Below are 72,089 nucleotides of genomic sequence, written 5' to 3'. Positions count from 1 at the left end.
GCTACCCTTTGTAGTGAAGTGGCCTATGCTTTGATCTCACATCTACCAACTTTTTCCTTCCTTTACTGTTCTTCAGCTACACTGGACTTCTTTGATTCTTTTTAGCCTTTGCACTCATTATTGCATTTGCCCAAAGGGCTATTTCTCCAAGTCTTCCTATGGTGGATTCGTTTCTATTATTCAGATCTCAGCTCTACTGTCATCTCAAAGAGAGATCTTTCCTGACATAATAAAATAAAATACAGCTTCCTGCCACCACTGCTAAGGCCCCCCTCCCAGGAATCCTCTTCTCATAATATTCTATTTTTCTTTTTACACTCTTTATCAGTATTTAAAAGTATCTTATTTATTTATTCATTAATTTGTGAATTACATCTCCCCACACTAGTTCACATTAGAGCAAAGACTGTGTCAATACTTTGATCTCTGGTGCCTAAAAAATGTGGGACAAATTATATGCATTCAGTAAATACTTCTAAACAAAGTGAGTAAAAGGATGGATGGATGGATGGATGGATGGCTGAGTGGATGGATATCTGGTTGGCTTGTTGGATGAAGTCATTATATACTAGACATGTAGATATCTCATATTTGGTACTATTCCTCTGACTTTTTTCAGAAACTCCTCAAAATACCTAGCCTGCCAATGGTACCTTTACCTCTTTACCCCCACTGATATAATCTATGTGGGTTTTTTTTTTTCTCTTTTTCTCTTTTTTATTGATTGTAGAAGGAATTTAGGAAAGGTGAAAAATGTGGGAACTTAGCCAATTATCAGAAACTGGAAAATTCTTGTACAGCTTTAAAGTTTTCCATTTTTAATTAAAACAAATAAGATGGGAGGGATGATGGAAACAATCAACAACAACTTTTAACATCAAATTTATTAGGAGTATAGGATGGCAAATTATATGTATAGGACAAATTATATGCACTCGGTAAATATTTGTAAACAGAGTAAGTAAAACAATGGATGGATGGATGGATGGATTGACGGACGGATGGATGAATGCTAATTTTGTTGAAGTATACTTCAACAAAAGCATTCATCCTGATACAGTACATGGTCTAATCATCTAACTTATGACTAGTTCTACATTTCCCTCAAAGAATATAATTTGGTCAAATAATAAGCATTTTTAAATACATTCCTATAACAATGATGACAGACTAAATAACTTGTTTCACCTGAGTCCACATCTCTAAATAGCTTTTAAAGACAGAGTTACCAAAATTCTAGGACAGCAGAAGATCAAAATTGTATTTGTGCAAAAAAAAAATAAAACCCATCAACCTATCACCCTGCTTTTTATTGATATTTCCAGATTGTTCTTGGGTTATTTCATGGATCAATCATCTTCTTCATTCGATACCTACAAGAATGTGGTTTGTCATTAACAAACTTGGAGTTGAAAACTTCTTTGTCCTTCTATAAACGTGATTTCTGCACTATGGATACACCTCTCCCTCCTGACAAGCAGTCGATGTTCTGACATTGATAGGGTCTTGTTCTGGTTTACAGGGGACAGCGCTAACCATTTCATCCCATTTTTAACTCTCACAAGGTCCAAACTGATCCATTTGTATGGTGTACATATCTGAAATATTGATCACTTTGTGAGTACATTTACAGTTAGTTTCTATTTATGCTAAGTTCTAAGTTGTTCCCTCAAAAACTAACTTAGTCAAGGGCATCCTCTGGAAGTCACTCAGTAAATTAGGGATAGTGCCAAAAGCTCTTTATAATTCTGGGTGACTTCTTCAGCCAATGCTGTGCTGGTTTCCAGAAGGCTCCCTGGGGTAAGCAGAGACCAAGAGTGAAGTTTTATCGGCCTTTTCTCATTATTTCCCAAAGGGTAGATAGTATCCCAAATGTCATATACTCCTCTGTAAAGTCTCAGACCCATAAAGGTATCATCATAAACCACACACATCTTGACATATGATGAGGTTTCGGAGGTGCCGTTAGTTATTCTCTAACCTCTTTGTATTCCTGGTTTTCTGTATTTTAGAATCATCCTTTGGGTTTTCTTTGTTTGCTTTGGTAATAGGAATCTCTCAGGCCTGACTCTCGGCCTAAGTAATCAGAATCTCCAGGTGGGGGTGCAGTCATTCATATACAGGTATCCCCCACTTTGGCATTACACCAATTCACTTTTATGAAAGATCTACATTCATACCTGTTCTCGCCAACTGAAGAAATCTGAAGAGGATTTTCACTTTTACAAAAAGAAGAAGAAGAAGAAGAAGAAGAGTGGAAGGAAATCACATTCAGCATTTGTTTTGAGGCGAGCCCTTACAGAGGCAGCGTGCACCTGAACAGTGACAGTGGCGCCACCAAGCTCCTTCCTGGGAAAACTACATTCAGAATCTGAGCATCCAGCTGCCATAGCTTTGAACTGTGTCCGTGAGCAGCTGTGCTTCGTCTCGATTTATTTTGTACATCTGTTAGCAAGCGTGTCTGTCTTAAGTGCTGAGAGAAGCCTGAGCGGTTATTATTGGGGGGTCTGAGAATGCTTGGAAATGTTTCTATATAAATTAATGGTAATTGCTTCTTCACTTTATGCCTTTCAGTTTAGGAAAGTCATCACAGGAACTCTCCACTTTCAGATAGCAGGGGAAACCTGTATTTAAAAGCTTCCCTGGTCATTCAAATTAGCCAGGATTAAGAACAACCATTAGAATGTAAATACTCAAGGGGCACTTGGGTGGCTCAGTTGGTTAAGCATCTGACTGTGGTTCAGGTCATGAACTCAAGGGTCATAAGTTGAAGGCCCATATCTGGCTCTTTCGGCAGAGCCCGCTTCTGATCCTCTGACCCCCTCTTTCTGCCCCTCCCCTGCTTGTGCTCTGTCTCGCTCAAAAATAAATAAAATAAACATTAAAGAAAAAGAATGTAAGTGCTCAAAACAACCCCTCCATCTTCAACACACTACTTCAGTGGATGACTTTGGGAGTTTTGATCACAACTCACTTCCTAGCCGTTCTGTTAAATAAATAGCACTGGAATTGCCATTATGGAATCATTTCACCCCCTGATTTTCCTCATCCCCATACCTTTCTCTCAGCATTCTGCCCACCTCTCGCTAAGCTGGCATTTTTTCTCCTTTATATTTGGACATGGACAGCTCTCATCACTGATAGCCCTTCCTGTCTGCTGCTAGGCAACCTTCATCTCCCCATGGGTACTCTAGGATTTACCCCAATCTACAGCCAAACTAACAAATGTTTAAGTGCAGAAAACTGTATGAAGACTCCACGTCTCTCTGGTGTATCCACGGGGCTGTATACCCAGCAGAAATATCATCAGTATATATATTAAGAACAAATCCTTACTCCCATCTGTATACCCTAAATTTCAGGAAACTTTTGATTGAGAAACGAGTGAGTTGATCATGTAGGATGGATGGCTTTGTAACTTTGCTCTATGCATCCAATTTCAAAAATGTGTACAAGTTGTTGGAACGCATTCAAATAAAATGTATTCTAAATGGTTAATATTTATATGCAGATCCTTTAGATGACAGCTCTACTTCATTTAAAATTCGTTACCCCACGTGTTAAAACAGAAGATACTATTTCATACCAATAGCAGTTTCCAAGCAAAAATTGAAAGGTAGTAGTTCCCGACCAGAATAACACAAGAGGAGCAAATCTGTGACGGAAAGGACGGTGGATTTCTCCTCCAGGTTAAATATTCTGAAAGCCACAGACCCCATTATCCAAGGTTAACATCACAGTTATTAGGCAGTAATGCTTCTTCCATTTCTCATTTGAATCTCTACCCTGACTGATGGCATTCTGTGATAAAAGCACTTATTATTCAATAGCTAAAAGAGGAGCCAGCTCTGCAGAGGGAGAACACGGAACGGCTGTACTGCTCAGGAAAAGGCTCAGCTGTCTCGGTTTCAGCAAGGCTGAATTTACAGGATGACTTTGAGATTCACTTCCCTTACAACTATGACTAATGCTAAATATAAACTTAGAGATAGTACAAATGAATTCTATGTCAATAAAAGTACATTTAATTAAAATGATGATCTGAGATGATGCAGTGTTTAATAATAACATGAATGGTGACCTTATTCCTCTTGGATTTTTCATATTACTGAGGAGACAGGAGAAGGGGAGTAAGACAGAACAGGCCTTTTTGTACGAGAGCACTGAGAGCCTGGCTTCCTCCTGGAAACATAAAAATCTGCCTCTTAATTCCACCCTTACCATTAGATTGGTAGATATATTTCTGTCTCGGAGGCTTTAGGGCTCTGTGGACAGGGAACCGAATCACTAACCAGTCATGTAAACTTAAGATGATCACTTAAATTCCCTGTGTCTGTTTTGCAACTATAAAAAGATGTATTTATTTGAATGCTCTTCCATTTCTACATCCCAGGGATGGAACAAGAATTATATGACATGCTGAGTGTAAAAGCTGTTACAAAATTAACAAGCATTACAAAAACAAGGTGGAGTTTATGGCATTTTTAATCTGGGGCTCTTCCGGAAAGCATGTGCCATGTCTTTGCTGGCCATAAAAGTTTCTCAAAATTTTTTTTCTCCAAAACATAAAAAGGTGATCATATCCCCATTCATTTAGATCAAGGGTTCCCAATCTGGGCACTAGTGATATCTGAAGCCATCTTTAGTTGTGGGGCCATCCTGTGCACTGTGGCATGTTTAGAAATATCTCTGGTCTCTACCTACTCGCTTCCAGTGGTACCCCTTCAGAAGAAATAATGAAGAATGTTTCCAGACACTGCCAAACGTGGAGGGGGTAGGCAAATAACTCCCAGTTGAGGACCACAGACTTATATCCTATTTTAAACACGTGGGCATAAAAATTATTTTGTTAAAAGTACATCATTCTTTATAAGATATTCTTAAGTGTTGCAAATAATAAATTGTATGTGTACATATAAAAATGTCCTTGAAAAAAATCAGCGATGATGCTATCAAACCCATTATTACTACACTAAATGTTATTAAAATAAGGTTAAAAAGGTGAGAGTCATATAAAAACAAGCATCATCAAAAGTTACACAACAAAAAACTATCAAGGTAAGAGCACAATATTAGAAATACATGCCAATTAATTATTTGAATATGATCAGATACCATATCATCAGAGCTTAAAAGCAAAATAAGAAACAGATAATTAGGTCAATTTAATCTCCTTTGTAAATTGCTAAAGGAAAAATTGCAATGTCAGCAGATGATACCAATCAAATGTGTGTCTGAGATGATCCAGGCTTAATTATTTAACAATGAAGAATGAGAACAATAGCCCATACTCAACATTTTCTGAATTTCACAGTTGGTTCTTAAAGTCCCTATTATTTGATGACACTCTGTCAGGGCTGAAACGTAACAAATGAAAAAAAAAAATCATTTCCTCACATTTTATGGTTTTTATTACTGTTGCTTTGGCAGCTAAAGTATACCAGCCATCTGGTTCCTCTGGAGAGGCTTAAGAGTGGTAACAGTGTGGTCCACTGTGAAAAGCATCATGAACTGAAAGTAATGATAATCTCCCCCACCCTGCTAGAGCCAAAGATTAGGATGCAAGGGAGACAGAGGGCGAGACAGACAACTTCAAGGTCAGGCAAAGGCAAAGCAAAGACAGAAAGAGAAGAAGGTTGGTGGCACATTTTCTAGTATTTTACTAGTTACCAAGCTCATTCTTAAGTCTTATTAAATATATTATTTCTTTAAAATAAAAGCTCTATTTTATGGGCAATAAGAGTTGATAAGTGTCCTCTTATTTCCCCCTCAGACATTGAAAAAGTTGTTAAAAGCAACTGAATAAGTCTAACTGCTACCTGTCTTCTGTTTCATGCAATGAAAACGTAAGGGTATTAAATCTAATATTAGATACAATTTTTCTCCCTGTTCTACAACTTGAAAACCAATGAATGACAAGCTCTGCCTTGAGTTAAAATTCAATAACATTTGTTAATTAGGTATTCTATAACAGACCTTTTGCTAAATATCTCCAGATATCACCTTGTTTAATCTTAGCACATGGTTAGGAGACATTGATTATGTTGTGAGAAGTATACTTGAATACGGGGATATCTTTTGCCATAGAACGTTGATTTAATAGTGGTAGTCAAGACTGAATAAAAGGGGGAGAAGCAGATGAGAAGACGGAATGTAAGACAATTTAGGAAGCTAGGGGAGGACCCAAGATTGTGGAAGAGCATGGAAGTTTTTTTGCATCTTGTGTCCATGAACTACAGCCAGATCAACACTAAACCATCCTGCATACCTAGAAAACTGATTTGAGTATTAACACAATGATCTGCACAACCCGAACCACAGAACTCAGCAGGTACGTGGTTAGGAGAGGTGAACTAGGGGAGCGAGAAGTCATGGAGGGCATGGAGATGTTTTTGCTTGCCGAGAGAGGACAGAGTTGGGGGAGAGTATGGGAAAATCACCCCCTCCCCCAAAGGAGCTGGAAAGGAAATGGAACTGAAAGGAGTGGAAACAGCCACAGGGACTGAACTAAAAAGGTAGAAAGGAGAAAGGAGAGGGCTTAAATTCCATTAAGACTCAATAAACAGGGGAAGCACAGAGTCTGAAACTCTGTAGCTTGATACCTGGTGGTGCTCTGGTGTGAAGGGCAAATCCCCAGGAGCAGACTGGAGTCCTGGGGTCTTCGGGCCAGATGGGGAGAGGTGGTTCCCCTGCTGGAAGGCCATCTGGTAGAGGCCGTGTGGCCACCCCATAGGCAAAGATCTCAGTGGACCAGGGAGAACAACCACATTATCTGGTGGTGGAACAAGGTCATTGGGGGTGAAGCCTGGTGACAGATGTGTGATGTGATTTTCCATAATCCCTGAAATGCTGCCGCTACATGATCGCATGAACTTTTTCTGGAGTGGGCTGGCACCCAGCTGCAGTCTCTGGACATCAGCAGCAGCACAGTCCCAAGAATGCTCCTGGGCGTGGCCAGCACCCATCCATTGCTCCGTGAGACACTGCCACAGAGGGGAAGAATGGGTCAAAGCCACAGTCCGTCAGAAGTAAGGGATCGGGAAAAACGGCCGCATCTGAGATAAAACTCAGGAGGGAGGTGCTGCCTGGGGCTTGGTCACAGACAGTGTAAAAGCAGGGAGTGGATGGATGCTGAAGACAAAGGAATGGTGCGCGATTGCTGATTGGGGAGAACAGAGTTCCAATACTAGAGACTGGGTAGCAGGATGATGCCATTTTCACCACTCTTGTGCATGCGCATACACACCTACAAGTGCCACAACAATCCACCCCAGTAAGCTAAGCAGTGCCATCTAGTGGAGAACGGAGCCATTACACTAAGCTCCACACAACTGGACTAACCTCGCTCTTCAGGAATGCAAATCCCTCTACCTGCTTAGTTTATGGAATATGTAGCGCTTCATGGTTTGACTTCTAGGGAAAAACGAGGTAAATTCAATCGTATTTCAGTCTGTTCACTGGTCCATCTATTCAATTTTCTTTTTTTTTTTCAAATTTTCATTTCCTTTCTTTTTCTTAAATACAGAAAGAGAAAAAAATTTTTATTTTCAATTTATATTAAAATATTTTTCTTTAATTTTTTCTACTCTTTTACTTTTCTGTAAATTTTTTCAAATTCTATTTTACTTCAATCATTTCATCTTAGTCTACTCCACTGTATTCATTTTTTCAAATTTTCAAATGATTTCCTTTTTTTTCTCCTTTTTTCTCTAATCTACCAAGCCACTTCCAACACCCAGACCAAAATACACCTAGGATTTGTCATCATCTATTTGATTTTGTGTGTGTGTGTGTGTGTGTGTGTGTTGTTTTTAATTTTTTAATTTTAATATTTTTACCTCACTAATTCCTTCTCCCTTCAAAATGATGAAATGAAGGAATTCACCCCAAAAGAAAGAGCAGGAAGTAACAACAGCCAGGGACTTAACCAACACAGATACAAGCAAGATGGCTGAACCAGAATTTAGAATCATGATAATCAGAGTACTAGCTGGAATCTAAAATAGACTACAATTCCTTTCTGAGGAGATAAAAGAAGTAAAAGCTAGTCAAGATGAAATAAAAAATGCTATAACTGAGCTGCAATCTACATGGATGCCATGGTGGCAAGGATGGATGAGGCAGATCAGAGATTCAGTGATATAGAGGACAAACTTATGGACAATAATGAAGTAGAAAAAAAAAGAGGGAGACTAAGGCAAAAGAGTACAATTTAAGAATTAGAGAAATCAGTGACTCATGAAAAAGGAACAACATCAGAATCATAGGGGTCCAGAAGAGGAAGAGAGAGGAAAAGGGGTAGAAGGGCTATGTCAGCAAATCATAGCAGAAAACTTTCCTAACCTGGGGAAAGACAATCATCAAAATCCAGAAGCACAGAGGACGCCCATTAGATTCAACAAAAACCGACCATCAACAAGACCTATCATAGTCAAATTTACAAAATACTCACTCAAGGAAAGAATCATGAAAGCAGCAAGGGGAAAAAAAAGTCCTTAACCTACAAGAGAAGACAGATCAGTACTGCAACAGACCTATCTACAGAAATTTGGCAAGCTAGAAAGGAGTGGCAGAATATATTCAATGTGCTGAAACAGAAAAATATGCAGCCAGAATTCTTATCTAGCAAGGCTGTCATTCAAAAAAAGGAGAGATTAAAAGTTTGCCAGACAAAGAAAATAAAAGGCGTTTGTGACCGCTAAAAAAGCCCAGCAAGAAAGTTTAAGGGGGACTCTCTGAGGGGAGAATAAATAAATAAATAAATAAATACCAAAAGCAACAAAGATTAGAAAGGATCAGAGAACACCACCAGAAATTCCAACTCTACAAGCAACATAATGGCAATAAATCCATATCTTTCAGTATTTATTCTAAATGTCAATGGACTCAATGTTCCAATCAAAAGACATAGAGTAAGAGAAAGGATTAGACAACAAGATCCATCTATATGCTGTTTGCAAGAGACCCACTTTAGACCTAAAGGTGCCTTCAGATTGAAAATAAGGGGATGGAGAAGCATCTCTCATGTTAATGGTCAGCAAAAGAAAGCCAGAGTAGTCATACTTATATCAGACAATCTAGACATTAAAATAAAACTGTATCAAGAGATGCAGAAGGGCATTATATCATAATTAAGGGGTCTATCCACCAAAAATACCTAATAATTGTAAACATTTATGCTCCAAATGTGGGAAAACCCCAAATGTATAAATCAATTAATCACAAATATAAAGAAACTCCTTGATAATAATACCATAATAGTAGGGGACTTCAACACCCCACTTACAGTAATGGACAGATCATCTAATCAGAACACCAACAAGGAAACAATGGCTTTGAATGACATACTGGACCAGATGGACTTAACAGATAGACTCAGAACATTTCATCCCAAAGCAATGGAATACACATTCTTCTCCAGTGCACATGGAACGTTCTCCAGAATAGACCACATACTGGGACACAAATCAGCCCTCAACAAGTATAAAAAGACTGAGATCATACCATGCATATTTTCAGATCACAACGCTATGAAACTTGAAATCAACCACAAGAAAAATATTGGAAAGGTAACAAATACTTGGAGACTAAAGAACATCCTACTAAAGAATGAATGGGCTAACCAAGAAGTTAGAGAGGAAATTAAAAAGTATATGGAAGTCAATGAAAATGATAATACCACAGCCCAAAACCTCTGGGACACAGCAAAGGTGGTCATAAGAGGAAAATATATAGCAATCCAGGCCTTCCTAAAGAAGGAAGAAAGGTCTCAGATACACAACCTAACCTTATGCCTTAAAGAGCTGGAGGGGCGCCTGGGTGGTGCAGTCGGTTAAGCGTCCAACTTCAGCCAGGTCACGATCTCGCGGTCCGTGAGTTCGAGCCCCGCGTCAGGCTCTGGGCTGATGACTCGGAGCCTGGAGCCTGTTTCCGATTCAGTGTCTCACTCTCTCTCTGCCCCTCCCCCGTTCATGCTCTGTCTCTCTCTGTCCCAAAAATCAATAAAAAATGTTGAAAAAAAAATTTTTTAAAAAAAGAGCTGGAAAAAGAACAGCAAATAAAACCCAACACCAGCAGAAGACAGGAAATAATAAAGATTAGAGCAGAAATTAATGCTATTGAAACCAAAAAAACAGTAGAACAGATCAATGAAACCAGAAGCTGGTTCTCTGAAAGAATTAACAAAATTGATAAACCACTAGCCAGGGTGATCAAAAAGAAAAAGAAAAGGATCCAAATAAATAAAATCAAGAATGAAAAGGGGAGATCACAACCAACACAGAAGAAATAAAAACAATAAGAGAATATTATGAACAATAATATGCCAATAAAATGGGCAATCTGGAAGAAATGGACAAATTCCTAGAAACATACACATTATCAAAACTGCAACAGCAAGAAATAGAAAATTTGAACAGACCCATAACCAGTAAGGAAATCGAATTAGTAATCAAAAATCTGCCAAAAAACAAGAGTCCAGGGCCAGATGGCTTTCCAGGGGAAGTCTACCAAACATTTAAGGAAGAGTTAACACCTATTCTCTTGAAGCTGTTCCAAAAAATAGAAATGGAAGGAAAACTTCCAAACTCTTCCTATGAAGCCAGCATTACCTTGATTCCAAAACCAGACAAAGACCCCCACCTAAAAGGAGAATTATAGACCAATTTCCCTGATGAACATGGATGCAAAAATCCTCAACAAGATTTTAGCCAACTGGATCCAAAAATTCATTAAAAAAATTATTCACCATGACCAAGTGGGATTTATACCTGGGATGCAGGGCTGTTCAATATCCACAAAACAATAAATGTGATTCATCACATTAATAAAAGGAAGGACAAGAATCATAGATGCAGAGAAAGATTTGACAAAATACAGCATACTTTCTTGATAAAACCCTCAAGAAAGTAGGGATCGAAAGATCATACCTCAAGATCATAAAAGCCATATATGAACGACCCAATGCTAATATCATCCTCACTGGGGAAAAACTGAGAGCTTTCCCCCTCAGGTCAGGAACAAGACAGGGATGTTCACTCTCACTACTGTTATTCACCATAGTACTGGAAGTCTTAGCCTCAGCAATCAGACAGCACAAAGAAATAAAAAGCATCCAAATCACCCAGGAGGAGGTCAAACTTTCACTCTTCGCAGATGACATGATACTCTATATGGAAAACCCAAAAAATTGCACATAAAAACTGGGAGAACTGATTCGTGAATTCAGCAAAGTGGCCGGAGATAAAATCAATGCACAGAAATAGGTTGCATTCTTATACACTAACAATGAAGCAACAGAAAAAGAAATCAAGGAATCGATTTACACTGCATTTACAATGCATTTACAATTGCACCAATACCCATAAAAACATAGGAATAAATCTAACCAAAGAGGTGAAAAATCTATACACTGAAAACTATAGAAAGCTTATGAAAGAAATGGAAGAAGACCCAAAAAAATGGAAAACTATTCCATGCTCCTGGATAGGAAGAACAAATATTGTTAAAATGTTGATACCACCCAAAGCAATCTACATACTAAATGCAATACCTAGCAAAATAACACAAGCATTCTTCACATATATAGAACAAATAATTCTGAAATTTGTATGGTTCCAGAAAAGACCCCAAATAGCCAAAGCAGTCTTGAAAAAGAAAACCAGAGCAGGAGGCATCACATTCCTGGACTTCAAGCTGTATTACAAATTTGTAATCATCAAGACAGTATGGTTCCGGCACAAAAACGGACACTCAGATCAATGGAACATATTAGAGAACCCAAAAATGGACCCACAAACATATAGCCAACTAATCTTTGACAAAGCAGGAAAGAATATCCAGTGGAATAAAGACAGTCTCTTCATCAAACGGTGCCGGGAAAACTGGACAGCGACATGCAGAAGAATGAACCTGGACCACTTTCTTACATCATACACAAAAATAAACTCAAAATGGATGAAAGACCTCAATGTAAGACAGGAAGCCATCAAAATCCTCGAGGAGAAAGCAGGCAAAAACCTCTTGGATCTTGGCTACAGCAACTTCTTACTCAACACATCTCCGGAGGCAAGGGAAACAAAAGCAAAAATGAACTACTGGGACCTCACCAAAATAAAAAGCTTCTGCACAGCAAAGGAAAAAATCAGCAAAACTAAAAGGCAACCGACAAAATGGGAGAAGATATTTGCAAACGACATATCAGATAAAGGGTTAGTATCCAAAATCTATAAAGAACTTATCAAACTCAACACCCAAAAAACAAATAATCCAGTGAAGAAATGGGCAAAAGACATGAATAGACACTTCTCCAAAGAAAACATCCAGATGGCCAACTGACACATGAAAAAATGCTCAACATCACTCATCATCAGGGAAATACAAATCAAAACCACCATGAGATACCACCTGACACCTGTCAGAATGGCTAACATTAACAACTCAGGCAACAACAGATGTTGGCGAGGATGCGGAGGAAGAGGATCTCTTTTGCACTGCTGATGGGAATGCAAACTGATGCAGCCACTCTGGAAAATAGTCTGGAGGTTCCTCAAAAAACTAAAAATAGAAGTACCCTACAACCCAGCAGTTGCACTACTAGGTATTTTTCCAAGGGATACGGGTGTGCTGTTTCAAGGGGACACATGCACCCTAATGCCAAAGTATGGAAAGAGCCCAAATGTCCATCGATGGATGGATGGATACAGAAGATAAAGAAGATGTCATGTGTGCGCGCGTGCACGCGCACACACACACACACACACACACACACACACACACAATGGAGTATTACTCGGCAATCAAAAAGAATGAAATCTTGCTATTTGCAACTACATGAATGGAACTGGAGGGTATTATACTAAGTGAAATCAGTCAGTCAGAGAATGACAAAGATCATATGAATTCACTTATATGAGGACTTTAAGAGACAATACAGATGGACATAAGTGAAGAGAAACAAAAATAATATAAAAACAAGAAGGGTGACAAATAAGAGACTCATAAATATGGAGAACAAACTGAGGGTTACTGGAGGGGTTTTGGGAGGGGAGATGGGCTAAACGGGTAAGGGGCATTAAGGAATCTACTCCTGAAATCGTTGTTGCACTCTACGCTAACTTGGATGTAAATTTAAAAAATTAAAAAATTAAAAAAAGACAATTTAGGAAGCTATGACCATCATGCAATCATGAACTAAAACCTAAAACTAGAATGTGAGAAATTTTAAAAAATAGGAAAGGCATATATGAGAGACACAAAAGTAGAGCCACTGGACTTGGCAGTTAGGGATGTTGGTGAAGAATCATGTGATAAGCTAGGAAATGTCCATTCCCATAGATCTAGTTAGTACAAAACCAGAGTGTATAATATCAGTAGATAACTGGGTAACTTGGAGTAGCTTGACAGTTTAAGAATCACTCTGTTATAAAAACACTAGTGCAATGTTAGTTGTGTTAAGTGTTGCAGACTTCATTTACCCCGCTGAGATCATTGCCCCCATTCCTACCACTTGTTACCCTATTACTTTCATAAAAAAGTCATCAGGCACAAATTCTCTCCTGTTTGTCAAAGTTTCGATAATTAAAAGTGCTATGTGTTCTTAGAGGCAATGGGGAAGTGGAGGAAGTCAGAGCAACTGCCAGCCCTAGACTTCCCATTCTCTCAATTTCAAATCACACTTGAGGTGGTGAAGGAGCAAGCCAGGCCAGGAGGGCCAGAAAGAGAAGTTGTATATATGCCAGTTTAAAGGTCAGCTCAGACTCTGAGTCTATTTCCCACAGGCACTATTGCAACCTCAAACTCCATGCAATTCCATCTGGCCTTCCATCTGGCTTCCAGATAGCAGATTCTCCAGTACAGATGTGCTTTCATTGTGACTGTTCACCTGGAGCATCCGTCTAGACATATAACTTTTGAATGAAACCGTGGACAAGTTAACCCTCATAACATATCTTCCTTTCACCCCAAAGCTGGCTTCACCCAGCCTCCCTTCATGTCTTATCTCACAAAATATCTCCACCTCAAAGCTCAACCCTTCAACCTCTTGCCTTCTTCAAGACTTTGCTCCTTCAGTGATTCCTTCTTTCACCAGAATATTCAGTTTTTCCTGCCTTCAGCCTTTCGCCTCTGTTGCTTCCATTTTCCCCAGTCACCAGAGATATGCTTTGGTCTCATTTTCTCTGAAAGAAAAAGAAATGTTTATGTCACCCAAACTTCCCTTTAGCTGCTTTCTTCCTCTTTTTAAGACTAAAATTGAATTCTGGAAATTTATAAAAGAGATGTTTCTTCTCTTGCCAAGTAGCACCTTCTGTTCTAAATTTCCTTATTCCTAGTCTATTGCAATCATCTCCAGTCTCCAATGGTGGGTTCCTCTCAAACAGCATTTTAAACACCCAGTCCATCTTGCAGGCTTCTTGACTTCTTCCTTGCAGCCCTTTGTTATTAATCACTCCCATTTCCATCCTTCCTCCATCATACTAGTTTAGGCTATTCTACTGCAATAGTCATTTAAGTTTGCTACAGAATTCTTAAGTAATCTCGTGTGGTAATACAGGAAAGCTTCTTGGCCATTTGTCATCTTATGGTCATCAACTTACATGTATAAACACATGAGCTTGGAAAACTGTCACTGAAAAAGTGTGGTGCAGATAATTTCATTTCCCTTGAGATGCTTTATATATGCTATAACCATGGTCATACACCAGTCATAAGGCGTTCTATAGTGCTTTCGTTTGTTTTTTTTTTTTTTTTTGTATAATGCCATAACAATTAGTGCTATCTATATTACAGAACATATAGAAAGCCCCTCTTTCTGTTGTCCAAGTGATAAAAGGAAAGTTGTCATTGCATCTTGTGATTGCTAGTCAACTTAGGCAATGTTCTGTTCCTCTTGGCCTGGCTTGCTCCTCCACCACTCTTGGCATGATCCAAAATTGAAGGAATGGGGAATAAAATTTTCAAGTCAGAGACTTCCTTAGGGAGATACATAGTACAAATTTTGCGAGCCTAACGGGGAAAGCATAACGAAAGAAAAGGATTCCTCAAATAAAGGAAAAGGCATATTTCTGCTCATATGACAGTCAAAGGCTGTTTGGTGGGGAAGACTCTGGTCTACATAGAGAATTAGAGATCCAGGCTCCTTACATTCGTGACCCCAATCCTCCTTTCTGTCTCGGGAGTCGTTTCCATTCACCTACCAAGTGCAAAACAAAGCTCATTCTGGAGGTGTTTACAGTCCAACCCTCAAAGTGGTGATATCACTCTACACGTATTATATTAGCCTGATACCAGCCTCATGGTCACACCCTACAAGAAGAAACATTGGAAAATCTAGTCTGTTTGTCTACTCAGGAAGAAAAGTTCTTGCATACTGACGACCACAAACATGCTCTGGTATATTAGTAAACCATAATAAGATGCTGTTGTAACCAATTAGAAAGCACAAACAGTAACGTTAATGTCATCAATGACTATTAGGATTGTTTCTAGAATTGTGGTGACCCAGTCTGATTCTTTACATGAACTGAAATGCATTTGGGTGTTTCTAATGTGTCCATGCATGGTCAATCCCTCCTAAACCTTGAAATGCCTGTGCATGTTCATAAATAGGTAATGATTACACATTTGCAATGTGATATATGCACAGTATGTCTAATCATCATTAACAATGATGTATTATGCTAATATCAACATTGTACAAAGCTATAACAAAAATAGGAAACTATAGACCAATATTTTGTATGAATACAGATATAAAATCAAAAAAAAAAAAATACTAGCAAACCCAATCCAGTAGCATATAAAAAGAAATATACACTATGACTAAATGAGATTTATCCCAAGAATGTAAGGTTGGTTTCACATCTGAAAACAAATTAATGTAATACACCGTATCAATAGAATAAAGCAAAAAATAAATAAATAAATAAATAAATAAATAAAACAGAAGCACATGGTCATCTTAGTTGATCTAGAAGAAGCATTTGATAAAATCCAACAGCCTTTTATGATTAAAAAAACAATTGTTAAAGTAGGAAAATAAGGAAATTTCCTCAGCCTGATAAAGTACAGCTATGGAAAATCTGTACTGAACAACATAAATAATGGTGAAAGTCTGAATGCTCTCCCAACATGACCAGGAAGAAGGTGAAAGGATATCCGGTCTCATCATTTCCATGCAATCTTGTACTAGAGGTTCCAGCCAGGGAATTGGGCAAGAAAATGAAATAAGGTGTACATACTGAGGAATAAAAGAAGTAAAACTATTTCTGTTTACAGATGACACTATGTTGCATACTGAAAAATCCTAAGAAATTCACTAATGGTATATTAGAACAAACAAGTTAGCAAGACTGCAGAACAAAAGATCAATATACAAAAATCTAGAGTTGTATACGATGAACAATTTGAAAATGATATAAAGAACGCAATAAGCTTCCAGTTATGGAACAAATCAGTCACATGAGATGAAGGGTACAGCATAGAGAATATAGTTAATGGTATTGTAATAGTGTTGTATGGTGACAGACGGTCCCTACGCTAGTGGTGAGCACAGCATAACCTATAGAGTTGCTGAATCACTATGTTGTACACCTGAAACTAATGTAACATTGTGTATCAACTATACTTCAATTAAAATTTTTTTAAGGTTTTTAAAAAGAAAGCAATATTTTAATTACAATAGCACCAGAAAAGAATATGATCTGGGAATAAATTCAACAAAATGAACATAGACTTGCATTCTGAAAACGTCAAAACATTGTTAAAGTAACTTAAAGCAGATGTAGGGGCACCTGGGTGGCTCAGTCTGTTGGGCATCGAACTTCGGCTCAGGTCATGATCTCACCGTTCGTGAATTCGAGCCCCACATTGGGTTAGCTGCTGTTAGTGCAGGGCCTGCTTCTTCAGATCCTCTGTTCCCCTCTTTCTCTGGCACTCCTCTGCTCATGCTCGCTCTTTCTCAAAAAATAAACATTAAAAAAAGGTACCTTGAAGCATATTTAAATAAGTGGAAAGACATTCCATGTTCATAAATCCAAAGATGTAATGTTGTTAATGTTATGATACTCCTCATATTGATCTACAACAGATTCAATGCAATCTCTATTAAAATCTCAGCTACCTTTTTTTTTCCTGAAATTGACAAGAAGATCTTAGAATTCATATGGAAATGTAAGGGACACAATAACTGAAACAGTCTTGCAAATAAAAGAATGAAGTCGAAGAACTCATATATTCTGATTTCAAAAGTTACTACAAATCTATAGTAATCAAGAATATATGATACTGGCATAAGGACAGGCATATAGATCAGCGTAATAGAATTCACAGTCCAGAAATAACCCCTTACATTCATGTTCAACTGATCTTCATCAAGAGTGCTAAAATTAATTCCATGAGGAAAAATAGTCATTTCTTCAACAAATGTTACAAGAAGTACAAAAATCTGAAGTTGCGTAACTTGTTTGCAGCACACACAAAAATTAACTGAAAATGGATCAGCTACCTAAATGTAAAAGCTAAATACAACCCTTAAAAAACACATATAGGAGTAAACCTTCATGTCCTTCTCAGATACAACACAAAAAGCATAAGCAGCAAAAGAAAAAATAGATAAATTGGACTTCACCAAAATTAAAAACATCTTTGTTGCGTACGGTAACCTCAAGAAAGTGAAAAGACAATAGAAGGGAAGAAAATAATAGGCAAATCATCTTCTGATAAGAGTACAGTATCCACTGGGGCACCTGGGTGGCTCAGTCTGTTAAGCGTCCGACTTCGGCTCAGGTCATGATCTCACGGTCCGTGAGTTGGAGCCCCGCGTCAGGCTCTGTGCTGACAGCTCAGAGCCTGGAGCCTGTTTCGGATTCTGTGTCTCCCTCTCTCTCTGACCCTCCCCCGTTCATGCTGTCTCTCCCTGTCTCAAAAATAAATAAACTTTAAAAAAAATTAAAAAAAAAAAGAGTACAGTATCCAGAATATAGAAAAAAACTTTAGCAACTCAACAAAAAGACCACCAGAGTTTAAAAATGAGAAAAGAATTTGAATAGCTATGTCTCTAGATAAAATATACACATGGCCAATAGGCACACGAAAAGGTGCTCGATATCATTGGTTATTGGACAAATGCAAATAAAACCCTCAGTGAGATACCACTTCAAACAAACTAGGATGGCTGTCATCAAAACGATGTATAATAACAAGTACTGGCCAGGAGAACTCAGAAGGGACCATTTTACTTAGTGGGTGGGAATGAAGAAAGGTGCAGCCACCTTGGAGTACATTTATTAAGTTCCTTAAAATTTGTAACATATGGTTAGCACATGACTCAGCAATTCTACTCCTAGTTTTATACCCAAGATTATGAAAACATGCCCACACAGAAATTTGTATGCAAATGTTCATAACAGCATTATCCATAGTAGTCAAAAAGTGGAAACAACCCAAATGTTTATTAATGGATGAATAAATACAGTGTAGGAGATCTATAAAATTAAATATTATTTGAAAATACAAAGAAATAAAGTCCTGATACCTAGTACAACATGGATAACCTTTAACTCATTACACCAAGTAAAATAAACCCTTTACAAAAGACCACATATTACATGAAATGCTCTTAATGGGCAAAGTCATAGAGACAGAAAGTAGATTAGTGATTGCCTGCCTAGCGCTCAGGGTTTAGTGGGAAATAAGGAGCAATTGTTAATGAATATAGCACTATTATTATTATTTTGAGGGATAATAAAAATTCTCTAAAATGGATTACAATGATGGCTGCCCAACTCTGTGAATATACTAAAAACTTTCAAAGTGTATACTCTAATGAGTTAATGTAAAGAATGTGAAACAGGTCTCTATAGACCTGTTTCCAAAATAAAACTATATAACACAGCAAGATGTCAGTAGTGGCACAGCAAGAAGTTAAATTCGGGTGACGTGGCCGGCCAAAGACATACACTATGCAGAATGTATGCTAAACTTTGCGGATTATAGAACTATATGAGACACGGTGAGGCCCCGTTCAGGGCTTCCCATGACCTAGCCCCTAACAGGCTAAATACTAACACTTTCAACATAAATGAATCTGCTGTCAGCAACTGAGAAAATTCTAGAATTTGAGCACACAAATCCCGAAATCTTCAATTTCCTGGTATTCCCTGTTGGAAATAGGCCCTTTAGAGTTTTCATAGTAAATCGTATAAGATTTAAGATTTATTTGTTCAAGGGCTTAGTTTCAACAAGCCTGAACCTCATGCCTCTGATAACTCTTTCAAGGTGCCCATTGAAATGTTACCTTATCAGTAAGCCCTTCCTTGAACATCCTGTAAAAAATAGCAACACTCTTCCCCTACATCTCACCACTTGCTATATATCATACTCTAGTTAATTTTTTCCCATAATACTAATCACCATCCGATGTATAACATATATATATGTTTTAGTGTTGATTTTCTCTTTCCTTCTTTGGAATGTAAACTCTTTAAGGCATGAGACTGTATCAGTTAGCCTTTTCCGCCTGACAAATTCCCTTCAAAATTCAGTGCCTTAAAATAACAACCATCTATTTTGTTCACAAGTCTGTGCTTTGACAATTTGGTGATAAATGAAGGTGGGAGGTTTCTCTGGTGTGAGCTGTGCTCACTCTTGCATCTTCAGTCAGCCTCTGAGTCAACTGAGATCTGGCTCATCTGTGATAACCTTAGCTAGGATGAGTCTTCTCTGCTCCAGGTGATCTCTTGGTCTCCAGCAAACGAGCACAGGCTTGTACCCATGGTGGTTGGGCAGGATTCTGAGGTACCATGTAGAAGCGTGCAAAGCCTCGTGAATTGCATGGTTACATCAATTCTGCCATGTTTATTGGTCAAAGTAAATCACAGGGCCAACCCATATTCAAGCAGTGAGAAAGCCTCCATGTCTTTCTGGGTGAAGCTAAAACTCACATTGCAAAAAGGTGGACACACGGAGGGCACTAACTGTGGCATTCTTACAAAAACTCTACCACAGAGACTTCCTCTGATTTGTTCACTGCTATATCCAAAGCACCTAGAACAGTGCCTGGGTCACAGATATTCCAGAAATATTAGTTGAAGGAATGAATGAATCACGTGCCCACTCTGTCTAAACCAGAAGTTGTCCCATAGACTGCCTCTTCTCCGTTACAAATCCTTGCAATGCTGTATATGCTTGCAAGAAACTACATTGATTGTGAATAGTTGCAATTGGAGTTCTGCTCTACTGTTCTTTTAAAGTTAAAATGAGCTTTCACCATTTGTTTTCTCTATTAGTTAGTTCCTGCAAGTTAGACTACTTTGCTTCCATAGATGGTGAAGCATACCATATTTCATACAATGCTTCTCATCCAAGGACCTTAGAAAAGTTTCAAAACTCTCCTCCATCTCCACAGATATATAACCTGTAAGATAGGTGAGTCCTGTTGTCTACTCCTTTCTTTCTCCATCCCTTATTCCAACCAGCCTGTTTCTTTTTCTTTCTTCAAACCTAAATCCAGTTGAGACACAAGAGAACAACCACTTGCTAATACAAGACATCTCCTTGAAACTTGGCTCGGGGAACTTTCTGGAAGCTGGACCATTGTGCAGTATTATAGATAAGTGTTGCAGAAATAACTGATCAGTTATGAAGTGTCTTGGGACCCAACTCATTTCCTCATCCCTGCCATTGCCACATAGCAAAGTGAGCTGGGAAATAGAAACAACCCATTGCATACTTTAGCCTCCTGGATCCAGATTTTCCAGGAATATCTGTTTAGGGATCAAATGGGTCTGCTATAGTTCTTGATAACTGGATTTAAACAGTAAACTGTATTGCTCTGCTGTCCATTGGTCAACTGGACAGACTCAATCTTCTGGGCTTCGTTTATCCTTAACACACTGCCCAGGATGATGTGTTTGGATTGCCCCTCTTGAAAGACTGCTGTAGCACCTTGGAATTGTGGCCTCTCCAAACAAATTCTACTGAAAGTTAAAAAAGGTGCATCAACAATCAGGGTATTCATCCAAGCATTCTCTAAGGTGGCATTACTCACATACTCTCCCAAATGACAGAGTGTTCAAATGCTGTGACATGTATCAATACCTTTCCCAGCAAGCCCCTGCCATCTGGGCTGGGAATTCTCTTAGCAGGAAACAAAGCCCTTTTATATTTACAAATAAAGATAAAAAAAAAAACAAAAACCAAAGACCCAGAGGAGAAGTAATTCTCAACTTCCCCTTTTCTGTCATTTGCCCACATTTTCTTGGCACAAAGCCTCAGTAGCATTTTCACCTCCCTCTCCCCTCACACCCAGATACCAGGTCCTGGCAGTTCTTCCTTTGATGTACTTTTCAGAGTCTAACTTGTTTCCCATCCCTTCTGCTAACATCCCCCATTCAGGTCTTTATTGTTTCACACCTGTGTCATTGAAATGAGCTCCAAACAGAACTTCGGCCTTCATTCTTAGTGGTCTACAGTGACTCAAACTATAGTTCTAGCTTTTTAATCTGGAAATATAATAATTCCACATATGATCGCTAGCACTTTCCTTTTTAAAAAAAAAAAATGTTTATTTATTTATTTATTTATTTTGAGAGAGAGAGAGCATGCGCGTGCACGCGCACATGTGATGGGGGGTGCGGAGGGAGAGGGAGAGAGAGAATCCCATGCAGTGTCTGTGCTGTCAGCACAGAGCCCCCATGTGGGGCTGGATCCCACAAACTATGAGATCACGAGACCTGAGCCAAAATCAAGACTTGGAGTCTTAACCTACTGAGCTGCCCAGGCACCCCTCTAGCACTTTCTTCTATGCTTACCCAGTGTGAACTCTCTGCATTGGCTAAAGTGGTCAACTGGTATTTCCAAAAGGATCTGCTACCTAAATTTAAACAGTATATTGAGTGAAAATTACTTGGCAAAAACTTACTTACACATTACAGAAGCATGAATTATTCTGTCTCGTAACTAACCCTGACCAATCTATTGTTAAGCCACGAGTCTGCATCTTTCTCTAGGCTCTCCACCTCAGTCAACCCAGGCCACCAGCATCCAGCACTCCCGTCACAAATTTTATCCCAGGCCCCCACTTAACAAGAAGAAGGGATCAGGTTGTCTTTGGCATCTCCTAAAGAATGTCTGCCTTTTCATACCACCCACAGCCATGTGCCCACAGCTCAATCCTGGAGGCTTTACACAGCCTTCCCTGCTGAATCGTTCTTACCCACACCCAGCTCACGGTGATCTCTGTCCCCTGAATTCTTAGAGCCAAACTCTTGTGACTTGTCCTGTTTAGAAGATACTAATATTCTACCACTAATGCTTACTTAGCCTTAGTAGCTTGTTGTTACAGACCCAAGGAGGGTGAAACTCCTTCAAGGTGACAAAAGCATCTTACTTTAATTTGTAGGCCCATGTTTCAACATTATTTAATGGAGCCTTACACGTGGCGGCTGCTAATTTGTTATCCGGGCTTGCTAGTCATGCTGGAAGTGAACGATAACAATTTTCTTTCTCCATTTGAGTGATGATAGAGACTCAGGGAGGCCTGTAGAAAATGGAAAGCCATAGTCTCCTTGGAGGAATAGATGCTAGAGCAGAGAACAAAGGGCCAAAAAAGGGAGATAGCCAGACTCTAAAAGACAAATGTTCCAAATGCATCAATTTCCGCAAGGTCAGGGACACATTTATGTAATAGCTTTCATATGAGAAGTTCCAGACAGTTTTTCTTCTCTCAGTTCCTCTGTCTTTACGTCTCATTATTGGGAGAATATGTAGATACACGTGGTGCCTGAACAAGGGTTCTTGAAGCTTCAAAGGTGCTCTCTTCTGTGGCCAAAATATCCCTGACCTGTGTTTTCCCCTTACAGTGTACCTGGGTTCACCTTGCCCTGCAGCCATCATTCTGACCTAGAAAGCGGTGGAATTGACAACCAAAACCTGGGAAATAAGAGGCATTCCTGATGATTCCAATAGGGGAAAACAGAGCATAAAAATAATTTGACATCGTAATAGATCTTATATACAGAACCCCACTATCAGCTGAGACCCAGCCAGACAGGAAAATGCCTCTCCACTTTTAACTGCTGGACAAACCCCAGAACAATGAGTTACTTTATTTGAAACCAGGTGAAGCCATTTTCCTCCAGCAGGAAGTGGTGGGGAAGACAGAGGAGGGGTGTCAGACTGTCCACTGCTTTAAAAAAGACAGGATGGGGCCTCGTTGATTTTACAGAGACTGCATTTCTCTGCTTCATGTCCCCTGCCCTGTCCATATTACTTAGACAAATGTCTAAGTCCTAACTGTAGGTGTCAGTCAGGGAAAATTCATGGTTTTGTGGCTAAATGATGATACGTGACCTCCTCTTTTCAGAGATAGGATTTTTGTGTTTTGTTTTTTTTTAAGAAATCACTCCTTTAGACTGAGTTTCAGCACTAAAAACTGAATTTATTTCCCTAAGTGTCATATCCCTGATTTATATAGCAGAATCTTCTCCTGACAAGTGTATTTTTTAACTTCAATTTTTAAATAATACAAATAAATACAAGTAGACAGTAATTCTGATTAAAATAAAGATGCATGTATTATTGATATCAGTTTATTGTAGCATTACCATTAATAAAGTCTTTTATTGTCACAGAGAAGAGTGAAGGCCAATTTTGATGCATATATACTTTATCTTAATACAAATACTAAAAGAAATAAGAAGCATCAGGGGCTGTTTACTGCTATGCACTTATTCCCCAAATTTCTCTATTGCCTTGGCAATTGTACTCCAATTGGATGCTCCTTCCCCATTTTCACGTAATTCCTCCAAAGCAGGAAGAATAAATGTCCAGAAACCATTGGCATACAGTGCTGTAAAAGACACAAGTAAATGGAGGACTCAGCCCTTCGAATGTAATACTTGCTGGCCAAGGCATAATTTGGGTAAGCAAATTTTGAGCTTGAATTATTTTATACGTATATATAATTTGTTCAAAAAATTAAGGAAGACATACAGAAAGTGCATTTTTTTCATACAGCTGTACTGAAATTATTGTGAGCAAAAAAAAAAAAATTGAATTTTCAAGTGAATAATTTTTGGACTGAAGATATCTACCTTATTTGCTCCACCTTAGCCCCTTATCAGCATTACCTATGCATCAACAAACCATCCACTGAGTGTCCAGAGTTCTTAAACTTTCTCTGCTTTAACGGGATATGATACTCACTCTCAGTTTCGGTACGAGAAAAAGATACCAAATGGAGGCTTTGTTCAGCGGACAAACAATAAAATGGCTTCAGTGATAGAACTGTCTTTTCACCTTCTTAATATTATAAACACAAGTGAAGTTTCCATTGGCAACTTTTGCAACACTGTTCTCAAAACAGCGGACGCAATCATTCAAAAGGTAGAGTTGAAGGGAGACAGCAGAAAAAACCAGTAACTTTGTGCAGTTACGGTAAAACACAACCGGTATTCATCAGAAAATTAGAGGCTACATCTCACTAACAAACCTCTTGATCCCAGTCCTGTGGATGGAAATTTACATTCAAACGGAGCACCAAAATAACTTCCCTTCTGGGGGCAGTAAAGATTGTAACTAGTTTCTCAGCAGGAATGGCAAGGCCAAAGGAGTAACTTTTGGGGGGAGAAGGCTTGGAGTGCTCCACATAGTCAAATGGCAAGAAACCGGTTTGTCCTAGACCTGTGGCTCACATCAGGCCAAGGAGCGAATATAACCCTGTACAAGATTCTCGGGGACTCCGAAGGGAGAGCACCCCTACCTAGTTAACTAGTCTTTGGGGTCCCATTATTTAAAGTAACCGCCTGCGAGGTTCCAGGCAGTACTAAACCTATCGGGACCCATTCGATTGGAAGCCCGGAATTCCTATTTGGAAAGCAAAGTCCTAGTAGCTACGTGTCCCAGACGTCTTGCAGAACAAATCCCATGTAACGTTAGGACGCGCTAAACAGAACTATACTATCCAACAGGACAGGGGGTGAATTAGGCGGAAAGAGTCTGCATCCTGTGGATGCAACTGCCCTCTCAGGTTCCACGGGGAGCGTCATCTGCAGGACGGCCTGCGCGCCGGACACCAACACCTCTTTGCCTCCCCTGGTCTCTCTCCTCCCGCCTGACCTAGCTCCCCGCGCTTTCTCAAACCGTGCTGTTTATTCTGCGCGTTCCGCGGCGCAGGTGGAGGGATGGCTCTGGTTTGGGTTACATCTCCGCGCGCGCGCGCGCCAAGTGCAAAGCAGACAGCAGCTGGCTGGGTAGGCGCGCGAACCTTTAGGCCGCTGGGGGTCCCCAGCATGCACACCTTGGCTGGCGGGCATGGCCCGGGGTGGGTAAGTGGCGATGCCAGAACGTGCAGACTCGCCACCAGCCTACACAAACAGAAGTCCGTTCTCCCATCCCACTGGTTGTCAGTTTCTTTGGTGAGTGCTGACACGAAGGCAAGCACGGATACAATCGTTCCTCACTCCCGCCTCGCTCTCCCCCACTGGCCCAGCCTTGCTTGTACTTACAAGTCCACTCTAAGAGACAGCTTCTGGCCACTTGTTTGGAATCCAAGAAAACAGACCATGGGGCTGTGCGCAAAAGAGTTATTCAGCGAGTCTACACAGGGAAGCGGGGATTCCCAGGGACATCACAGGCACTGGGAAAACAGAACCTCCAGCCTTTCCCTACTAGCAAACCAATGCATAGGGACTGGCGAGGGCGCAAAGGGAAGCTCGAAAGAAGGGATGAAACTGAAAAAAAAAAAAAAAAAGTGAGTTTCTAGGGTAGGAGTGCGGGCCAGGGTTGGGACTAGGTAATGAAGCAAACTTCTGAACCTTAAATTCAAGTTCTAGCAGTGGGGCGATTAGGTGGGAGCCGTTAGTGGGCGCGGCGGCTGGGTGTACAGTTTATTTTTCTGCGTAGATTTTTTTGCCTTGAACCGCTGAGGCTCAAACTTCCGCCGCGAAGATGTGGAGTGCCGAAGAGGGAGGAGGCAACTACAAGGATCAACACTGATTCCGAGGCCAAAGTGTGAGCCAAGGTCGCTTCTCACAGACCCAGGCAGTTTCCCAGGCCCTCCAGCCCCACCTTTGGGGGCCTCTTTGCCCAAAGCGCACACCCTCCGAGCAAGGGATTAGGAGACAGGGGATTAGGGGACGGGGGAGGAGGGAGGAGGTCTGGAAGCGGCGGACCCAGCAGCTGAGAAAGTCGGGAAAAGTAGCAGGCTATCAGAGGTGTTGATTCCACAGGGCTGGAGGAGGCAGAGAGGATGGGGCGGGCCTACTTGCGGACGACTCGTCCATCATCTTCGGCGGCAGAACTTGCACTTGATGATCTTCTTAAACGCGTTTTGGAAGTCTTTGTTGAAGTAGGCGTAAATGACCGGGTTGAGCAGAGAATTGGAGTAGCCCAGCCAGTTGATTATGGCGCCCAGAAGCGTGGGCATGTGGCAGCTGCTCTCGCAGAAGGGCAGGACCAGGGCAACGATGAAGAAGGGCAGCCAGCAGAGGATGAATGTGCCCATGATGATGCCCAGCGTCTTCACCGTTTTCCTCTCTCTGGCCAGGGCCATCTTGCGCTTGGCTTCGGCGTTGCGTTCATTCTTCTTCTCGAAGGAGGCGGGGGCGCAAGGGATACTACTGGCCTCGCTGGGCAGAGGCAGGTGCTCTTTGGAGTTGCCCACCCGGTGCACTTCAATCACCTCCAGGGCGGCGCCGTCGTCACCCTGCCTCACCGCGCCATTGGTGCACGGAGCCCCCCCTGCCTTGTTCTCCACGCCCTGCCTCCATTCTCTGCTCCCTGGCTCGCCATTTACGCTCTTCTTGGGCTGCCGGGCTGGCGACACACCAAAGTGGGTGTCCGCTCCCTTCTTCTCCACCTTCTTGACTGTTTTGCGGATGCGGAAGCGCGCAGCTCGGAAAATGCGCCCGTAGAGAACCAACATTAGCAGCAAAGGGATGTAGAAGGCTCCAAAGGTGGAATAGATAGTGTAGCCATGGTCCTTGCTAATCGTGCACGCGTCGGGGTCCGAGCGGTCTTCGGGGGTGCGCCAGCCCAGCATGGGCGGGATGGAGATAAGGAAGCCAATGAGCCAAGTGAGGGAGATGAGCGCAGCGGCGCGCCGGGGCGTCCTCTTGTTCACGTAGTCGATGGGGTCCGTGATGGCCCAGTACCTGTCCAGCGCAATGGCACACAGGTGCAGGATGGACGAGGTGCAGCACAGCACGTCGAGGGCAATGAATAGGTCACAGGTGACCTGTCCCAGTGTCCATTTGTTGAGCACCTGGTACAACGCAGCCATGGGCAGCACCAGCACCGACACCATGAGATCGGTGACAGCCAGCGAGCCGATGAGATAGTTGGCCACATTCTGCAGGGAGCGCTCCAGGGCGATCGCGGCCACCACGCAAGCATTGCCCAGCACCGCGCAGAAAATGAGCGTGCCCAGCAGCAGAGAGGTGATCACTTGGTAGCCGAAGGTCACGTCGGAGATGACAGTAGCGTTGCCGCGTGTCCCGAAGGGACCCTCGGACAAGGTAGTGTTGTTGCCAGGTCCAGGGCTGAGCACATCCATGCCTGCGCGCCCAGCGGGGGGAGGGGGAGGGGAGAAAGAGCTGCCTTCGGATCCCCCTCGCCCCTCCCCCTGCGGTCTTCTACCCCTCTCTCCCCCCCGGGGAGTTCCAGGTGGAGGAAACGCCGGGACTCAAGCAGGAAGTTCTTACTGCTCGGGCGAGGGCATCTCCGAGGAGCAGTTTCTAGGAGCTCCTTGGGCTCCGTTGGTCCAGCAGGCTCCGAGACTCCAGCGGGGAAAGGAGTTCGCCAGAGAACAGCTCCGGGACCTCTGAGCGGCCGAGAGGTGGCTGGAACGTCTGTTTCTCACTGTCCATTTTACTCTGCCGCTGCTCAACTGGCTGCCGGGGCTGGAGTCTCCCCACTAGCAAACAATCTTCGGTCTTAGAAGTATCTGGAATAGAGAAACCTCGTCCTCTGCGGTCACTCTGTGATCTCTTCCTCCGTCTCTCCCTTCCTCTTTGCCACTCTCTCCTCCTGTCTCCTCTCTTTCTCTTAAGCCTGCTCTCCCCCTTTCTCCCTCTCCCTTCTCAGCCCTCGTTCAGTCTCCTTCTTCCTTCTCACTCCCCTTTCTTTATCCCTCTGTGTCGCTCCGACAGCTCTGACGGTGTCCCTCCCTCCTACGCTAACCCTCCCCTCCTAACACTTCCCCAACCCTGAGTGTCTCTTTCCTCTGGGTCCCCGCCCTCCTCTCCCTCTAGCTAAGCGTCTTTTCCTTCTAGCCCCTTTTTGTCGGCAGAGATTCAGAATCCACTTTCACCGTATCCTCCGCTGGTCACACCGATATTACAACATATAACTCCGCCTCTCACCCAGCCAAACTAGAGAAGGGGAAAAAACAATCCTAACTATCCGTTGCTTCATATTTCTGTCAAATTGTTAAGAAGAGTTAGCAGCACAGAATGACAATAGGAAATGAGAAATGGAGCCACAGGGAATCTGAATGGGTAGGTAGACAGCCCTTGGATTAGTCTGTAAATTATTGTTAATTGATGGAAAGAAGACGAAGTGTGTTTTAGCTTATGAAAGAAGCCATCCTGTTTATTATCTGACAGTTCAGCCTGACTCCTTTGGGGAGGATGTTTCCTGTAGCTTTATTTATTTATTTGTAACCTTGGGGAATTAGCGGGGAGAGGGATTCCAAAGGGCGCGTCACCGGACAGATAAATAGCAGCATGTCAAAGTGAAGAAAAAACTCAATTCGGTATGTATTACACACACACACACACACACACACACACACACACACACATACACACACAAATACGCCTATCCATCACCATTACCTTTTTAATGTCAATAAACATTACTATGTTTCATAGCTTCGTGGCGAGTAAATTTAGAGAAGGGAATCTTTCGCCAGTGTTCTGTAAATAACGTTGGGCGTTTTATAAAGCCTTTTGCTTCTTTTATCAGAGCCTGCAAACCTCTAGGGAGAACTTGGTGGAACCCCTGGTCGCTGGCCCGCAGTTTCTCTTAAGCGCCGAAATTGTCTTCAGCACTTGGGACAGCTCTAGGCAATAAGGGCTTATGTCGCCACCTTCTGGCAAATGCTTTGGAGCGCCATCTAAAAACCTTTGACTTGCAGAAATTAAGCAAATATTGTGGCAATCCCATAACTTCAAGAAAGAAAAATACGGCTATTAAAAAAAAAGGTAATATTGAATTTTGTATATCTATTTTCTTCAAAAATTTCTTTTATTGCCCTATTTTGCTCTTAATCTTGTATATCAAGTCTATTCTATTTTCCAGCTCTTTTTGAAAGTGCACAGCATCAGCAATTCGTAGATTCTATCCAGGAACTGGGTATTAATAGACCTATGTAAACATCTTGACCTGTGTTGGTTTTGTGCTAACAAAGGCTGCACTTTGGAACTCATACGTTTGGACATGTTCACCAAGGGTGGGGGGGGGGTGGGGAATACCTGATTTTGCAAATGGGGTTGACAACATAGAAAATGAATCCACTACCATGGGTTGCTTCTAAGCTGTTTCTTTTACCAAGAAAGGCAAATTTAATCCCATTTGAACATAAGTAAAGAATGGGATTCCTAATCTAGAAAAAAAACATAGCACAACAAAGTTCACTTGTACATTATGATTGCATGACTGGAGCGAAGGAAAAGTGCAGAATCCAATCCTACAAGCAGATATGACAGATATGACTCTAGTTAACATGCACAGATTCACCACAGATAGCAATAATATTAATATTGTGTTCAAATTTGAACTCTGAATTTTATGGCTTTGAATTCTCCAAGACCAAACAAAAGAGCAATCACCAAAGCGTCAAAGAAAATCTAATTTGGCTGATGCATACAGTCCAGGGCAATGTGTTTGGGGATGGATTGTTTTACAATGTGATGCTGGGCACAGTTCCCACTCAATCATTTCAGCATGCCACAATAATGAACCTGACATTTATAATGATTCATGGCACCAAAAAGAAAGAGATAAGTATACACAGCAATACTGGCTACAGACTCTGAAGATGTCTTTTTTAAGATTTGTGAAGGTGTTCATTCCCCCTTTTAAAATATCCTCACAAAAACAGAACTAAATAGCTTTATTAAAGTATATTTGTGGATCCAAAAATTATAAAAGGAAAATAATTAAAATCTGGATTCTTCAAAGATGAAATTTTGGAAATAGAGTTGACAACATAAATAAAGAGTAAAATACAAGAAATTTAAAATTTAAAAAGTAAATGTATGCATATCAAAGACATCCTTGAATAGGAATGTGTCAAATTTAGTGCATACAAATGTATGTCAATAAATATGTCAGCCAGCAGTATGCATTCACCTATTGGATCCTAAATGGTTTAATAAGTGAAAATTTTGTTTTTTCCTTTTCAGGAAAGCTAAAATGATTTCAATCTGGAATTAACAATATTCATGAGCTCTGGCATTTGTTATTCTGCTATAATATTCAATGATGCAGCTTTTTTATAAGTTGAAAAAATCGCAAGTACTTCATGTTTTCCATAGGAATAGTGTACATGATATCAAACATTTCATTTCTTAACATTTATAACAAGATTTTTAGGCACTCTTCTGAACACTACGAAGAAAATAAAAATGTGAAAAGGATATATAGCACTGATTATGGGATCAACCTTCATGTGGCTAATAGTTAACTATATAACCCTTTATTGAACTGATAACACTGCGATATATATTAAAAGCACAATGACATTGCATTTCTTCATGTTCATGCTTTGCCTATTCTTCTGTATTTAACCCTTAAAGACACAGAATCCCAGATATGCCAGGAGAAAATGGTGCAAACCAAAGAACTGGATAGTTAGACTCTTGTTCATCAAGGCCTCGGAATTTAGCCTAAAGAAAAGCTAGCCTTAAAATGGATGTTATTGAGGACGTCATTTGAAACAAAAACAAAAACAAAAACAAAAACCTTGCAGTCATTCTGCTTTTATTTCTTCTTTGAATTTGCTAGACGCAACTTGTCAGTTATGGATCTGGAGTATGATACATCATCCATCATGTGAAATTTCTCTAAAATAGTTCATGAGAGATAAAGATTTTTGACATTTTCACAGGAAATTTGATACAGGCCCTGCATTTTAATGTAGTTCTTTGACCAGGGACATAAGATAAAAAGGTATTAAGCTGATAATATATTTTAAAAAGATGTTTGCTATAAACTCCAAATGTCCTATCATTACTGAAGGTTTAGTAATGGTTGAGGTTTCTCGGTAATTGATGAGTTTATCAACAATCCCCAAATTATTTCTGAATTTTCTATTAATAAGGAAATATTTTACATAGTCAAGAGTTGAAAATGTACTTAGGAGATTGCAAAAGTGATTTCTAAAAGCTATTAAACAAAGTTTTTAGTTTTTTTCAAGTGGAAACTAAGATAGATTATTTTTTTAAAATAAAAATACCTTTCCGAATTTAGTCATCAAATAGTAAAGCAATAGGGCAATTGTAGTTCCTCCAGAACTATGGATTTACTGGAATTCACTAGTGAAAAAAAAAAAAACTTCAAAGAGAAATGTTTGCTTAAATAATTTAGGAAGTGTGGTCTTCTGAGTATCAGTAAGAATTAACTGGGCATTTATATAAAAAAAAAAATGTAACCAAAATGCAAGATAAAAAATGCTCCTGTAAAACTGAGTATGCTTTTTCTGCGTGTCAAGCCTCACCATCCCCACTACCCCCCACCGCCCCCCTGGTGGTATCATTCCTTCACTGCTATGTCTACATGTCGGGCACTTCTTAGAGGCCCAGAACTGCACTTGATTTTCAGTACCAAAACACAAACAGTGGAGCCTCAGTCTGTGCTCCTAGAACCATTAAGATTGACTTGGTTTATTGAATACGCATGCTAAAACCACAACATATGGAGAGTGAAAATAATGTAACATATATTCTCTAGTTGTGGGACCTCGGGAAAGTTGACTGACCTTCTTGTTTCCTCAGTAGTAAAATCAATGTTATCACTCACTCGTGAAGACTAAATGGTCTCAATAAATACCCAACAGCTTAAATGATCAGAGTAAGTAACAGGGATGCAAAGTAATAATATTCTCTCTCTACTGATAACTGCTGAGCAGTGTGAAGAAAGAGAATTACATAGGCTTGGTGAAAAAGCAAGAGCTCTGTCAGGTGAGAATTTATTGTGAAAACAATTTGCACATGGATGTGACATTCTTTCTATTGCTTAAAGTATCTGGTAAGCTTGCAATTCTTTAGAAAATTCTGAGCATAAGACAAGTGAATAAAGATAGATTTGACCTCTGCATTCCAAAACTTCTTGACTTAAATCACAAGTTATTGAAGGGGGAAGAAACATGTCAACAAAAGTTCAGTCATCACTACTGAACAGAAGTCTTCCCTTTTTCTGGGAGCTTAACCATTTGTTTAAAAGCATAACATAAATACTTGAAATTCATAGATCCCAATAAAATGTATAAAAGTATGATTTTTAAAAAGCCAGTACTTTTGGGGCGCCTGGGTGGCGCAGTCGGTTAAGCTCCGACTTCAGCCAGGTCACGATCTCGCGGTCTGTGAGTTCGAGCCCCGCGTCAGGCTCTGGGCGGATGGCTCGGAGCCTGGAGCCTGTTTCCGATTCTGTGTCTCCCTCTCTCTCTGCCCCTCCCCCGTTCATGCTCTGTCTCTCTCTGTCCCAAAAATAAATAAAAAAAAAAAAAAAAAAAAAAAAGCCAGTACTTTTGCTTACAGGTAATTAAGAAAGTTAGTGGCAGGTGTTAGTAAATGTACTTTCCTGAGCTCAATCGGTCTACACTGCTTTCTTACTGACAATATTTTCAGGACTCACTTCTGAAAGGATAAGAACATAGTTGAGGGGCACTAGGGTGGCTCAGTCAGTTAAGTGTCTGACTTCATTTCAGGTCATGATCTCAGGGTTTGTGAGTTTGAGCTCCTCATCCGGCTCTGTGCTCACAGCTCAGAGCCTGGAGCCTGCTTGGGATTCTGTGTGTCCCTCTCTCTCTGCCCGTCTCCCACTTGCTCTCTCTCTCTCTCTCAAAAATAAATGAACATTAAAACAATTATAAAAAAAAGAACATGGTTGAGATGAGAAACATGTTTAGAGTGTTAGCTCAATATTTCCTGTTAATCTAAGGATAGTTGGAAATTAAATTCTGTCTAATGATTATTTGAAACAAAATTTAATTACTGTGTTAATGTAACAGTAGTTGGAAGGAAATGCCTACATTTTTACTAGCTTTAGCAAGTCACATTTTTGTCATAAAACTAAATCCAACATTTGATGCATTATTTTAATCTTGTTTTAAAACATGTTCCTTATATAAAAGCTACAATTATGATTATAATTTTTTTAGTGTCTATTTATTTTTGAGACAGGGAGAGACAGAGCATGAGCAGGGGAGGGGCAGAGAGAGAGGGAGAAACAGAATCTGAAGCAGGCTCCAGGCTCCAAGCTGTCAGCACAGAGCCGACGCGGGGCTCGAACTCACGAACTGTGAGATCATGACCCCAGCGGAAGTCGGACGCTCAACCGACTTCCCACGCGCCCCATATAATTCTGATTATAAGAGACCAATCTATAACTGTGCCACTTGGTCTATTGAAGCAGTGATATGTTAGTTGGTAATAGTGGCTCAGGGCCACAGTTTTGGATTCAAATCACTACTCTCCCATTCATTAGACTTAAAGTTTTCCTTAAATTTTCTCACTTTATTATGCATTATTTAAGATTTACCAAAAAGTAAGAATAATGTATTGTAAAGATTAATACACTAAATACTTGTATGATTAAGAAAAACTTAAGGACAAGAATAGTAAGATAGTATGATACTATGATTCCGCTGATTCCCCTGTTTGCTCTCAAGTTAAGTGTTTGTCATTCTTATAAATTACTTCATACTTTTACATCATCTGTGTGTGTCACTAAGCCATACAGAAATGGTATCATTCTCTATACGTTCTTTTGCAACTTTCCTTTTTTGCTTAACATTATCTTTGTGAAATTCATCTGTATTGATAGAAGCACCTCTAGCTCATTCACTTTCATTACTGTATAGACTTAAATTGTATGAATAATACCACAAATTATTTATCCATTCTCTGGCTAGTGAGACTTTAAGATGTCTCCAAATATTTGCTTTTATAAACAACAGTTCAATGAGCATTCATGTGCATGTCTTCTTTTAACTAATGTAGACTAGATCAATACTTTTCAAACAAATCACCTGGGGATCTTGCTTAAATACAGATTTTGACACTATAAGTCTGGGGTGGGGCCCAAGACTCTGCATTTCTACCAAGCTCCCAGGTGACACTCATCTTGCTAACTTACAGACCATACTTAGGGTAGCAAGGATCTAAGCAGCCAGAAGTCGAATTATTGGGATGCGCCCTAACTCAATGTTCGCAGATTTAGACTAATTTTAGTATACATCATACTAATGTATAAAATTGCACGATCACTGTTGTCGGTTGAATTGTGTTACCCAAAAGGATATAAAGGATTCAGTGTCTGTTACTGTGAGCTTTTTGGAAATAGCATCTTTGCAATGTAGTCAAGTTAAAATGAGGTCATATGCACTTAGGGTGGGCCCTAATCAAAAGAGTGATACTCTTAGAAACTAAAGGAAATTTGGACAAAAACACAAAGAGAGGAGAACCCCATGAAGACACACAAACAGGGAAGAACACCATGTGAACACAAGAGACAGAAATTGGACTTAACGCTGCCACAAGCCAAGTAACGTCAAGGACTATCATCAAAAACAGACAAGTCTCCCCATCAGAGAGTTTATGCTGTGCCAACACTATCATTTCAGGCATCTAGCATCCTGAATGGTGAGAAAATACATTTCTGTTGATTCGACCCACCCAGTTGGTGGCACTTTAATATGGCAGCCCAAGGAAACTAATACAACCACTAAAAATGTGTACGTTTTCATTGCTTCATCAAGGTTGAATGTAGTTTCATGTTTCCTTGCTGTGAATTATTGGAGCATAGTTTGTGCTTACCTTTAACTGGGTTCTTTGCTGTTGTTTTTTACTCACTGATTAAAATTTTACAGTCCATTATCTATTATAGGTATTCATTGTTTGTCATTTGTATTATTGAAGATATTGTCTCCCACACTTTGGCTCAGATTTTCGCTTTTTGAAAGTGTCTTTCGATGAGTTTATATTTTTCAATTTAACGTCAATGAATATTTCTGGTTTTGTTCTGTGCATTTTGTGTTTTGCTTAAAAAATCTTTTTCTACCTTGAGGTCATAAAGATAAAAGTCAACAATTTTTTTTCTAGCTTCACATTTAGTTCATCTAGATTTGGCTTTTGAGTATATCATGTGAGGTAGGGATCTGCTTTAATTTTTACTGTAGGACTTCAAAATTACCCCAAACCGTTTATTTAATAGTCAATCCTTTCCCTGTTTTGCAGTCTCCTCCATCATACATTATGTTTTCACATACAGGTGAGTTTGCTGGGCTCTCTATTGTCTTTAATTAGTCTATCTCCATTCCAAAAATACAGTGTCTTACTTTTTAAAATAAACTTAATATCTCATAATATCTGCTCTTTATCCTTCCTTAAAAGTTTCTTGGCTGCTGTTGGCCCTTTATGTTAATATACATATTAACGTTGAATCAGCTTTTGGATACCATTCCCATATGTCTATACAAAACTGTTGTGGAATTTTTCTTGCAATTGTGATAATGTGGAAAGAACAGATATCTTTATGATATTAGACATTATATGTGAATCTTCTTAACCATTTATTTAGCTCTTTCTTGCTTTTCAGTAAAGTTTTTAATTTTCTCCATTAATGGCGTGAACAGCTTTTGGTAGATTTTTTTTTCCCCCAGGTACCTCATTTTGTTGTTATTGTGATTGTATTTGTATAGGTGATAGCTAATGTGAATGTTTTTAAATTATATTTTCAATTGTTTTAGGTATATAGAATGTGGTTCACTTTTTAAGTTGATTTATCTTTGGTGCACTTAATTTTATTTTAATTTTTTTAAACATTCATTTTTGAGATACAGAGAGAGACAGAGCATGAACAGGGAAGGGACAGAGAGAGAGGGAGACACAGAATCCGAAGCAGGCTCCAGGCTCTGAGCTGTCAGCACAGAGCCTGACACAGGGCTTGAATCTGCAAACTGCTAGATCATGACCTGAGACCAAGCCGGATGCTTAACTGCCTGAGCCACCCAGGGCTCCTGATGTAATTCACTTTAAAATGTCTGTAGATTCTGTTTGTTTTTCTATATTCACAACTTAACAATCCACAAACATTACAATCTATCTTTCTCTCTAAGCTTTTGGCACTTACCTTTTTGTTTCCTAATGAACTGTACTTAAGTTTAATATTTCAGAAATGCAGTGATATGACTGCATAATGACTCACCTCATTAATGATGCCAGAGACAGTATTTCTAATGCTACACAACATAGTGTATGTCTGAAAGGTATATATACTTAATCAGGGTAAAGAAGTTTTGTTTCCAGTTTTATTCTAGATTTATGTCACTAATATTTTGTTCTACATCTTACATCTAATCCCCAGTGAGATTTGTCTACAAGTTTCCCTTCTCGTACTGTTGCTTCTTGTAATGATTCTTCATAGGACTAGTATCACTATCAAAAGTTATGCCAGCTTCATAAAAATGAGATATGGAATACTTCCTCACTTTGTTATTCTCTGAAATAGTTTTTATAAGAACTCAGTTATCTGTTTGGTAAAACTATTTAGTAAAACTTGTCTGTAAAAACATTTGGACCTGATTTTTCTTGGTGAGTATGTGTTTAACTTCTGATGCAATTACTTTAGTGGTTCCAAGATAATTCAGGTTTTCTAATATTTCTAGAGTCAATGTTCAGTTACAGTTTCCTTTAAAAATGTTTTTATTTTTACTAAGTTGTTTAAATCAATGAACTTCTCTATACCTGCAGTGAATATCTTGTTTTCATCCTTAATGTTATCCTCGTGAGACTTTTCCCTTATTCTTTTTTTTAAATTTTTTTTAACGTTTATTCATTTTTGAGACAGAGAGATACAGAACATGAATGGGGGAAGGTCAGAGAGAGAGGGAGACACAGAATCTGAAACAGGATCCAGGCTCTGAGCTGTCAGCACAGAGCCCGATGCGGGGCTCGAACTCACTGACTGCGAGATCATGACCTGAGCGAAGTCGGACGCCCAACAGACTGAGCCACCCAGGCACCCCTCCCTTTTATTCTTGATCAGCCACAACAATTTTACTGGTTTTATAAAAGATGCAACCTGTATCTTTGCCAATCCTCTCCAGTGACTGTTTTTTATTTGCTTAATTTCTGCTTTTATCTTTATTATGTTTTGTCTTCTTCTCAGGGAATTTTGTTGTTTTTTTCTAACTCTTAAGTTTTGCAATTAGTTCATTAAATATAAAATGATGTTTAGCACATGAATTTAGAAATATATGTTTCATTTGAAATTGCATTTTAGCTACATCTAACAAATTTTGATATATGCTATTATCATCATCCAATTCTAGCTATTTTCTGTTTTCCACTGTTATTTTCTAAATTGGGCAATTTGGTAAATGCCAATTAAATGGGAAGAGCTTGGGAAGATGATAGAGTAGGAGGACCCGAAGCTCACCCCATCCCATGTTTAAAACTAAATGTCATCTGGGGCGCCTGGGTGGCTCAGTCAGTTAAGCATCTGACTTTGGTTTGGGTCATGCTCTCGCAGTTCATGAGTTGGAGCCCTGCGTTGGGCTCTGTGCTAACAGCAGAAGGAAGATATAGTTGACTTTCCTAACACCATGGAAATAGACAAACAGGCAGACAAAATGAGAAGCCAGGGAAATTTATCCAAATGAAAGAATAGGACAAAGATAAGGCCAGTGATCTAAGCTAAACATCTAAGTAACATACCTGATAGAGAATTTAAATAAATGATCATGAGGATACTCACTGGACTTGAGAAAAGAGTAAAAACATGAGTGAGACCCTTAACACAGAGATAAGGAATAACATAGCGGAGATATGGGGCTGAATAAACAAAATGAGAAACACACTTAATAGAACAAATAGCACAATGGGAAAAAACAGAATAATGAACTAATGACCTAGAAGACAGAGTAATGGAAAATAATCAAGCTGAACAAAAGAGAGAAAACAGAATTACAAAAAATAAAAATAGACTTAGGGAACTCAGAGACTCCACCAAATATAGGGGCATTCATATTATATGAGTCCCAGAAGAAGAACAAGAGAGAAAAGGGGGCAGAAAAGTTATTTGAAGAAATAGTAGCTGAAAACTTCCCTACTCTGGGGAAGGAAACAGATATCCAGATCCAGGAGGCAGAGAGAACTCCCATCAAAATCAACCAAAGCAGGCCAATACCAAGACATATTACAACTAAATTTGCAAAATATAGTGGTAAAGAAAAAATCTTAAAAGCAGCAAGACAAAAGAAGTCAGTAACTTAGAAGAGAAAACCCATAAGCCTAGCAGGAGAAGATTTTTCAACAGAAACTTTCCAAATCAGAAGGCAGTGACATGATATATTCAAAGGGTTGAATGAGAAACATCTGCAGCCAAGAATATTCTACCCAGAAAGGCTATCATTCAGAATAGGAGAGATAAAGAGTTTCCCAAATAAAAACTAAAGGAGTTCGTGATCACTAAACCAGCCCTGCAAGAAATATTAAAAGGGACTCTGTGTGGAAAGCAGAGACCAAAAGTGACTGCATGAAGTTAGAAAACACAAAAGGACTAAAAATGAATCTTTCTGCAAACAATTGCAAACAATTAGTCAGGGAATTCACCAAAAAAAAAAAATGCTATAAAATATAATAACCTATACCTAAAGCATGAAGAGGAGAGGAGAATGACCATCAACTTAACATAGACTGCTATACACAGAAGATATTGTATACAATCCTAATGGTAACCATATATCAAAAACCACTGATAAACATGCAAATAATAAAGAGAGAGAAATCAAAATATATCACTAAAGAAAATCAGCAAAACACGAAAGACTGAAAGACAAGAAAGAATCAGAGAAAATCTTCAGAAACAACCACAAAACAAGTAATAAAATGGCACTAAATTCATATCTATCAATAATTACTTGGAATGTAAATAGACTAAATGCTCTAATCAAAACACTTAGGGCAGCAGAATGGATAAAAAAAACAAGATCCATCTATATGCTGCCTACAAGATGAGGTTCATTTTAGATCTAAAGATACCTGTGCAGATTGAAAGTGAAGGGATGGAGAAACCTCTACCATGCAAATAGACATCGAAAGAAAGCCAGAGCAGCATTTCTTACCTCAGACAAAATAGACTTTAGAACAAAGCCTCTAACAAAAGACAAAGGACACTATATAATAATAAAGGGCACAATCCAATAATAAGATATCATAATTGTAAGTATTTATGTATCAAACAGGAACACCGAAATAAATAAAAGAGATCATAACAAATGTAAAGGAATGAATCCATAATAATACAATAACAGTAGGGGACTTTAGCACCCCACTTACATCAATGGACAGTTCATCTAAACAAAATCAACAAGGAAACAATGACTTTGAATGACACATTGGGCCAGATGGATTTATCAGATATATTCAGAACATTTTACCCTAAAACAGCAGAATACACATTCTTTTCATTCTTTTCAAGTGCTTACAGAAAATTCTCCAGAACAAATCACATATTAGCCCACAAAACAAATACCAACAAATTGAAGAAGATTGAAGTCATACCATGCATATTTTCTGACCACAATGCTATGGAACTAGAGGTCAACCTTGAAAACAAATCTGGACAGTCCACAAATACATGGAGTTAAATAACATGCTACTAAAGAATGAATGGGTCAACCAAGAAGTAAAGAAATTAAAAAGTACATGCAAACAAATGAAAATGAAAACACAATGGTCTAAAACCTCTAGGATGCAGCAAAAGCTATTCTAAGAGGGCAATTGGTAGCAATACAAATCAACTTCAAGAAGCAAAAACAAATCTCAAATAAACAACCTAACCTTAAACTTTAAAGGAACCAGAAAAACTAACAAAACCAAAAACCAGCAGAAGGAAGGAAATAATAAAGATTAGGGCAGAAATAAATGATATAGAAACTAAAAAACCAACAAAACAGATCAATGAAGCCAGGGGCTGGCTCTTTGAAAAAATCAAGAAAATTGCCAAACCTCTAGCCAGATTTATCAAGATAAAAAGAGAAAAGACTCAAATAAATAAAATCACAAATAAAAGAGGAGAAATAACAATCAACAACACAGAAATACAATCATAAGAAAATATTATGAAAAACAATATGCCAACAAATTTGACAACCTAGAAGAACTAAATTCCCAGAAACACATAAACTACTAAAACTAAAACTAAAACAGGGAGAAATAAAAAATTTGAACAGACTGAGAAATACCAAAGAAATCAGTAATCAAAAAACTCCCAACAAGACAAAATCCAGGACCAGACGGCTTCCCAGGTGAATTCTATCAAACATTTAAGAAGAACTAATACCTATTTTTTCAAAGTATTCCAAAGAATAGAAAAGAAAACTTCCAAATTTATTCTATGAGGGTAGCATTACCCTGATACCAAAACTGGATAAAGACGCCGCTAAAATAGAGAACCATAGGCCAAATCCTTGATGAACATGGATGCAAAAATTTTCAACAAAATACTAGTGAACCAAATATAACAATACATTAAAAAAATCATTCACCACAATCGAGTGGGATTTATTCCCGGGTTGCAAGGGTGGTTCAATACTTGTAAATCAATCCATGTGATACATCACATCCATAAAAGAAAGGATAAGAAATATATGATTATTTCAATAGACACAGAAAAAAAACATTTGACAAAGTGCAACATCTATTCATGATGAAAACCCTCAACAAAGTGGGTTAAAAGGGAACATGCTCAACATAATAAAGGCCATGTATGAAAAACCTAAAGCTAACATCATCCTTAATTGGAAAAACTGAGAGCTTTTCCCCTAAGGTCAGGAAAAAGACAAGGACATCCACTCTCACCACTGTTATTCATTATAGTAATGGAAGTTGTAGCTACAGCAAATAGACAACAAAAAGAAATAAAAGGCATCCAAATCAGTAAGTAGAAAATCCAGACTCCACCAAAAATCTACTAGAACTGATACGTGAATCAGTAAATTCACAGGATACAAAATCAATGTACAGAAATCTGTTGCTTTTCTATACACCAAAAATGAAGCAGCAGAAAGAGAAATTAAAGAATCAATCCCATTTACAACCATACCAAAAATAATAGGATACTTAACCAAAAAGGTAAAAGACCTGTACTCTGAATACTGTTGAAAGAAACTGAAGACCACACAAAGAAATGGAAAGACATTCTATTCTCATGGATTGGAAGAACAAATATTATTAAAATGTCCATACAATCCAAAGCAATCTACACATTTTATACAATCCCTATCAAAATACCAACAGCATTTTTCTCAGAAGGAACAATCGTAAAATTTGTATGCAAGCACAAAAGACTGTGAATAGCCAAACAGTCCTGAAAAAAGCAAAGCGAAGCTGGAGGCATCACAGTCCCACGCTTCAAGTTAATTACAAAGCATCAGTAATCAAAACAAAACGGTACTGGCATAAAAATAGACACATAAGTCAATAAAAAAAGAATAGAAAATCCATACATAAACCCACAATTGTATGGTCAATTAGTCTTTGACAAAGCACAGGAGAATATCCAATGGGAAAAAGTTCCTTTAACAAATGGTGTTGAGAAACCTGAACAGGTCCATACAAAAGAATCTAAGTGAACCACTTTCTTATGCCATACACAAAAATAAATGCAAAATGGGTTAAAGACTTAAACGTGGGACCTGAAACCTTAAAAATCTTCTAAGAGAATATAGGCAATAATTTCTTTGACATCAACCATAGCAACTTCATAGATATGTCTCCTGAGGCAAGGAAGATAAAAGCAAAAATAAACTATTGGGACTACATCAAAATAAAAGTCTCAACACAGCAAAGGAAACAATCAACAAATCTAAAAGGCAACCTGTGGAATGGGAGAAGATATTTGCAAATGACATATCTGATAAAAGGTTAGTGTCCAAAATATATCAAGAACTTATAAAATCAATACCCCCAGAAAACAAATAATCCAATTTAAAATGGGCAGAAGACATGAACAGACATTTCTCCAAAGACATCCAGATGGCCAAAAGGCACATGAAAAGTGCTCATCATCACTGATCATCATGGAAATGCAAATCAAAACCACAATGAGATATCACCTCACACCTATCAGAATGACTAAAATCAACAACACATGAAACAACAGGTGTTGGTGAAGAAAAAGGAATCCTCCTGCACTGTTGGAGGGAAAATAGTATTTGTCTTTCTCTGACTTATTTTGCTTAGCTGTAGCTACTCTGAAAAACACTATGGAGGTTCCTCAAAAAATTAAAAATAAGTACTACCTTATATTCCAGCAGTTGCACTATTGGGTATTTACCCAAAGAATACAGGAACACTAATTCAAAGGGATACATACACCCCAATGTTTACATCAGCATTATTTACAGTATCCAAACTATGGAAGAAGCCCAAGTGTCCACTGATTGATGAATGGATAAAGAAGATGTGGTATATAAATATACAATGGAATATTACTCAGCCATAACAATGAAATCTTGCCATTTGTAACAACGTGGATGGAGCTAGAGAGTATAATGCTAAGCAAAATAAGTCAGCCAGAGAAAGACAAATATCATGATTTCACTCCTGTGGCATTTAAAAGACAAAACAAATGAACAGAGAAGGGGGAAAAGAAAGGGAGAAGCAAACCAAGAAATAGACTCTTAACTACAAAAAATGAACTAAAGGTTACCAGAGGCGAGGAGGGGCAGGGGGATGGGTTAAACAGGTGATTAAGGAGGGCACTTGTGATGAGCACTGGGTGTTGCGTGTAAGCGATGAATCACTAAATTCTACACCCAAAACTAATATTGCACTGTATGTTAACTAGATGGAATTCAAATAGAAACTTGGAAAAATTTTTTTAAAAAATGCCAATCAAATGAAGTCATTCTTAGATACCTTCTATTATTCGTTTGTAACTTAATTTTATTGTTGTCAGAGAATCTGAAGTAAAATACACCAATTCCTTTAAAATTTGAAATTGATATTATTGCCTAGTACACGATTAATTATCATAAGTATTGCCTGTGTAATTGAGAAGACATATCATCTAATCATATTTTGTGGCTCTCTTCACATCTGTTTGATCAAACCTGTTAATTATGTTTTTCAAAGTTCCTAATCCTTATTAATTTTTGTCTGCTTGATCTATCAACCTCTGATAAATGTTGGAGTTGATAGATCAAGCAGACAAAAATTAGTAAGGAGATAGGATAGGATAGGATAGGATAGGATAAGTGAACTTCTCACAATGACAGATTTGTCAACTTCTCCTTGTAGTGCTGTTAATATTTGCTTTATATATCTTCTGGACAAATAATAGATCAGTACATACTTATTATAATTAGTATATCTTCCTGCTGACGTAAATAGCTTACACTCTTTACCCTTAATACTGTTTGTTGCTTTAAGTACTATTTTGTCTATATCAGTTATTTTTGGTAAGCATTTGCCTGGCTTATCTCAGTCCATATATTATCTTTCATCTTTGCTATATCTTCAAGTTTTACATGAGTCCCTTGTAAAAGCATTATAATTATTTTCTTTCTGAATCTGGAAATATTAGTGTTTTAGCATAGGAATTTAGTCTTAATTTTACTGTGACTATGTCTGTATCAGCTATGTTATTTCAGCTATGTTATTTTATAGTTTTTATTTTCATTCTGTTTCTTCTATGCTTCTCTTTTACCCATTTCTGCTGCTTCCACTCTATTGGATGAGTTTCAAGATTAGGTTTTTTTTCCTCAATGTATTTGAAGTTCTGTATTCTAGTCATGACTAGATGTTAACATTTTAACATGTGAAAACAACTTAAACTACAAAGATTATTCATATTTGTCACCGCCTCTCAAATGACACAAGTGTACTTAAATACTTTAATTCAGATCATCCTTGTCCAGGGTATTGTCATGAAGCGATTAGTTGCCTCATGCTTTTGATTGTTACTCTCTTAATTAGACATGACTCTTGCACTATACGGTCAGTGTTTCCTTACATTTGTCCATGTTACCAATTTACCTGAACATCATTCCTTCTTGTGTCTCACATACTTCTTCTGGGATTATTTTCTTCAGCCTTAAAAATATCCTTTAGAAATTTCTTTTATAGAGGTCTGTTAGCAGAAAGCTCTCCTCGTTTTTTATTGACAGAATTGTTTTTATTTCACCCTCATTTAGCTAAGTACACAATTATAGGTTGACAGCTTTATGTTTCTCAGAACTGGGAGATATTACTGGAATATTTTTTTGTCTTGCATTATTGCTTTTGATGAGAAACTTACTGTCATTTGTCATTAGTGTATGAGTAAACTTCCTTTTCTCTCAGGCTGGATTTGAGATCCCTGGCTTTTAGTTTTTATTGGGTTTTGCAAATTGCCTCAGTATGTGTAGCTGTGGATTTTTTTTTCTAGTTTTCCTGGGATTTATTTAGCTTCTTAAAACTGAGGATTTATAACTTCCATTAACTCTGGGAAATTACGATTCATTCATTCACCATTAATTCAACAAGTATTTCCTTTCCCTTATCCATTTTATTCTTTTCCCGAGATTCTAGATATAGTAAGCGGAGAAACTTCTCTTCACTGTCTCTTAATTCTCTGTCATATTTTTTTTAATGTTTTATTTATTTTTGAGACAGGGAGAGACAGAGCATGAACGGGGGAGGGGCAGAGAGAGAGGGAGACACAGAATCGGAAGCAGGCTCCAGGCTCTGAGCCATCAGCCCAGAGCCCGACGTGGGGCTCGAACTCACGAACCGCGAGATCGTGACCTGAGCCGAAGTCGGACGCTTAACCGACTGAGCCACCCAGGCGCCCCTCTCTGTCATATTTTTAATTTCTCCTCCTATATTGCATTCTGGTTAATTTCTTCATATCATCTTCTAGTCTATTAATTCTTTACTGTGTTTAATCTGCCGTTTAACCAATCCTTTAAGTCTTCAATTTCAACTATATATTTTGCTTTTAGAAGTTTTACTTTGTTTTTCAAATATACCAAGTTATTTTAATAGACATTTGTGTCTTGCTCAAGTTTATAATTACATCATTTCTGTTAAAACTTTAAGCATGTTCATTTCATATTCTGTCTTGGATTATTATAATATCTGTGCCCCTAATCCTCTTTTCTGCTAATTTTCACTCATCGTAGCTTGGTTGCTATTGTGTTTGGTGATTTTGTATCGTGAGTTTAAATTTGGTTAGTCTCTGTTTATGGGAATCCTGAAAAATTTTGGTTCAGTGGACCTTCTTCCAGGAAAATTTGTTTTTGACAGCATACTACTAACCTGTGTGGGGGCATCATCTGTGGCTAGGTATTATCAGATCTGTCTTTATCCCTGTGTTGGATTCAAATCAGAGATACATGTTGTTTTCCCTGAAGCTCTCTGAGGATTCTAGCTTTATGTCACTCTCCATTCCAACTCCCAACCCTGCCATCTTTTATGTCTTAGGATTTGTTCTGGTTCACTGAAAAGACATTAAAACTTCAGGATTTATGTACCTGTGATCAGCAGATGTCTCCAAGGTGTCTGTAACTTCATTTCTGGATAATTACACCGGTGTTTTTTTTTCCTATTGTTTTGAGGACACTCAAGATTGTCCTTAATTTCTTGAGAGCTCAGCTCTGCCTGTTAGTTTTTACTTGCCTATGATTCCTTGGTATTTTGCAGTGGGAGAAAGTTTAAAATATAGAATCTTCAAGATTTACCAGAAGCACAAGTTAGGAAAATGTCCACCTTACTAGGTTACATCAGGATTAAATAAGAAAATGCAACTGAAGAACTTTAGCAGAGCTCCTTATAAGTGTTTGAGAAATGTTAGTTTAAAAAAAAAACAAACTTAGTTTTTCAAAAAAAATGGGGCTTTCTTCATCTTTTCCATTTATGCAAAATCTCTGTTCACCAAACATAAATATTCATCGGCATAAATATTAATATAGAATTTTATCTTACATTTTAAAAGACAGTTATATATACATCACTTTATGTAATGGAAAATACAGAGAAATTATTTTAAATTTTTTTTTTAAAGTTTATTTATTTTTGAGAGAGCGAGAGACAGAATGCAAGTGGGAGAGGAGCAGAGAGAGAGGGAGACACAGAATCCAAAGCAGGCTCCAGGCTCTGAGCTGTCAGCACAGAGCCGGATGCGGGGCTCAAACTCACCAACCCTGAGATCATGACCTGAGCCCAAGTCAAACGCCCAACCAACTGAGCCACCCAGATGCCCCAGAATATAGAGAAATTATATTAAAACTTATTATTTAAGCTGATAATCAATGACTTAAAAATTCTACAGAAAAGAGTTCTAAAATTAGTCAAAATTTGCTATTAATATTTTATTTTTATTTATTTTCTTTTTTTAAAAGTGAGCTCCAGGGTGCCTGGGTGGCTCAGTCGGTTGAGCCTCTGACTTTGGCTCAGGTCATGATCTCACGGTCCGTGGGTTCGAGCCCCGTGTCGGGCTCTGTGCTGACAGCTCGGAGCCTGGAGCCTGTTTCGGATTCTGTGTCTCCCTCTCTCTCTGACCCTCCCCCGTTCATGCTCTGTCTCTCTCTGTCTCAAAAATAAATAAACATTAAAAAAATAAAATTAAAAAAAAGTGAGTTCCATGCCCAACATGGAGCTTGAACTCACACCCCTGAGATCAAGAGTCTCATGCTGTGCAGACTAAGCCAGTCAGGCGCCCCCTGTTAATGTTTTACTAAACCAATTTCTTACTTGAAATTGTCTGAGAACTAGTATTTTGAAATTCTGTTTAGAGCTCATCATTAGCAGTGTAGCCATTTTTATAGTGAATAATATCTGTCTTCTAAAATTATTTTATTCCTAATCTCCAATTACACCTTGAAAACTAAAATTAAGTAAATAGAATTGTCAAGTATGAGCTATGCCTTTCAGCAATTTTTACTGAAAATTGGAACGACGATTGGAAGCCATTCATCCCAGGTGCATCAGTTAATGAATCTAAAACTGAAATTTGCTTCCAGACTGACTATTTCTTGTTTTGGCTTCTTTTTGGATTTTGCAGATTGTCCAAATTGTTAGGGAAGCACAGCTGGGCTTATTAATACACAGAGGCATTCGATTTGGAGATGACTGTCATGTGTGGCCCTGGATCTCTTCCTCTGGACTGCAGAGCCAACTGCTCTGTCTTCAGTAGAAAGAAGTGGAATCAAATGCCAGTATTTGGGATTAAATATTCTGGCTTCCAGCTCATGACTTGCATAATGTAATAACAGTAATAGCCAGCATGATTGTTTCTTATATTCCTGACACTATGCCAGGCCCTTTCCATGTACTGTTTGATTTCATCTTCATAAGAGTGTAGGCCGTTCAATTTTTCAGATAGATAAATGGAGGCCAAGAAAGGCCTTGTGCTTGTTTCTTAAATGCTTGAGTATAATGAGGAAACCAAATTTGCGGCCCTAGAAAACGACTTCCTACACGCAACTACCTGTGGAGCAACTGTTGTTGCTCATTCATTCAAGGTCACTGAAAGGGCGGGCCTACGCCGGCCGACTCCATCTTGTTCTGTGTCCTTCACCTTGACCACACCTCCTCCCCTTGAGTAACCCCCCCCCCTCACCTGCCTAACAGGACTCGGACCCTTCCCCAGGACCCTTCCCCAGCCAATCGGCTGAGGCCATAGCCATTACCTCACCAACTGCCCCTAGGCCCCAATAAAATGTTTGTCCTTTTGAAACTCGCTCTCTTTCCCTGGTATCTCACCGCTGCGACGGTGCAGGTAGGGGATTGAGCTCAAGCTAGCTCGAATAAAGGCTCTTTGCTTTTGCATCAGACTCGGCTCCCTAGTGGTCTTTGGGGATCACGAATTCTGGGCATAACAGTCACCACCTCATGCTCAGCATTAATCAGGCAGAGAGAGAGGACAACATAGATCCTAGGTAGAAAGTTCAGTCCTCCTCAAAACATGTCCTCAGGGCTTCCTGGCTTATTCTTACCAATCATGTTTTTTAATGTTTTTCTAATGTTTATTCTTTTCTGAGGGACAGAGAGAGAGTGTGTGAGCAGGGGAGGGGCAGAGAGAGAAGGAAACACAGAATCTGAAGCAGGATCTGGGTTCCAAGCTGTCAGCACAGAGCCTGACACGGGGCTCGAACCCAAGAACCGTGAGATCATGAGGTGAGCCAAAGTCAGAGGCACAACCGATTGAGCCACCCAGGCACCCCATTACCAATCATGTTTTTAAAGAATAGCCTCTGATGCCCCTTGGAGGACCCTGAGACCCTAACTAGTATGGATTGTCTGCCTGTTAACTTCCTCAGCACCTCCTTCCTGACTTTCTGTCAGTTGGTATAAAATGGTAGGGGACTGCAAGTTCTTCCAGCCCAAACTTAATCAATTTGCAGAAAAGGAAACTGAAGGTCCTCATCGTTAAGTGATTTGTCCTAGATCACATAATGGATGCCTTATATTGGCCTGACTACATCAGTTAAAAGATACATACCATGACTATCCAAGTTTCAGGCTAACCTCCTGCCCAAATCCAGTTGAAAATACCCAAAGAATTTGAAACAGACCAAAGAAGCTTAAGTTTGTGTTCAATAATCTTTTCCTTCCTTCCTTCTTTCCTTTCTTCCTTCATTCATTTATACGAGCACTTATTGTATGTCTACTGTGAGCCAGGCTGTAAGACTATAAAGATAGACATGTGCTAAGGACTATGAAGAAGACAGAGCCCCTGTATTAACTCGTTTAGTGAAGCATGCTCCCTGGCCCCACTAGAAAGCCTCATCAGGAGTGCAGAATATCCTGGCTCAGTCATTCTGCTGTGTTTATTGAGTACTTACTTTTTTTCCTGGGCTTTTGATTCATAGTGATAAACAAGGCACTTAAGGACCCTGTATTGAAACTAGTAGAGACAAACTATAAGCTGGTGAATAAATGCATACATACACACATACATACATACATAATTTCAGGTGCTGATAATGCTATGAGGAAGATAAAATTGAGCAATATGGTGGAGTGGCTGTGGGGGAGGGGGGGTGCATACTCTTGTAGGATTAGTGATGTGAGGCTTCCCTCAGAGGTGACATTTAAGTTGACATCCAAATAATGTAAAGAAGACAGCCATTCCAAGATCTCACGGATGGGATGTGACAGTAACATACTGATCATCTCTGCCTTTGGGCAGAGCCTGGGGCAGCGAAGCCCTTAAGCAGCAGCCTCTAGGACTCAGTAGTCGATAGCTTTCTCTCTTTACTCCCAAATTGTTGTACAAATGTTCCCATTTTTCTGTGTGTCCCAAGATAGGCAAAGCATTGGGCAGCACTATCCTAGTTGAAGGGAAAATCCAAGAGGAAGGAAAGAAAATGAGATTTAGCCTAGTATGTTGGGTAACAGAAAAAGCAGAGACCACCAAAAGTGGAAAGTGAGAAGGAATGAGATCAGAGAGCGGGCAGGAGCCAGATCGTGTCGTCTCTCGTAATTTTGGCATATATCGGTGAAAGGTAGATGGATATAAAGGTTCTATTTGTTTACTTCCACAAAGGAATAGATACATTACTATGTTAAAGCAGATATTAAATTAATTAATTAAAAAATAGATTAACAAGAAATACTGAAAATAATACGCAGTAGAGAAGAAAATTTTACCTGGAGTCTGGTATGAGTTTCTGTAATTGAGCACTAACATTAATACTGAGTTTCCCAGTAGCCAAAATCTAAAATAAAATATCAGGGACCACATAATTTTCTTTGTCTAGTTAAAGGAAAGATGAAGTTACATTAGGAGATAAAGACTTGTCCTGGATTTGTAAGTTATACAAATAATTTAGTAAGTTATATATTCCTTGCCATTTTGCATAAGTTCAAAAGTAATGTCACTTCATGAAAGTTAAAGTTTTATCTTAGTGAAGGCCTTTCATCAGAAATGGATCTATATCTATATCTGTATCTATACTTCCATGAACATGGTTTTCTGATGATAATCTTGGGTCAATTGAATTTACTTGCCTCCTAGATATCCCCATATGTCCATTCCTCCACATAATTTCTTGCAGCTCCTTCAACCTGGCATATACATCCCCATCTTTTCCACTAAAAACATGTATACCCCCAACACAAGGCCCAAGCCCAAGCCCTTAGTGACTACACAATAATTATCTAGTTTACTTAGAATTCCACCTAGGTAGCTTTTAAAATAGATAGGTATGTGGCGGCTGGGTGGCTCAATCAGTCGGGCGTCTGACTCTTGACTTTACCTCAGGTCATGAGCTCAGAGTTCATGAGTTTGAGCCCTGCATCCCCGCTTGGGATTCTGGCTCCCTGTCTCTCTGCCTCTCCACACTTGCTCTCTACTTCTCTCTCCAAATACATAAAAATAAAGGTAAAAGAAAAAAAAGTTTAAAATAGACAGGTCCTACCCCAAACAGATTGAATCAGAATTTCTAGACAAGAGCGCCTGGGCACTGGTATTTTTCAAGCTTTCCGGTTGATTCTAGTAAGTTGGGTTAATTGCTGAGCTGGCTTAGAGCTTTCTCCTACTTATAGTGGCCTCTAAAAAGAATGCAGACATTCACCTTTGGTGCTTGCTTCAGATGGGTTTCCTTCCTGACACAGGGGACAAAAATAACCAACCAACTACAACAGAATGTGCCACAACAAGAAAGTCTTTTTGGTCACCTCCGATGGAAAATAAATGAGTAATTACCTCTTTGACCTTGTATCTAATGAGGAAAAACTGCATAGCAAATCTGCTTTGGTTCTGGCTTCGGTCAAAAGCTGTACAGAAATAGACATTTCAGTGAGTCCTTTTCACCTTCTCAGCGAGGAAAGAGGAGAGAACATTTGAGAAACATGATAGAAGGGAACAAATTAAAGTGTCTCTCAAACCTGAGTGTGCATAAAATCACTTGAAGAGCTTGTTAAAATGCAGATTCCCAGTCCCCAACAACCAGTGATTCTGTGAGTAGTAGTTCTGGGGTAGGTCCCGAGGATCTGTACTTTTAACAAGCCCTCTGCGTTTCTGCTGCCGGTGGTTTAAAGGCCAATGGGAAATAGGAGTTTACAAAAAGCTGCCTTTTTGGTAATGCATATAAATGCTTCTTCCGGATTCTCAACATACCCAAGGGCTCTTCAACCACTTTTGAGAGGGAATAGAAAATGGAGAAAATCTAAGTTTGGAGGCAAATTTCAAGGACCACCACAGAGTCAAAGGACAGTAGGGAAAAAGCAGCTCAGGCACAAGGGGAGACAGCTGGGGAGCTAAGGGCTCCGGCATCAGAAAGGCATTCAGGTGGGGAGGCCAGATCTGGTTGGACTAGAGAAACTTCTCAACTAGAGCAGAATCTCTGTGGTGGGCAACAGACGGAATAATGTCCCAGCTGCTCTCCTGGAAGTCACATGTAATAATCCTGCACTTCTTAAATGCAAACGCCTCTAATCAAGCTGTGAAAAACATACCGACTTTGGTCTGCTATTGTTGGCCAAAGGCTAATTTGGTCACATCCTGGGGCTTCCATTCTCACACTCCTGTTAGAAACAAACTGCTTCAAGTTTAGGAAATGTGAGCCTCAGGAAGTCTACTTAGAAACACACACTGGCCTCTCTGTGAGGCCGAGCAAGAGAGCAGTGAGCGACCAGAAGCCTAATTTCTATAGCAGAGCCATTAAATAGATTGTAGACTTCCAGCATCCATTCTCTCCATTGGAATCAGCAAAAATCAACAGAATACAAAGTGTAATAAGCCATAGCAGTGCTAAACACAGTACAGTTTGTCTTCTCATTCATTACCTCATTTGTTTATTCATCATTTATTCTTTCATTCCAAAAATACGTAAACCCCAGCATGGGTGTTAGCTTACTTCCCTCATAAGCAGTATCTAAGACAAAGAATGGGTTACAAGTAGTGGTTTTGGAGGTGACCCCAAGGAACAGAAGTGAGGATATGTAATGACAGGGAAGAGGAAAGAGGGAGAGCCAGTGGATGTAAGAGCATATTGTAGAGACTATCACCATGGGCAGTGGGACCTCCGTTCTGCTGGAGCTCTGAGAAGCATCATTTTGCTTCCCGACGTTGTCTCCTGAGGGATGTCAGGATGAAGCAATTATCTGCAAAGGTTCTAGTCCTCCCGGTGAAAAGTTTAACTGTGATTGTTAAATCGTTAAGCTACTAAACTCCACACACCTGGAGGCAAAGGAAGCCCCACCCTCCGCCCCCTTCCGGGGTCCAAGGACAAAGAGGAATCTGGGCAGAGAACAAGGTGAGAGGCTGTCCACCTGTAACCCGACTAATGTGAGTATGCTCTTTCATGAGTTACTGACTGAGACTGCATCAGATGGAACTGTCCCCAAAAGTAATCTTTATTTGCAGCAAATAAGGAGATCACGGGAATAACTTCCAAAGCCCTGGGCCCCTAATCGGTCATGAATGGGCTCTTTTTATTTAGGCTTTAGGGTGAATATTCAGAAAGGGGAGCCTTGTCATCCCATGTAAAGGCAGAAGGTGGTTGTGCAGGAGTACTTAGAAAACAAGGCTATACACGCATTGTATGTTATGATAGTGAAGGGGTGCCCCTCTTAGAGATTGGAGACTTCAACTACCTTCCTTCCTTCCTTCCTCTTCTCTCTCAGGCCTGCTTCCTGGCAGTCACTTAGTATTAATGATTTGAAACATCTGTTCTCACCTCCAACTCTGCACAGATAAGTAACCAAAACAACCACAGGAATTATAGATTTGTTTGTTTCTAATGATGATAACAATAACTAACATCTAACTAACAGACAGTAAATATCATGTACCGAACACTGTTCTGAGGGTTTTATACATATTAATTACTTTTCTACTTTCAACACCTTTATGATGTTATTTTTTCCCATTTTAAAGAGGGGAAAAGTGAAGCACTAAATTATGTCACTTACCAGATCACACATCTAATAAGCAGTGGGACAGGGACCAGAGATACAAAAGGTCTGGCTCCAGAGGCTGTGGTCTTGGTCACTGGGTCCTGCTCAGGATTTCTCAGCTTTCCATCTATGGTCAATCCCCCTTGTCAATGTACCTCTGACACTCTAGAAGGTACACATACCTCATTGCAACGTCTGCATTCAAAACACCCCTTCATTTTCTTTGTTTTCCTAGGGCTAAATCCTCTTCCCTTGACACTTTCTCACAGGAAGAAATTTCCATCCATCTGATTAATTTATTTTCAAGAACCAAGTCATGATTATACTTGTAGCAGTCCATGTAGCAATTTCCTGCATCTATTCACCTAATCACTACCCCTTGATCCAAGCAACTTGTTAATTTTCCGTTGTGGTCTATATTTTACCAACCTCCGATAATGCTTTTCTCCCAAGGCAGTAACCTTCCAGACTTCAGCAGTATTTTGAACACAGCATAATCACCAAGTCATGGTCTTTAATTGAACTGAAATGGCTAGACATCAGGCATTATTTCATTTCTCTTTTGCTATCATTTGGTTGTTACAGCTAGCTTGTCACAGCTAGGGACAGTGTCAAATTGCTCTCAAATTTTCAGCTTTACCTTTACAGATAACCACTCTACCTCCTTGCTCTCTTTGCCTCAGACATTTTCATTTTGTGCATACCTAAGAGAGTTATTAAAGACTTTCCAACATTTGGAAAAGTTTAGTGCTGACTGGAATTTAATTCCGTTTGAAGAAAAATCAGTCGACAGGGATGACAAAGGTGCATTGTATTTCAGATCTCTGTCTATGGAGGTTTCAGAAAAAAAAAAAAGATTCTTTTCCTCTTGATAATAGCAATAATCATGAACATTCACTGCTGCTTATTATATGCCAGACACTGCCAAATGCTTTTCATGCATTACTTCATTTTTTAAAGATGAGGAGGGGCGCCTGGGTGGTTCAGTCGGTTAAGTGGCCAACTTCAGCTCAGGTCATGATCTCGCAGTCCGTGAGTTCGAGCCCCGTGTCGGGCTCTGTGCTGACCGCTCAGAGCCTGGAGCCTGTTTCAGATTCTGTGTCTCCCTCTCTCTCTGACCCTCCCCTATTCATGCTCTGTCTCTCTCTGTCTCAAAAATAAATAAACGTGAAAAAAAATTTTTTTTAAATAAATAAATAAAGATGAGGAAACTGAGGCTCAGAGATGTCAAGTACCTTGTTTACCATCACACAGCTGTAGTCATTCCAGAGTCTATGCCTTAATCAGACTTGAAGATTCTGATCTTCTTTGTCCATTACTTGGGCAATTAATACTTGGGCAGTTATATACTTCAGTATGTAGCGAATATGAGAAAATATCTTGAAAAACAAAAGATTACCATGTTCACAAGTGATCTTAGCTTTGGAATTTCACAATTGAACTGCATAGATATTCTGTTCCTTGTCAGCTAGTGGACTCACTACATCTGTTCTCTGAATGTTACCAGCAGAGGTATTGACATCTACTACCCTTTTTTTTTTTTATTCATTGTTGTTTAAATGTTTATTTTTGAGAGAGAAAGAGAGAGAACATAGGTGGGGGAAGGACAGGGAAAGAGAGAGGGAAACACAGAATCCGAAGTAGCCTCCAGGCTCTGTTAGCACAGAGTCCAACTCAGGGCCTGAACTCATGACATGGGACTCTAAGTTATGAACTGTGAGATCATGACCTGAGCAAAAGTCAGACACCTAACCAACTGAGCCACCCAAACTCCCCAGAATTCTACTACCCTTTAGCATCAGGCTACAAGTGATAGATGACTAGTACTAACACTAGAGTTAAAGTTAATTTTTATCAGTTCCCCTAACAAGAAGATTATAGGTAGAATGGGCTCCATGTATAGGACCTAAAGGGTTAGGATTCACTTTGTTACTTTTTGTTCCTTTTGGGTTCTCTATTAGCTTTTTCCTCAGGATTGCATCCTGTAGAAACTAGGGCAAATACTTCTTCCTCTTCCCTCCTCCTCCTCCTCCTCCTCCTCCTCCTCCTCCTCCTCCTCTTCCTCCTCCTTCTTCTTTTTCTTTTTTTCTTTTTTTTGGATCCAGCAGCAAAAGAAAGAAAAACAAAGCTAAACAAAACACTTACTCAAGTATGACTGACTGTTTTTTCCTTTAGCCCACTGGGCCAGCCTCAGTCATGTGCCCGCCCTGGGGAAGAAAAAAAAAGCGCATGATCCCAATCAGTCCATAAAAAAACCAAAACAAGCAATAAAACCTTCCTGATAAAATCTAACATTCATTTGTTATAAAACAGTATATTCAGACTTTAATCATAAAAAGCCCTTCCTTTGCTTGACAAAATGAGTCTATCCATAATTTATAGCAGGAAATAATAACCATTCTACTGGTAAAACTTCAGGAGCATTCTCAATAAAGTTAATGTTACACTAAAGGTCCCAAGCCATATAATAAAAGAAGAAAAAGAAATAGGAGTCACGATAAGTGAAAAGTTAAAAGCAAATGTAACATTACCTTTAGGAAATATTATGTACACAGAAAGCAAAAGAATGTCTATAAATGATTAGTGCTAATAAGAGAATTCTAAATAAGTTATGGATTTCCACTTAACACATAAAAAATAAGAGCTTTCATATATACCTACAATAAAGAGATATAATGGAAAATATTCATAGTAGCAATAAATATATAATGCACTTAGGAATAATTTTAACAAATGAGATGAAAAAACATACTCAGCTCATTATGGACGAACATGAAACATCTAAATGATCTAAATGAATGATGATATAGGCAAATACGTGATGCCAGATGGAAAGTCATAATGTCCAAGATATGCATGTTATGCAAATTAAGTTATAAATTCAATGCCATATCAATTTTAAAAATCTCAACAAACCTAAACATGAACTTAACTGACCCTGAAATTTACATAAAACAAAAGTCATTATGAAAGTGAAAACTTTTTAACTTTAGGGAGAGAATATATTTGTCATATATATATGACATATATATACATATATGACAAATATATTTGACATATATATATGTATATGTATGTGATATATATGACAAAGGGTTAGTATGCTAAACATGAAAAAAAAAAATCCTCTAAGTCAGTCTAAGAAAAAAAAAAATTAAAACAACCTCTTTAACCACTGGAAAATAGACAAAGGATATGAACACATAACGCACAGATTAGGAACCCTAAATGACTGACATATGATGAGATTCCCAGCTTCCTTAATGATCAAAGAAATGCAAAATTAAAACAATAATGAGCCACCATGTCAAATCCATCAGACTGGCAAAAACGTTGACACGCCAAACATAGGCAAGTTCCTAGGGAAACAGGGACTCATAAATCATAGATGGTGAGTATACATTTGCATAGCTGCTTAGAAGAGCAATTATGTCTTTGAACTGTTTTGAAAAGCAACAATATGTGGCAAACATACCAAGTCTGCTTTTAGATATATTGCAGAGAAACTCTTACACGTGTACTTCCAGAGGTAAGTATCACATTGCTAACTGCAACATTGATTGTAATTAAAAGAGATAAATGAAATGGGGTACATTATGATACTTGTATAGCAGTTAAAATGAAATGAGATTTAAATACAATCACTGAAGGTCAGATCCCAAACAAATATTTCGTGAAAAGATATAGCTAGCATGGTATAATTTGTGAAATTTTCAATACCAACATACCCCAAATACATATTATTATGGATAAACATATGTAATAAACACGGACTTGAAGAATACATACAAAATTCAGGACAATCGTTTTAGGAGAAGAGAGAGCAATGGGACTTCTTGTATTAAGATTATACCTAAAGCAAAAATAACAGAAGTTTAATATTTATTAGTCTTGGTGATTGAATCATGGCTATGCATTAAGCCATCCTCTGTATGTTTCTGTATCTTTAAATCTGTTTCAACATGTTTTAAAAGTGCTAAATATTTTTAATGTGATGATTATAGGCTCAAGGCAAAACAAAAGACCATAAAATGAAATATCTACCTTTTTTCTCATTCCTTTTCCCCCCATAGCTACACGCATGTTGTAACTCCTAATATAGCTTAAACTTTATCTCATGTTGGATCTGGAGGGTTATAAAAATAATTGCATCTATCATATAATGCCTCCATCTTTTCCAAAATCAATGAAAAAGAAAGTGAGCAAGAAAGCTAACAAAGCGAGCAAGCTGCCTAAGAACCATTGTTTTACAAACTATTACTTCCAAGGGCCATTATCTCTGCTTTTGTTTAATTTACCATTAAGATTGAGTTCTATGATGCAATAGAAATGTACTTGGTAATTTTAAAAGCCCCAGGATGTCCCAGATTTTTGTTTTTTAGGTAGGCTCCACACCCAGCACGGAGCCCAGGACCCTGAAATCAAGACCTGAGCTGAGATCAAGTCAGATGGTCGACTGACTGAGCCACCCAGGCACTCCATCTCAGATTTTTTTTAAGGCTTGTATTTAACATATGGGAATCAACACAACATCATTAGCCTCTCAGAAAACCTCCAAAGCATCTATGTCCAAAGAGCCCCTTGGGCTGCATCTTTACTCCTAATTTCACTTTATCTAAGTAAGATTCTTTTCAGGAAAGGCAAAATCACTTAGATGGAATTTGTGTGTATTCTCTCTCTAAAAATCACACTACTTTGAACTTGATGGCATTTGTATCCAGTCACAGTCCAAAAACCAGGGCAGAGCAAGTCCTTGAAACAGGATTCACCCGGAAACAATGAAATTTATGACACAGCAAAGCCTGCAGAAGATACACTTAAATCCTTCCAGTGGCTGCAAATGCCTAACTTAATCAGTCTGTATCCATACTATGAAAATTGTTTTTGTAGTTTTTAAATTTTGGAATAGTTTCAGACTTATAGAAAGTTGCAAGAATACTACAAAGAATCCCTGAACATTTTACCTACACACACACACACACACACCCACACACACACACACACACACACACACACACAGTACAAACTATTATAAATTTTCAGAGCGATTTGGCAGTAACTTTTGCACATATGATACCATTTTAACCCTAAATACTTCAATGTGTACTTGTTAAGATCAAGGATGTTTATTTACATAATCACAGTAAAAATATTAATATTAGGAGAGTGGCACTGATATAGTGTTATTATTTAATCTATAAGCTTTGTTAATATTTTCCCGATTACAACAATAATGTTCTCTGTAGGAAAAAAAAAATAAGTAAAAAGAAGCCTGGTATACAGCCCAACCCAGTACCACACATTCCATTTAATTACTAGACTGTTTAACCTCCTTTGATCTGCACAATTTATGATTTTATTTTCCACTACTTTAATTTTTTTTTTTTAACTTTGAACAGTACAGGCCAATTATTTGGTAAAAATCTTTCTTGACTTGAGTTTATCCGGTGTTTCCTTGTGATTATATCAAGGTCATGCGTTTGGGGCAGGAATATCAGTATCTCAAACCCTGCTCTGTCATTGTTTCTCTTCTCCTACCTTTGCTCAGCCCTTTATTTTCAGCATCTCTGAATAGTCTGGTTCAGATGTGCCCCTTTTATAAAGTATATAGTTGGATCGTGCTTTTTGAGATAAATTATAAATTGTTTTTCTTTTAACAAATGAATTAAGCTCATTCATATTTACTTATATTACTGACACTGTTGGTGTCACCTTGTCATTTTACTTTATGTTATAAATACCATGCTTATAGTATTTTCTGTGTATTTTCTCAGCATTTGCTCACCCTGAGTTTGAAATGATTAGCTCTTTTGTCTTGATGTTTGTAAGCTATCTTGGCTGAATATCCTTAGAGCACACATTCTTTTCTTGAGTTTCTTGAATATGCTGCTTCATCATTGCTTTATCCCTGAGTCTCTTGCCCTTTTAAGCCATTAGATCCTTTTGTTTTATGACACTGGGAAATTTCTCAACTTTAAAGTCCAAAAGTTTCACTAGGATATGCCTCAGATTTGATCATCCTGTGGTAATTTTCTTAGGTACCCAGAGAGCCCTTTTAATATGTAGATGCAGGTTTCCTTTTATTTCTGGAAAATTGCCTTAGATTATTATTTAAATATTTGTCCTGTTCCATTGTTTTCTTTTTCTCCTTTCAGAACTTCAATTATTCGAATGTTGAATTTTCTTGATCTGTTTCCCATTCTCATCCCTTTCTTCCTGACCCTTTTTCTTTCTTTATCTTGTTTTCATTCTTTTAGTTATTGTTCTGCTCCTTTTCATTGACACTTAAGTTTTTATTTAATTTTTTCTTCATTGAGCAACTTGTAATTTAGTCTCTCTCTCTTTTTTCCTTTTTTATATTTCTTCCCTGAATGAAATACTCATTTCTTTTTTTTGTTTTTTTTCTTTTCCATTTCTGTTCTTAGAAAAGTGATCAAAGCACTTCTTTATATTGTTGTATATTTAACTTATTTGAGAATTAACTAATTCAGTAGAGTTATATGACAGTATTCTTTGGTTTGTGGTTGCCTTTCAGAGATAATTTTTATCAAGTAAAATCAAGTTTTTGTTCTAATTCTTTATTTTCTTCTTCATGTAGATGAAGACTGCTTGCATTTTTGCATTTAATAACCAGGGATGATGATTTGGGAGGTAAACAAGATGCCTAGTTCTGTATCACCCTCCACTGTCAGTGTGACAATGGAAATGGCTTTTTAGTGTTGAAGCAAAGTGCAAAACAGTGTATCTTAAGATAATTTATATTTGTATTTATCTTATAGGGTTCTAACATTTTCCTTCTTGCTTCTTTCACTGTGAAGTTTCCAAAAAGCTCTTTCCCCTTGCTTTTACTGTCATTTCCCCAGAAGTGTGGCCCAAGGCTCTCTGTTTTCTCTATTGTCTCTTCTGCAGAGTTTTTCTACACTTTGCTCTCTGGAAATCTTGGAGCAGGAAGTTGAGAAATAGTTCCATTGCAGACTGCTATTTATTTTCCCACCCACTGGTAAATGGAACGGTGTATTTCACTATAACATGGAGTCATTCCAAAGAGTGGGATTGGTGTGGTTTTCATTTTTATTTTTGTTGATTTTCATAGATGTTACAGAATGTGTTGAGATGTCCACCTATTGGTGGCTACCATTCCTTGACCTACCTCCTTGAATTCCTGATTCCTTCAACTCCCCACATCAATAATAAAAAAAAAATAATAATAATAGAGTTTAACTATACCAAAGTACTTTTCACACATAGTATTATGCATTGGGTTTTACAGTCTTTTAACCTTGAATTGTCAACCTTAACTCAGGGATATAATATCCAATGTTACTAAAATAATAAACAATCTTTATTTGTCCCCATCGCTAAATATTGCTCTCTCGGTTCCCAGTCATACCTCCTCTGACCCTTCATTACCCAGACCTGAGATGTTTCTAAAACAAAGAAGCTATGTACAAGGTGCTCACCGAAAGTTTTCTAGAATATTTGAAGACATCTTTATGGGAATATCCAGGGAAGTTCCCAGTCAGCTTCAGTATTACTTGGCACATTTTACAGAAAATCCACATAATCTCAAGTTGTAAAATAAGTCATTTCTAGAGACTGAAAACCATTAAACCCAGACTCATATCCTGAAGAAAATACCATGAGACTAAAAAGGCATTTGGCTGGTCTCCTTGAGTTTATATGTTTCATGCTCCATTCTTAGCACTGTTAATTTCCCTCTTTTAACAGATAATATCCATACTCCACTCACATTCCCTCAATATGCACCATTCCCATGGGCACCAATGGTTTCTTACTACAATCATCCACAATTCTCTTACTGAGTTCTTTTTTTTTCTCTAGCCTTAGGAACTAGAGTGCAGCCCTTTCCTAGTACAGACCCAAAATGTTTAGTCACAGGAGAAACTCTCAGCCAGTGGTATATGGGAGTTGGGAGTTGGTGAGCAAATATCCTTGCGTGGAACAACTCTGAGGAATATTCTATAGAGCATCTCAGAGGTCCCCATCAGTGAACCCTACTTGTCTACAGTGATAAGATGTCCTTCCTTGGCTCACATCCTCATTCCTCAATTGGTACTTTCTGGGATTATCTCTCACAGAAACTTTTCTCACTCAAATCAGGATCTTCTTAGGGGGAACCCAACCTCTGACATACTTCCATGAATCTATAAAAATGTATATTTTATATTCCTTTCCTAGGGGCTGTTGTCCAACAGTGAAAATCCAAAAGAGTCGTTTTTGCCTTCTGTGATATCAAGTTCAGTGAAAAGAATGTCAGTCTAGACTGTCTGGATTTCTGGCTGTTTAGCTCCAGGGACTTCAATTCCTATGGAGGTTTCCAAAATCCTTGGAGGCAGTGAGGGTAGAACTTACGTGGAACTGATTAAACTGAACTGAAGTAAACATCTCAGGGCAGCTTCAGATGGAAGCATAGTTAGAATCTCGTCCTTGGTAATATATGCCTGCTGTGAACCTTTTACCCAGGAAACACCAGTCTGAACTCTGACACTAAGTAGTTAGGTAGTTTTGGAAAACTCATTTCTCATCTCTAAACTTCAGTTTTCTACTCAGTAGAATGAGCTGCTGAAATAGATGCTTTCCAAGCATTTCTTCCCCATAGTGCTTCTTGAGTCCATGGTTCTAAATAGGTCTCTGAAATCCATCACATGTCACATATAAATTTTTTCCTAATTTTTTTTCTTGGAAGTGCAATTATCAAGAGTGTCCTTTCCAAACACTTATCTTTGAATTCAGATTCAGTTCTTATTCTTCCAGCCACACCTCATTTTCTCACTGGTTAGTTTCTGAATTATGGTGGCTTACACAATACTAAAATGCTCTCCCTATCATTAAGCTGAGATTTTATTCTCTGGTGATCCTCTCTTTACCCAGGCACCCCAAAACATTTTGGTACTTTTTGATTTCTGAAAACAAAAAGAGATCAGAGAAACCCTTCATTTGATCAATCTCAATGCATGGGCTAAATCTTCTCTAGTTACATAACAGGTGTCACATAGAGGAAAGGGTTTGTCAACGATAATTAAAGTTGTTTTCTGAACTGAGAAGCGGAGCTTTGAAACCAGTTCCTTTTGAGTGGAACATATTGATCCAAGGGAGGATCTGACATAGAATGAAGTGAAAGGAATCAAACTGAGCTGGTGGAAAGAAAATGAATTAAATTTGTAAATGCAGGAGAGGTCACACACACTAGATCTTGAGAAGGAATAGAGGCAAACAAGAATAGAAAAAGGCAGGGTAGTGGAATGGTTTGTATTCTTTTAACTCACAAGTGAAAAGAGCTAACTAGTTAGTAGAAATCAGACCAAACAATTTAAGGACTCCTATTAAAAAGCACCACACTTTGTCCACACACAGTTGCCCTGGAAGTTGAACCCTCACCTTATGGCCACAGATTAAAAAGAGGAAAATTACATAAAATGAAGCAAAGTGTTAATTCCTCATGAGATCTCCTCAATGAAGCTCTGGGGAAGGGTTTGGGGAGGAATTTATAACGCAGACAAAGAAGGACGCAATCAAGAAGACTATAAATGTAAACATGTCCATTTGAGCCTTGTAGAGTCAAACAGAGAAAGGGAGCTTTTTTGCTTCATCTACTGATCACATTGGTTTTAGGTAATAAAGAACATGTTTACTATCCACACTGTCTGAACTTGGTCTACTCATCTACTTGCTTCTTGCTTCTTGGAAACAAACATCAGAAATCAGAAACCCAAGATCAGAGAAGCTGAATGTCATTTTCCATGTGGGGAGGAGGTTTGGGACAATCAAAGCCTGCTGCCTGGGTCAATGTCTGCACTTTTGCCTTCATCCTGGGGGTGGGCCAGGGAGTCAGTACAGTGATTCAGCAATTACCTTTATAATCTGAAAAGTATAAGCTAAGTGTAAGATTTCTTTCTCTGGAATTGGACACTAAAAAGTCACACTAAGAAAAGGAGCAAGGCTAAAAGCAAAAGGTGAACAGATTTCAGCCAGATTGGAATGGCTTTCCCGGTTCGGCATGGCAGCTCATAATTCTCAGAGCTACTTGACCACAGAGAATGCTCCAGCAGTCACAGCTGACCTGAGTCGCACATACAGTCCACTGAAGGCACTTGCTGGCCAATTTGGCTGGTTACAGGCAGAGACATTGCCAACATCTGCACAAGCAGAAAAGGAAAAATATAACACAGAAGGGAAATCGGGACCTAGGTTAAAATCAGTTTTCCACTGTACCAGAAAATTTAATTTACTTGTGTACATACATCTGGGCAAGTGCAGTCTTTGAGCAAGCTGATAGCTAATGAGAGTCATCTTTGTGTAGTGGCTAAAATACAGATTTTTAAAAGGTCAAGCAGACCTAGATTCAATTTTTGGTTCAGTCACCTACTAGCTAGCTGTGTGATCTTAGAGAAGTTATTTGATCTCTCTGAAACTTGACTTCCTTTCCAAGGATGATGAGGATAATAACGCTTCCCTTGCTGGGATTGATCAGGGAATGAATTTAAGGCACCTATAGAGCACGGATTCATTAAGTGGTACCAGTGGTGGTAGCAGGAATGATATTAATGGATGTGTTAATGTTGGAAATTGTTGTTTTTATTTCTATTATTATGAGGATGTCATTTTCACATTTTCCCCAATGAACATACTAGAACTTTCATGGATATAAAGACAGTTGTGATATTGTTGGGTTTTTTTCTCTCTCAGTGTGGAGGGAAGGATAAGGAAGAAACTTAAAATCTGGGGTACCTGGGTGGCTCAGTCAGTTAAGCATCCAACTTTGACTCAGGTCATGATCTCGGGGTTCGAGGACCACATCGGGCTCTGTGCTGACAGCTCAGCGCCTGGAACCTGTTTCGGATCCTGTGTCTCCCTCTCTCTCTGCCCCTCCCCCACTCACACTGTCTCTCTCTCTCTCTCTCTCTCTCTCTCTCTCTCAAAAATAAACAAACATTTAAAAAATTTAAAAAAAAGAAACCTAAAATCCAACGTTTTCAGGATTCTCAGAGAACAGTTGTCTAGGTACCTTACGTTGAATCTGGATTCTTAACCATCTAAGATTGAAAGTTTCCCAAGACAAATTCAATCTTCAGTGCAGGTAGAAAGAAAGACTGGGAGATGGTATTTTGGTCTTTCTGCCAGGGTCTTCATGTAAATCCTGACCTGAAACAAAGAAACACAATGTAATTTTACATCATGCTCCAAAGAGATCATGCTCCAGATTCTAATTACTGTTGAGTATCTTAAGAAATAAGTTAACATTTCATTTAATGATAGTGTTAGCTTCCGTAGTAAAGTAAACATAAAATATCATAGCTGGTGCCTTATAAGCAACCTAAAAAGGAAAGAGAAACCAGCCAAAACGTGGGGTGGGGGCAGGAATAGACAAAATCCTGACCTCAACAGTAGCTGAAAGATAGGGACCAATACACAAAACTCAGGTTCCATTCCAGGAGACTAGAAAACCAAATGGCTCCATCCATTGTGTGAGGAGCAGGTCATGGAGCCTCCATGGCACTGAGAATAATGGGACATCATAACAGAGTCAGGCTGTCCAAAGGAATTTGTGTGAAAGTAAGGTAGGGAAGAACAGAAACTGAGCCCAACCCAATCCCTGGGATACAAGACTGAATGTAATGAAACTGACAAGCAGGCTTCATTCTGCAGGAAAGAATACAGTGATGAGCTGAAAAATGAGAGCCAGCAATGTGGTGTTAATCTGTACCGGCATTATTCAGGGACACCCGGGAACGGTGCCCAGAGAGTGAACACATGGAGACATGCAGTCTCAGTACGGGAGCAGAAGAAACATGATACACAAAGGTGCCCTGTTCCTGGTTCCAAAAAACAGATGATGTAACTCACAGCTAGCTGAACCCGCCACACAAACAGGGAAGGTGGAGCTGGGCCAGAGCAGAGGCTCACATTAAGCTGAACATGACTCACTTGTGCATTCAGGTGCATCTCATACTTTCTCATTTTGATAGTTCTCTAATGGCAAGGAGAAGGAAACATTTTCCTCTGTAATGATATTCCAGAATCTAGAACATTAGACCGAATAGTTTACATTGACTTATGAGTCTCTTTGGATGCTATTTGGCTATTCATGATAGAAAAGTACACTTCAAACCTGTAATGTATAATGAGGCACAACTCTCTGTCTTCCAAGTATACTAAAAAAAGAAAATGATCATAGCATAGCTGGGGCAGGCCTTTACCAGTGTTGAGCTACTGCAAAGTTATTTGGGGGTTTAAACTGGAAAGGAAATTTCTTCTTGCTATCACTCTAACTCCACTGGCATTCCAGAGAGACGTGAAGAAATGGTAAGTTGTAAAACTGAATTTTACCAAGCATGTTAGAATTTTGTTATCTAAATGAATGTTTCTTTGTCCAAAGCAGCTACTTTGAAAAGCTCTTGGCTACTTTAGGAAAGCTACCAGGATGGAAGGTGTCAATCATTTCTTCCTATTCACAGCTCTTCCCTGAGAACCTTCATGTCCACAGTCTGGGGATGTGCAGCCTTTAGAAATGTGAGGTTTCTCTCTGCTTCTTGGCTCTAGGGACGTGAAATGCAAAACTCTGGCTAGAGTTAGAAATATGGCAAGATAAAGCCAGTCCATCTCAGAATCTGCTTACTGAGGAACCCAAACTATGACATGGGAAATTGAAAGAAGCCTTATTAGATATGGCTAAAATTTAACCATGTTAACCAAAAAATTCCTTGGCAATTTCAAAGTAGGCTTTTAGATAGATTTGGGCCTTACAGCTCATATGACTTTATTTCATAAATTTTTGCTACATAGAACCGCAATGGCAAAGGATAGTTTTACTATAAGCAAAAAAAGTCTAGAAAATATTTTTCTTACCTTTAAAAAGCATTTGGCTTTGAATTTATTTGCACTATATTAACATATATTTATTTTTTGTCACACTACATAATATTTTTATAATGTTGCTATTTAAATTTTTTAACTTTCCCCCCAAATCTCAAGCAAAATCAACGGCACCCCCATTCCCAGGAAAATTGTCCTGTGGGTTTTGCATACATTTTCACCACTGGGTACTGCCCCAAAAAATTATCTGAGGTTTCTTGGCACTCCTGAAGAGGGAGGGGCAAAGAGAATAGAGAAAATAAAAGCAAGGTGGTGAACAATAAACATATCACACTAAGAAATCACAATTTCATCTTGTAAGATTAGGCCATGCAGTCATCATTTTCCATTATGTTCTAGAGTCAAGGTGGCATAGTCTAAACTCAGAGCAGAAGGGTGATGGTATGTTCTTGCCTTTGTTTCTTCCCTACTATCTGGATACCAGATGTGGAAGGATGGGTAAAAAGGGTCAGTATTGTCAATTGTGGGGAGATCTCACTCTGTGCATCACAAAGCTCAAAGCTTGCTGTCAGTATCAACCCAAATCAGTCAGTTGTGCTTTTTTCTTCTACTCATTCTAGGGAGTCTGTCCTGGAAGTGAAAGCAACTGAGATGAAACCTATTATGAAAAAAATAATCCTAGAGGGAGGGCCATGTGAAGACAAAAAAGCAAAAAGAAGTAATGCTTCTGCTTTGTGTCTAATCTTAACCCTTTATATCAGAGGATACTGTAGAGAAAGTGACAGCTCCTGGAGCTGTTCTGAAAAGTGCATCATTTTAGAAAAAAATTGTCAATCAACTAATTCTTAATTGATGAAATATTTGAATAACATCTTCATGTTACTTTTCTATTGTCCAGCATTGATCTCATTTGTGATGATTTTGAATATTTATTAAACCCTAAACAAGTATTGGGCTTCTCAGAGTTTCTTTCATAGTTCTCAAGAGAGGCATGAAAAAGATTTCCTTTTACAACCTACAGGGATGGGAAGATTGGACACAATAGTCACATTCTTTGAAAGACTAAGTAAGAGAAACAGAGGCACTATAGTAATTATTAATAATGAATTTTAAATATTATATATTAGCATTTATCTTTTTATAATTACAACTTTGTTGATAATCTTAGTGAGTTGTGGTTCTTTTCATTGTTCAGACCATCATCTTGGACTGAAAATATAAATTTATCCCTTAGAGATCTTTTTGGCAATTTCATAACCTGTGGCAGGTGCTAAATCATTTGATACCCAAGGAAAATAAACAACTCTCAAGAGAGGATCAGACCCTCTGGTGTCAGAACTCTACTCACCCTCTTCCAACCCTACCCAATTGGAATGCCTCTTTGAGTTCTCTTGATTTAGAAATCTTCTCCCCAAAGGAATCTTGGGCCTTGAATTTCCCATAATAACCTCATCTCTTTGGAAATATTCGTAATTTTAAGAAAGCTTAGTGTGTGATATTTCTTTTTTTTAATGTTTTTTTTTTTAATTTTTGAGAGAAAGACAGAGAGACAGAGTGTGAGTGGAGGAGGGTCAGAGAGAGAGGAAGACACAGGATCTGAAGCAGGATCCAGGCTCTGAGACATCAGCACAGAGCCCAATGCAGGCTCGAACCCATGGACTAGGCAGCAAGATCATGACCTGAGCTTAAATCAAGAGTCAGACACTTAACTGACTGAGCCATGCAGGTGCCCCAGTGTGTGATATTTCTTATTATACAGTTAGGGAATTTATAAAATAAAATTCTTGTAGGTGGGAAGAATAGGCTTCTACCTCCCTGGCTTTCAGCAGGAAGGGAAGCAAAGGGGTTATCAGAACTACCCTGTGGGTTTTTAAAAGTACTCCTGCTATGACAACCAAAGACAATGAGAGATATTTGATTGCATCCGTATATAAAGAAAAAAAAAAAGCCTCGAAAGAATGATAGGGACAATTAAGAAAATTTGAGTATGGACCGTATATTAGAAAATACGATTTATCAAGGTTAAATTCCTGGAGTGTGATAATGGTATTATTGTAATAGAGGATAATATCATTTTCAGGTGACACATGTTTAATTATTTTGGTGGTCAGGTAAACTGTCAAGACATCTACTTTTTACATTCCAGTGACTTTCCTTGTCATTTCATTGAAATAGAAATACTTCCAAAAGCTCAGGAATATCTGATTCTTTAAAAGAAACTGCCATCTGATGCCAAGAGCAACCTGGTACTGTCAGAAATTTGTGTGAGGGGAGCCTGGGTGGCTCAGTCGGTTGAGCGTACGACTTCGGCTCAGGTCATGATCTCGCGGTCCGTGAGTTCGAGCCCCGCGTCGGGCTCTGTGCTGACAGCTCAGAGCCTGGAGCCTGTTTCAGATTCTGTGTCTCCCTCTCTCTCTGACCCTCCCCCGTTCATGCTCTGTCTCTCTCTGTCTCAAAAATAAATTAAAAAACGTTAAAAAAAAAAAAGAAATGTGCGTGAAATGGGTAAGATATAATTTAAAGAAGAAAGTCTTTGCACTAACCTCTCAATTCATGATGGAGGGAAAAAGATAGGAGAGGCCAGTCTAGGGAAAATGGCAATGGAATCTAGTTATGGAATGCCTAAAATTTATCCTTGAGCTGTGGTTCTGAAGAATCTAAATGACTCTTTGAAAGATTGAGGGAGAAGAAGAGGCAAAATAAGCGATCCTTAAACGCATGTTGGAAGGCAAAGAGAGAGTTCAAAGGAGTCTCTGAGATCCATTAGACAATGACTAAGCTCACTTAACAGGCATAGAGAAAAATTACACCTTTTTTTTTCCTCAACAGCAGAAATGTGGAGGTCTCCCCAAAGGACCTAGTTCTCTTTTTGTTGCAGTGAACTAGCTCCAAATACTTGCAATTCTTTGACTCATTTTATTAAAGAAATATATACCTACCAAGCTTTGTCAACACACAGCAGCATGATAACAAATCACCTTCATACGCATAACTGTGTGCCATGTTCCATCCTAGGTTTCGTTTTACTGCCTGTTCCTTTTATTCATTTTGAGTAATACCAGCCACCATTTATTGTAAACCTGCCATGTCAGTCATGGTGTTTGGTATTTTTTATAACTATCTTACCAACAACTCTAGTGCTATTCTATGATGTAGGGATTGCTATTTCACATTTTATAGCTGAAGAAACAGAAGATTTGAAAGATGAAGTCTCTCTACGGAAGTCCACCTATGTGGGGAAAAGTCTACCTGTGTGGGGGGAAATGTGGGGCTAGGACTGCTGTCTGCACTCTTCCCCACTAACCTTGCTTCTTCCTGTGTGAATGCTTAGACTCCCGTGTGTCCAAGCCCGTCAGCAAATACACACATACCTTGCATGGCATCGCTTCCTTGCCCTGTGTCATGGCTGCCCACAGTCTGCATCTGACGGCACCTTAGAGAAGCTCCCAGCTACTCAGAGATAAGTATTCAGGAAATAAAATGACTCACTCTCACATAGGTAGTTGAGATCCTGTCTTTGGAGGATACAGCAGGTTAGGAAAATCAATGCCTTAGTACAGGCGGCCCTTCTCCACATCTGCCTGCCCATAGCCGGCTCTATTAATCTTCTCTACATAATCATATCTGATATGCTTTTCTGCTCTTTCAATTAAGGAGACTTAATCGATGATAATTATAATTCTCTAATTAGTTTCTTAATGATATTTTCATAGAGGAGTACAAACCCTGGGCACACTTTTAAATAGTTAGAAATATTTTCCCAGATAAACTCGTATGCCTTACTTGCCCTTACATATTCCTGCAGGATATTTTGAGTACTAATTGAGTCATCAGTTCAAGTTTATCCACATTTTCCACTCTCTTTAAATTTCTTTAATTTCTTACCTCCCTTTACCATGTATTTCTTTGCCAACTTCTCACACCTGATTAGGTTCAGTCACTTGTCTCTGAATATTTAACACCACTTTCTGTCAGTCGCAGTGCTTAGTTTGTTTTTTTTAGTATTATTGACCCATCCATGCATGGCCGCTATATTGAGCAATATTTAGTCAAATTCTTAGAGTTAATTGTATTAGACATGCTTGGGGAACATGCTCAATCCCTGCCTTTTTCTTTGGCACTTACTCATGACCTCTTCTGAGATGATGGGCTTGGGTGGCTGTGTTTTACTACAAGACTCGCTCCTTGGCTGTCTCTGATTAGATTTGGGGTGGACACTTCATCTGATGGGGTGAAAGGCCAACCTATAACAGACCAAAGTTACAAAGGGTAAATTAACAGGTCTGGAGAGGAAGCCAGTCCAGGAAAAAAATAAGAACGTTGCAAGGGCACCTGGGTGGCTCAGTTGGTTGGGCATCCGACTTCGGCTCAGGTCATGATCTCACACATAGTTCATGAGTTCAAGCCCTGCGTTGGGCTCGGTGCTGACAGCTCAGAGCCTGGAGCCTGTGTCAGATTCTGTGTCTCCCTCTCTCTCTGCCCCTCCCCCACTCACACTCTGTCTCACTCTCAAAGACAAATAAACATTAAAAAATAAAAAAAAAAAAACAAACAAGAATGCTGCAGACACAAAAAGAGATGTGGAAAGATAGACAATGTAGACACAATAAGGAAAAGGTGGTACCTAATCACTTCCCTGGTTCCCTGAAGCTTGGCTCTGCTTCTAGTATATGGATACTTTGTGAGTTTCTTTTTGTCCTTACTGTAGCCATTTCTCATTCTTTATTTAGAGACAATCAGAATTACTATCATCTGTACTAGGGATATCGTATAAAAGGCCTACGTAGCAAGGATAGAACCAAAGTTGTTTCAAAAATCTAAATGTAATCACAGCCAGGACATAAATCACTAAATGGAAAGAAGTGTTTTAAATTTAAGAAGAGAAAGTGAAGCAGAGACTGGAGTTCAGGGAATTAGCATTTTTTTTTTTAATTTGGAGAGAGAGAGAGAGAGAGAGAGCATGCATGAGCCAGGGAGAATGTCAGAGAGGTAGAGATAATCTTAAGTGGTCTCCATGCTCAGTGCTCAGCATGGAGCCTGATGCGGGGCTCAATCCCAAAACCCTGGAATCATGACCTGAGCTGAAATCAAGAGTCAGACACTGAACCACCTGAGCCACCCAGACACCCCTGGATTTCAAGGAGTAAGTGTGTAAAGGAGGTACAAGCATACAAACCATGCCACAGAATATTAAGAAAGATCAGGCCCCAAACCAGAAGTTCAAGGAACACAAAAACACAAGGAATTTCTAACTATATACGATACAGAGAACACAGCATGAAAGGGCTAACTAACAAAAGTCATAATGGAAGTCGATGGTCCAGGGAGCTAAAATAGTAGTCACAATGATCTTAATAAAAAGCCTGTATCTACCAAAGCCTGGAGGAGAACACAGCTAGAATTATAAAATAAGGACAGTGGCCACAGTAGGGGTGAGTATCTGTGCTTCAGTAAATTAGGTGGGACTGGAATGGCAAGACAGGAAGATCCTAAAAATTGAGGAAATAGTATGACTTTCCTGTAAATGTCACACCTTGGATGACTCAGGCTCCAGACATAACAGGTCATTTGGTCACTGACAGCAGATTTGGAGCCAGGAAAGTGCAACTCAAGACAAAATGAAATCTCAGTCCTTATTCCGGAAATGAATATTTCTTTCATGAATAATCAGTTGGGCAGGTGAGGTACAGCAGGAAAAAACTGACAGTGGCTGTGGTCAGGAGTCGGATGTGGAGTGACAAGCTGTGTGTAAGTGGAAAATATTCGTTATTGATGGGAGATAACTAGTCAAATCAAGGCAGGATTGGACAGCACCAGCCACCAGTGTGGACTAGCGCATAGTGGAGCTCCATCCTAGAAGTTAAAAGCAGCATAATCCATCAGAGTTGTTGTTGAGGGGAACAACTCAACCAGTTTCACCATCATGAGCCATACAGGGGATGGGGAAAGAGGAAATGGAGTAATGGATCTCAGAGTTGACATGGGAACCAAGTTTGTTCTCTCTGAAGGAACCCATGCCTCATACGGTTCCATACAGCAGGAGGTATTCCAACCGAGACGGAAGCATGCTTCTGGCCTCCTTCTCCTACCAGGTCACCTCCCGTTCCACACCAGACTAGAAGGAAGGGATCGGAGTGA

General features: G+C 39.0%; 1 protein-coding gene across 1 annotated transcript; it reads right to left on the bottom strand.

Annotated features, from left to right (window-relative positions):
• Positions 1-23,488: 23,488 nt before the first annotated feature.
• HTR1A (5-hydroxytryptamine receptor 1A) lies at positions 23,489-28,362 on the bottom strand. Its single transcript, XM_060635690.3, has one exon. It carries the CDS (start codon positions 27,551-27,553, stop codon positions 26,282-26,284), a length of 1,272 nt encoding a protein of 423 aa, XP_060491673.1. The 5' UTR covers positions 27,554-28,362; the 3' UTR covers positions 23,489-26,281.
• Positions 28,363-72,089: the final 43,727 nt, after the last annotated feature.

The sequence above is a fragment of the Panthera onca genome, chromosome A1, assembly GCF_046562875.1.
Source record: "Panthera onca isolate mPanOnc1 chromosome A1, mPanOnc1 haplotype 2, whole genome shotgun sequence".
In the NCBI taxonomy this organism is placed as follows: Eukaryota; Metazoa; Chordata; class Mammalia; order Carnivora; family Felidae; genus Panthera; species Panthera onca.
This window is presented reverse-complemented; position numbering and strand designations above follow the sequence as displayed.

What these genes read in the sequence shown, in the direction of transcription:
- HTR1A (XM_060635690.3), bottom strand. Translation starts at nt 27,553, where the DNA reads ATGGATGTGCTCAGCCCTGGACCTGGCAACAACACTACCTTGTCCGAG.